Source organism: Nilaparvata lugens, chromosome 5 (genome assembly GCF_014356525.2).
Source record: "Nilaparvata lugens isolate BPH chromosome 5, ASM1435652v1, whole genome shotgun sequence".
NCBI classification, from domain to species: Eukaryota; Metazoa; Arthropoda; class Insecta; order Hemiptera; family Delphacidae; genus Nilaparvata; species Nilaparvata lugens.
This window is the reverse complement of record NC_052508.1, coordinates 3,318,552-3,390,640: the sequence shown is the minus strand read 5'-3', so window position 1 is coordinate 3,390,640 and position 72,089 is coordinate 3,318,552. Positions and strand designations below refer to the sequence as shown.

Below are 72,089 nucleotides of genomic sequence, written 5' to 3'. Positions count from 1 at the left end.
TTAACAGCCTCGTCGTAAAAATGAGAAGGTCCCGTCGTGTGCATGTTGATTAGTTAGTGCAAAATGATGAGTTGATGAGTAGTAGCTTTTTTTACGACAGATTAGTCATGTTATAAAGATATTGTTGACTTCTATCCACTTCATTGTCGATTGGCTTCATAAGTATCCGTTCTTTGTTAGAATCCTACAAACTTTGTTACATCAAGGTAAGAGATTTCTTTTGTATGTTTCGATCTCTTTCATCTTGCGACATAGTATTTTGTGGCAATTTGAGGCGATTGTATCGTATAATTGAGATAACTGGCTCAAGGAAATGGGTATCAGGGACAACAGTGAAGGAGTTCTAGAGTTATGAATTACATTAAAAATATTCCACACCTTCATTTTCTCCCGGCCTTTCAGTTCGTGACGTAACAATTTCTTTGTAATTGATGTTGTTTTCTTTGTAATTTATTTGTGATGAGAAAATCACCTACAAATTAAGAACAAGCCGATTGTTTTTCTCACCTATGAAGCAAGCTGAGACTCATGAGATGTCATACATGAAACAATTATTTTACGGAAAGTTACATTATCTATTGAATCAGATAATTTGATTATTTTCACCTTTTCCAAGTTTTTAACATTATACTACTCACAAATGCCATTTGTTCAAGAGAAATCACGAGTGTTGAATTTATACTTGAATTAATAATCTGTATATAAAGTGTTTTTATAAACTCCGTTGGACTATTTTAATCTAAATAAGAAGAGAAAAAGTTTTGGGTTTATCCTGTTGATTCTCCCCCAATCATCAATTTGATGTTGTAATTGTGAAATTAAATAAATAAATAAATAAATACGAGACTTGGAATACATATTGGGATAAATAATTTCGAGTTCCTTATAAGACGTGGAATGGAAGATCAAGGAACTAGATTTACACTTTGTGAGCTTCTTTCTTATTCCGCACAGTAATCAACTTACTACTTAATACAGTCATCCTGTTAACAAGCGTTGGTGTATCAATGGGATTGATCATATTACAGATAGAAATAAATGAGAGATTGCATTCATTCAAATGCTGATAAATACATCAAATTCTCTTCAAAAGATCACTCTCTATTTTTTGTAAAGATTACTATAAATATCATTAACTTATAAACTGTCACCTCTGACAGCATGCATGAGCTTCCAATAATTTCAGCCAATAATAACCTCAAGATTGAGATTTTTCTAATACTGTAGGTCTTGCTATACCTCAACTTACATGTCCTTCATCTTAAAAGTTACCTCTCCTGATAACATGCAGTGAGCTACCAATAAACGCCATCAGCCTCCAGATCGAAATAACACAATGTAATGAAAATCAAAATGGTACACCAAGTAATTAAAGGTTGCGATTGGCTGGGGTATTTTGACGTGATTGTTGCAAGCAGCAGCTTCTGGGTGCCCATGTGAACACACTCACAGGTCAACCCGTCACGTGACGCCATCAGCAAGCCAGGCACGTCTTCGAGCTACACGCCAATTATGCCAGGTAGGGCAACTCACAAGTTTCCGGCGGGTCTCGAGCTGGAGGGCTGGAGCGCTGGAGGGCTGGAGCACTGGAGGGTTGGAGCACTGGAGGGCCCTTGCACAGCTAAGCAAATCACACACAGCTCAACTACTCAACTACATCAAACTTCATCTGCCAACTTTATCGATTCAACTGATCAAATGTAACCGCTGAGAACTTTGCTGTGGGGATGAACTAATATTTGGCTGAATCAACAGTAAAAACAAGGGGGTGGGGTGGATTCTTCACGTTTCAGACTTTTTTGACTTTCTGAATCACAATTCTTTCCTTTTATCAAATTCCTGATTCCATATTCGGTAGTCTTATGGAGAGGATATCCTTTGATAACCTTAGCCACCAATGGACGTTTATCTGTTCAAAATCCACCGTTTTATGATGTATACAATAATGAAACCACAGTTAATCCACCGTTTTATGATGTATACAATAATGAAACCACAGTTAATCCACCGTTTTATGATGTATACAATAATGAAACCACAGTTAATCCACCGTTTTATGATGTATACAATAATGAAACCACAGTTAATCCACCGTTTTATGATGCATACAATAATGAAAGTTCAGCAATGAGAATGAAAATTATGGAAGTATACAATTTACCTTCATGACATTTTAGACTTTACAACTCATCCATTCTTATTCAGTATTCAATTTTCTCGCATTCAAACACAATATTAAACAATCGTAGTTCACATATTATATCCGTATCATTCAATTCAGTTCTGAGTAGAATTCATTGAGTTATACCATAGCCACCTCTAATACAAGGCCCCGGCCTACGATATTGCAACGTCGCAGTGTAGGCCTAGAATCTGATACATGATTGGTGAAAAAGATTTTAAAAAATACCAGCTGATATTTTTCACAAATCATGTATTATTCTAGGCCTACACTGCGACGTTGCGATATCGTAGGCCGGGGCCTTGTATTAGAGGTGGCTATGGTTATACTCGTATATCTATTTCGAAATAGTGTACGCGCAAGCCGGAATATATTGTAACCTACAGGGAATCTTATTCACTCTACTCTAACTTCTCAAATTGAACATGAAAGTTCAATATCAATATCTAATATTAGACTATATCAGTTTTTTATAATTTGATGTTTTTGTACCGGATATCTATAACCTCGCACAAACACATCGATTTTTGTTCGTATGGTATTTTTCCGTCCCTACAAATCCTATTGGATTGAACAAATAATTTAAAACAGATGATGTTTGTCAAGTTCAGTTTAATCTGATAGAATTCATATGGACGGCAAAATATCGTACGAACAGAAATCGATATGTGTGTGCGGGCCTTATCACTCTACTCCAAGTACTACAAGTTTACCGTACGTTTCCAAAATGTCATCACACCTGGAAAAGTTCAAGAAGCATGCAGGCATGCAGCTACTAGCAAACTTGCAAGCCTTCCTTGAAAGGGAGTCGACAAATCGAAAGTGAAGATTCGGAATGTATAATTTCATATTGTGTCCCTTTAATACGCATGCAGGCATGCAGCTACCAGCAAACTGGCAGGCCTTCCTTGGAAGGGAGTCGACAAATCGAAAGTGAAGATTCAGAATGTATAATTTCATATTGTGTCCCTTTGATACGCATAGATCGTTGGATTAGGATCTGTTAGGAAGGAGAGAAAATTGGTGAACTGGTGGGTGTGACTTGAGGGTGGGGGGAGAATTGATAGGAAATTTAGTAAATGAGGACAGGTATTGATGCAAACTTGGTTGCAAACCAAACTTTGACAACACCCTTTCAAGAAGTTTGAAAGGCTGAGACTGGTAAGTGAGAGTCCATACTCATTAAGATCACTTTACAGCTTTACACTGACTTCTGGGAGAGCACCAGTCACTAGAAGTGCACGATAATTAATTAAACTCTACCACACGCACTGAAAGTGTCCTCTTTATACACCCACTTATCGGCGGCTATCTCACGTCATTCATCTATGCATTCTATAGCATCAATAGATGTTTCGTTTCATTTCATCAACTATCATCATGATCTAGGTATTTGATCAAGTATGGTTGTATTCATTTCATTATACTATTGATATTAAAAACATCAGATTGAGACATAAGATTGAAATAATAGCATAGTTGGGATCGAATTTCCATCTAGTTGTTGTCAATATTTGCAGTAGCAGAAGTCTTCGGGGTGATTTACAGAATATTTAATTTGGATATTCATTTTAAAATAATTATTGAAATAATAAAATAAAATAATATTCAAGATAATATAGATTATACTGGAGAAATTATAAAATACTAGAGAAAGAAGTAAAATTTAACTCTAGAGACCAATCGTAGTGTGAACATAAAATACTCAATTATAATAATTGTTAGTGAAAATTCTATACAACAGTGAGTAACACAACCAAGGATGAGACTCGGTAGTGGGACTATAGCTCAATCGATAATGTTAGCCTGGGGAACAATTTCATGCGTTCGTTTCCGAATATTGTCGGTTCTTTTAAATGTTGTGAATTGGCATCCAATTCAAAATCTATCGCTGAAAGTACAATGATGCCTCTGCTACTAAACTATTGAAGGGAATGACATGTCAGTAACCAGTAAACACGTGTACCACCGGTTGCCTATTCTACTCCTGCAATACATTTGCGCTGCTTTTGAAGTATAAAAGTGAAGCTATTCGAGTATAACCAGTATAAAAGATACATTATAGTAAACCATTATAATTGCCATACTTTACAACCGAATATTCTGTAGTATGACCTATTCACGTCACAAGCATTATTTCCAACTGGTATAGACTTGTACCAAGTATTGCCTATTAAACTCCTGCAATATTATCGGAAACAACCTGTTCCTGAGTAGGATTTTCAATTTGTTATGCTTGTTCTCAACTGTGCAATAATAATAATCTTGTTTCCACCATTTCATAAATCTCATAATAGAAGTTTTCTGTTTATCTAATTATTGATAAATCACTATCAGGCAAACTCCAACAAACAGTGTTGAATTTGAATTATCAAAGATCTATATAGGAATACTTGAAGTTTAATAAAAATTTTGGTGCTCCCACAGATTTGTAGATTTAGTGAGAGCAACTGATGTGGGAGTAAGAGAAATTCTATGGTGATAAATAATACCAAAAAATTATAAAAACTGAAGACGAAGTTTGTCTTGCCAAGGATTTCAAGCTCATAGCTCTCTACTTGAAGCAGCAAAGTAAACCTCCAGAAAAACATGCTAATCATGGCGCAGAGCTGTATTTCATGACATACATGTCTAACTTCTCTCATTATTTTGAGGAGTCTGTAAAGTTACGCTATTCATACCGAACAGTTTCAAAGTCAATATGCAACAGCTCTCGTCTACTGGAAAACTGTTCAGAATGGACCTGAACTGAACAGAGCTGATCTGTATAACTTACTATGGTAGATAGATGCTACTTCCATCTAGATACTCATTTATAAGGTATCTTCTCTCAAGGATAAAGTGTGCTTTTGCTCATACTGTTCTCTTTTGGTAAAGAAAAAGAATTACGATTAGTGCAATTTGAATTATCACCTATAATCTATAATTTTATTAGATTGTTATAAAGTTGTAATTTCAAAATTCATATGAATATGTTCTGTTTTCCTATTGTTTAGTGTAACTGTTAGAGTAGACTAAAGCTTAAATATATAGGTTAGTTGTTTTGGTTTAGCCTAGGTAGGCTACTTACTTATGTTTGGTGTTGAGGTTTTCTGAAGTATATAATTGTTTTCAATTTACGTAAAATAGTAAGATATTGAATGAACTCAACACAATAAAAAGATGTAGATGCTGTGTCCACTAATTATGTTTTATACTTCCTACATTCTAACTAAACGGTGATGATGTTACAAGGGGTAAGTGAACATGTCAAGTAAAGCAAATAATTATGTATTTTATGTGCTACATTCACTGTAAACATAATTGTATTTGAATTATTGTATTAATAATTCCACTAATGTAGTTATTCTAGACAAATTTGATAAATATTATTTTTATTGACAATAACATAACCTAAAAATGTAGTACAGAACTTATAGAGAGAGGCGAGCTAGGCCTTGGGATTTTCAGGAAATCTAAAAAATGGTATGTAACCTGCCTTTTCACTGTAATTTTAACAGTCAGGAGCAAAGAAAATGTTTGTTTGCTTCAAACCATTTTCATTTGTGATCGAAATCAGACTGTATACATTTTCAAATACCGTAAACATTTCTAATGTGAAACAGCAGACTGTAAAACTTCCAGCATATGCTGTGAAAGTAAACTTATATTGAAAACAAAATAATAATTAAAAATTTCAGGTAAGAATTCATGTGGCACTTCAACTTTCTCTTCAACTAGGCTTACCATGGTAAGCCTACATACATAGTACTATGCACTACTTCGTGAGACTTTCTGCTTTGGCTGTCCCAAAAAAAATTATTCGATCTGAATAAATACTGGAAATTGATGATTTGAGTGTGTAGAACTTGAAAAAAATATTCTCAACTCTTAGAAATCTATTATTTCATTGATATACTCGTAAATGTAAGGTGATGTTTTAGACCCATAAGAATAACATGCTCTCTCTCCATAGCAACGGTTTGTTTAGAGACTAAAATGGCGTCGTAGCAACGGCTTACGTCACACTTACATCGCCCATAGTCCGGACGCAAATGTCATTCCGTGGTCATTTTTGAGGAACAGCCGTGGAAGATGTCTCAATTTCTTCGTTAGGTCGAAGAAATAAGCATAATAAGGATCGTGATGATGATAAGTCGGAATCACAGGCAAATACCTCGGAAACAAGATGGCCGCCAAAATTTTCAGGGTTTTGCTATATCGCTTGTATTTCAATAACCGTTCAAGATATTCAACCGTTTCCTTAGACGAAAATATTTTTAAAATCTTCCTCTACAATGATTGTTCTTTAGAATTTTCCTCTAAAACGCATATTTTTTCAGTTATATCCTTCAAAAGCCCAAAAAACTTTTTTCCTAAATTTGTTCAAATTTCATTCCATTATAACTTTTTTTGTGATACAGATAAATTTTAAATCTATGGAATTTAGAGTGTTTTTCAACTTTGAAACGATATAATGGTATCAATCTCTTTACCGTCAAAAAATGAGTTCTCCAGCGCCCTCCAAAGAAAACCCTGCATAATTTCTGGTGCGTTTTTCCATATGCATGAGGTAACAAGCTAGAACTATAACATCGATTTTTTCATGACTACTGCAAGATAGAGATTTGCAAATGGTCTCAATCTCTTCGTTACAACAAGACAAATAAGAATATTGATGATGGAAACAACGAAAATATTCTACATAATTGAAAAATACAAGATGGCGGACATTATTGACAGAAACTTTTATATCGCTTGTTATTCAGTTATTTGTGAGAGATATCGGATTGGTTTTACCACCAAAGTGTTTATTGAGAGTTAACCAAACTATGATTTTCAAGAGAATCATCTCACTTCAACCACCCTTTCCATCAATTATTCAACTTCAAAAACTTGAAACATACATTTTTCGGGGACAATATTTCACTTTCCACTCTGTATATGTATTCGCAGTAAACAAACACTAGTATTATTGGCACAGTGTTGTAGAATATTTCCAAAGCTTTAAAATTACATCTGGTTGGAGGCTGTAAATCCGTATTTGACGGCTGGAGCGTCATCGGAAAGAAAGTAAAAAGTAGGCTACTGTTTGCAGCGGAAAACACGCTTCCTCCACCAAATGCCAATCCCATCAATTAGAAAACCGTGTGTAACTCATGACTCCTCAAAGGTACAGACTATCTTGGAAATAGTATCAATCTCTTTATAATGATGTGTAGAAAGAGATTATCCATGATGGCAATCTCAAAAATGTTTGTCATTATGATAAAAACAAGATGGCGGCAAAAATATATCGATTTTCAAGAAATCGTCTATAATTCTAATAATGTCGAGAATATCGGATCAATTCAGCCATCTGGAAGCCAACTGCCACAAGTCCCATATTTTTTAAAATGTCAGGAGCTCTGTCCCGTCTATGCAAAGTTTTATTTCAGGTCTCCAATCATCAGGCTTCAGATACAATTCAAACGAAAAATTTCAAGTGGAGAAGATTCAGCATGGAAATCTCTACAATTAATTGATGTTCAGTAACATTTTCACCTAAAATTGAAAATAAGCTCGTAATTAGAGAAAATGTGATTACAGTATTCAAATGCAAACTTAAGAGGCAACTGTTGATTCTATAAAAAAATATAAATCATTCGCTGGAAGAGATAGCAGAATTGATCTCGTCAGCTGATTGATTTCAAATTATAATGGAAATTTTCATAATGGCAAGGAAAGTTGTGTGAGTGCTTAGACCAGTTATAGAATAGACACGCTGGGAAGTCTAGCCTCTGAAGCCAACATCTACTGCCATATCGCCAAATCGTGACGTCATCATCGGATAGAAAACTTTCAGATTGTGTCTATTTCAGAAGGATGTAAATTATTATTCATTAAAATGGTTAACTCCTGCTGCGCTCCCGCTGGAATAGACACAATCTGCTGTGGAAAACAATGTAAACAAACTCTACAGAAAAGTTTTCTATCCGATGCTCACGTCACGATTTGGCGATATAGCAGTAGATGTTGGCTTCATCGACTTTCAGTATGAATATATATAATGGGCCATGTCTATTCTATAACTAGTCTAAGTGTGAGTGCGCCTCACTAGATTTCTAAATTGCGCATCGATGTAGGCAATGTATCTAGAATACATTGTATTCTAGGTAACTTGGATGTAGGCCTATGTGTGAGGTTTTTAAAAAGTTTGTATAGTTTCTCTATGCTGTAACGCATGTCGATTGTCCTGTATCTTTCATATTTTTTCTGACCGCTCATATAATTATTGCTACAAAATATCACAACCCTGAATTCCTCTGAGAGGGATAATACCAGTACAGACCTGAAGCACATCTAGATTATTCTAAAAATCTATGGCTTTCAAGGAACACTTTCTTTTCACTAAATAGTTCTGAAGTTACGTCAAAATAGCATTCCACAATAACCTATTGTTCCGCACAATATTGTTATACAGCATTCTATATAATATTTCATAACATATTTAAACCTTGACTGAGAAGTTCACGTGAAACCTTAATAAAATGTCAGAGCTATAAGCGAAAAGTGTGATGAGAGGAGGATGAAATATCATGAAAAGAAAATTGTCAGATCTTGTTATCAAGTAGCAAGGAATGTCAGCTGTAGATGATAGAGGAAGATGAATGACGTCATACACCTACACCCGACAGATGATTTCCAGTCACAAGAGGAATAATAGAAGAGACGGCAGACTTGCCTCGTTACATAGTTTATCACTTTCCAGAATATGAGCACAAGTCCAATAACTCTCCAAAGGATTCATCATCCATCCTGATTATTCATTGAAAAACACTTAATTAGATACAGATGGAATTAAATAGAGAATGCATTCTTCGGGGTGATTTGCAGCATTTATTTAGGATTTTCGTTCAATAATAATTACTTAATTAGAACTGGATTCAAAATCTGGGAGGTGGAGTCGTTGCCCAAAACTCCTAGCACTTTTAGTTTATGAGCGCCTAATTTATTCGAGTTGAATCGATCTTACAATACCATTATTTGCACATTATAAGTTTAAACCTTCAAATTTTTCAAACCAAATTTGGAAAGTTGTAATTCATGTTTCACTTCCATTCATAGTGTAATACATTTTAATTTCAAAGTACTCGCTGTTCAGATTACGTTTAAACTTACAGTGTGCAAATGCCCCCCAGACTGACTCAGATGGCCTCTGAGTTCTCTTTGAAAAGATTTATTGGAGGACTTATGTCTTAAACTTTTGTATATGGTTGAAAAAATTGGATTCTATTGAAATATTTTATCACAGTATGCCTACTGTGAATTCAAAATCTATCATTTTTTTTCAATGAATCATGAGAATTTAAACATGTATATCAGAGCAGAACTATAGAAACAATGGCACAAGATAATATATACACGAGAAAACTATATTTGGGCAATTCAAATTCTACAGACAAAAACCGTTCACAAGACTCAACACTCACATTGGAGATCTATAATGAGCAGGAAGATTTTATAGAAAAACATTTTGTACAAAATAAACGTATCACTAAGCCAGAGAAAACGTATAAACAAGAACAAAATTTGAACAATTTTTAAAACAAGAACAACTTGCTTGTAGCTACAGTATAGAAGCAGCAGATTTTCACACACAGTCCAGCATTTCTGCTTTCACGGTAAGTTCTAAACAAACATTTTGATTGCTTATTCGATTCGATTTTTCAAGCCTCCTCTCCTCCCTCTTCCTCCTCGTCGAACTCTCCCTCCTCCTCAGCGCTGGCCTCCTGGTACTGTTGAAACTCAGCCACCAAATCAGTTAGGTTGGATTCTGCTTCAGTGAACTCCATTTCATCCATGCCTTCGCCCGTGTACCAATGGAGGAAAGCCTTGCGTTTGTACATGGCAGCAAACTGTTCTGCGACACGTTTAAAGAGCTCCTGAATGGCGGTTGTGTTGCCGATAAACGTGGAAGCCATTTTCAGTCCCCGCGGAGGAATATCACAGACTGCTGTTTTGCAATTGTTCGGGATCCACTCTACAAAGTATGTGGAGTTTTTGTTTTGAACGTTGAGCATTTGTTCATCGACCTCCCTCATCGACATTCTTCCTCTAAATATGGCTGCAACTGTAAGGTATCTTCCATGCCTGGGATCACAGGCGGCCATCATGTTTTTGGCATCAAACATCTGTTGAACCAGTTCAGGTACAGTCAGCGCCCGATACTGCTGACTTCCCCTCGATGTCAACGGAGCAAACCCTGGCATGAAGAAATGCAAACGAGGGAACGGCACCATGTTCACTGCAAGCTTCCGCAGGTCAGAGTTGAGCTGGCCGGGAAACCTCAGACAGGTGGTTATGCCCGACATCGTGGCCGACACCAAATGATTCAGGTCACCGTAGGTCGGCGTCGTCAGTTTCAGCGTTCTGAAGCAGATGTCGTACAGCGCTTCATTGTCTATGCAGAAAGTTTCGTCTGTGTTCTCCACAAGCTGATGCACCGACAGGGTTGCGTTGTACGGCTCAACTACTGTGTCGGATACCTGTACAGCCAAAACCAATTATTACTGCTGGGAACTAGTCGAGCATTTCATCAGCATTCACATTGAGTAGATGGACTTACATAGTAGGAAAAGAGTTTCAATTACAGTCGGACGCAAAGTTATTTCTAATAGTATTATTACTCGAAATTCATTCAAATTTATAATCATTCGAAATATCACTCAAATTTATAACGATAATACTCATCTTTTTCACTTTCCATGACATTTTTGAACTATTTTTGACGAAACTAGTCTAATTCTCTGAATAATGATAATAATTATAAAAAACTAGATCTAGTGCGTGAGAAAGTTATTAGTTATTTGAATATCCAATATTACTAATAATAATGATGATTAATAAATTATGATAGCTATTATTCGGAGAATTAGACTGCAGTGACGTCAAAAGTAATTCAAAAAAGAATTGATAGGTAGTGAAGTTTGAAGAGAGTGCTCAACAGCTCCAGTTCCTCCTCCCAAAGAATGTGTCAATTGAAAACCCTACGAAACAATCAGAGATCAAATAAGTTATTCTGGAAAGCTAGCGTGAGTGTTTGTACTCATTAGGCTTATCCTTTTTTGATATTAGGCTATAATTCAACTTAAAATACACTTGTCAATTAGGATTGAACTTGTCAAAAAACTGGGTCCAAACTCATTAAACTCTTGAGCTGATAGTACTAAGCAATGGAGTGTCTAAACAATCCTCTCCTTCTTTATGTATGAATATTTCTATACACTAATATAATTCGATGATATTCATTCAATGACGATCAATTAAAATTATTACCCCTCAAATCTTCTTGAAATGTATGTTTTCAGGGCTACTTATTTCATATTTATAAAATAACATCATTGTATCCTTTAAGAAAAAAATACACACACACATAGGCTATAACTTATACATAAACACATAATTATACAAGCATAGCTTGTAAATGGAAATTTCCCTTGCAAAACAATTATTATCAAGCGATCAAGCTATTCAATTTGTTAAAAAAATCTAAATTTATAAAAATCATTCTTGATTCTCTAAAAACTATAAAAATCATCATTACTGTTTACTTTCACATCTCTAGTGCCCGATTCTACTAAGCCCGGTCAAACATTTGAACATGGTCAAGCTGGGTACGATTTACAAGAGTGCACTGGAATTATCTAGTAAGTATTCCCATAGAAATTGTATATATGTTTTAGTGTCCTATTTGTTCATCGTACCCGATTATATCATGTTCAAATGTCTTGACCGAGCTTGATGGAACTGAAAATAGATTTTCACATCGATAGAAATATTTAACTGACCTGCAAACAGTCACAGGACTCAGCCTCTTTGCGAACAACATCAAGAATGGAGTCGACCAGTTCGGCGCCCTCAGTGTAGTGGCCTTTGGCCCAGTTGTTGCCGGCTCCACTCTGACCAAACACAAAGTTGTCCGGCCGAAATATCTGTCCAAACGGACCCGAGCGCACAGAGTCCATCGTGCCGGGCTCCAGGTCCACCAGAATGGCTCGCGGCACGTACTTCCCACCTTTTCAAAAATGCATTTTTTTTTAATGTGTCAAAACATTTTTTTAGAAGCATATGTCTAGTTGAAAGCCACAATAATACTGTACAAGAAATTGAACAATATGGAGTCTTGGAAAAATGAGTAAAACTCAAGATTATATTTGGGATAGGAAAAAGTACTATATCAAACGTTTTTTGAACTTTTTGAATCAAGAACAGAGAATTTATTTTGAGAGAATAAGAACAAGTTCCATATCAACAATTTTTCCTACATAAGAAGATAAGCCAGCTCTGGGCTTTGAAGAAGAAAAGTTTATTGAATTTTAAATCCATAGCAGAGGATTCATTTTGAGAAAATATAAGAACAATTAGCATATCAAAAGTTATGCCTACATGAGAAGGTAAGCCAGCTCTGGGCTTTGAATGAATAATCAGGAGAAATAGCAGTCCTATTGTTGGTCGGACGATAGATTTGCTTCAATTAATTGAATTGTTAACAACAGTCCTTTTAAGCATCGGGTCCCATACTTTCTTGAATGAGATAAGATTTGTAAAAGTGAAAATAGATATGATCTTATACCTGTCGCTTCATTATAATAGACATTAATTCTTTCCAATTGGAGATCTGAATCACCGTGATAAGTTCCAGTAGGGTCTATTCCATGCTCGTCAGATATCACTTCCCAAAACTGGAAAATAAGAAATAATTTTTATTCAATTTCAATTGCTAATAGATCCAGTATAGCCTAGCTGTGCTTAAAATATTTCTGATTATCATTTTAAAATTTTCAACAGTTTTAAATGTCTCACCTTAGCTCCTATCTGATTACCGCATTGGCCAGCTTGGAGATGGCAAATTTCACGCATTTTTTCGATTTGTCAACTAGTAAAAATGTCTTTTCAATTTAATCAAATCTTTACTGCTAAATGGAGACTTGCCAAATACCTAATAGACAAGCCACGTTTAGATTGTTAGTTTATATCATCTGCCTAGCTACAGAATCTAAGAGAAAAGAAGAAATAATACTGTATCATATGATTTTTTAAATTATGAGAGTGACAGCTAATCACGTATGTAGATTATAAAAATATTCATTTAAATTGCTTTGACTTGAGTTTGATCTTCTGTGTAGCCAGACTTAAAAATATTTCCAAGAAGACCTGCTATAAATTTATTTTCCCATTCATAGTAAAATATTTTTCTCGTCTACGGAATTTTTAGAAACTAGAAATTCTCATTAGCTCATACTATTTTAATCGAACTAGGATGGGAATATAAAGAAGTTGAAGTAGCTCTATTTTCCAGTAGTATGACCAAATTTTATGGAAGGAAGCAATTTCCAATTAGCATACAATCTGTTCGAATTTTGTTTCCTAAAAACGTTTAGTGCAATCGATTGATATTCCAATTCTGCCAGCCAGGTGCTCAATTGTATTGTTACGGGTTTCTGCACTAATTAAACACTTGAGGCGATTTATACTGATTAGATTCATTACTTACAACACTATAACACACGGAGGTAAACTAGAAACATCTTTTTTCCAACGATTTTATTCCATTTTAACGAAGTAGTTGTCAACTGGAAACAACTCTTTGAAAATGAGAGCAGCGAATGAATGATATAGCTAGTAGAAAAATAGTTCTCCAATCCTCGAATTTTTAGCAAAATATAGTAAAAACCCTTGTCATAAATTGGCACGGATAGGCAAAGTAGTATAAAGGGAACAGGGAAAATGGGTTTCCACTTATTCCAACCATTTTCTTTCACAAAGCGCTCAGCAACATGTCTTCGACTTTCTTTCGACAAAACTTCTTCTATCTTCACCAAACTTTAGCTAAAAATAATAATTTATCAAAAATACTCCATTTTCTTCAATTTTGCAACAAATTGCTGAAAACTGAGTGGGAGACTTTCGGTGTAGCTTTAGGTTCGTGACTTCTTTCATAAGAGAAGTCTCAAAACATTATTGAAAGATTTCATGCTGTACCAGGAAACAGGAGAATCTGATTATAATTGTTAGAAAACTAGTTGTCTCTTGACTGAGTGTCAAGACTAGTGTCTGACTAGTGTCTTGACTGAGTGTCTTGACTAGTCTCTTGACTAGTTTTCTCTTAACTGATAAATTCTAATCTCAGTTCTGAATCAAACTTGATTGATTGATTTTTATCAAGTCAACACTCTAACAATAGCCCTCATTGGGCGGTCTCTGCGGTCCGCAGGGTCCCTTGCCCTCGACAACTAGGTGATATGCAAGACATAATATATGAAGTATTGTCTCCGGTCCTTCAGTTTCAGCCATTGCAGTCTCCCATAGAAAGGTGTGATATATGGTCATCCCTTCTTGCATCATGAACCTGTTGCATAGTTCAATGCACGCTGCAATTTCATATTAAGCTCCTCAGTCATGTCATTGTAGACCATACTGCCATAGTCCATAATGGGCAGCACAAGACTTCGATAAGGCGTAACACGAAGGTTGGTTGGGAGACAATCTCCCAATATAGATAGATATGGTTGGGTAGTTGAGACAATCTGAAAACTAACATTTTCCATCCAATATTTTTTGAGAAACTTGACTTTCCCTCATATTTCTGTAATTCTGATAATCTGATATAGATGTTTTCGAACTGTTAATATGAAATTGAAATAGTCTCTGTTGCAGTTCCCTGTCATAATAGTGATAACTTGTTGGATCTGATGACGTCACAAAGTTTTGAGCAGCTTAAACTAGTTGCTGAGGCTTTTAATAATAAACATTATGGTGTATCAGTAGTAGATACGTTCAGATTCAACTGTCGTAAAGGAGACCTACAAGAGGCCTATAAACGCATAAGTAAATTGATCCAAATACAAAAATCAATTGAAAAATAAAATAATTTTTTTTAGTGATAAGGTACAGTACTTAATAGCTTTTCAATATATGATAGACTACCGGTACCTGGATTTCTTCTTTTTTCCAAAACATGACTTGTTATGGATAATAATAATGATCCATTCTCAAATGTCGAAATGATTGAAAAAAGAGTATAGGCTACCTACCTACTAGCATAGAAAAACAATAGCGTAAGTAGATATCCCATGGTATAATGAGTTTATGTCGAAACTTTTACTGTTAACTCAAGCCGATTACTGTCGATTATTGGCGATTTTTACTGTTTTGGCCGGGTGAGAGTGTATGAACGGCACAATATGAGAGACTACCAGTGTCACACAGCTTCAAGGGAAAGAACTACGTGGACTATCCGCTTGAGATAACAGTGAAAGTTACGACATAAACTCCCTATACCATGGAATATCAACTTACGCTATTGTTTCTCTATGCTACTAGTCTATCAAATTGAAGAGTTTAGCTATTACATATGTTCAACTAGTAGATAAGTCTCAATATTGATACCAATTATTCATTCATTCTTTCTAATCAGGTATGCTTCAGACCCCTATGAATACTATGCTGAAGAGTACGATTTGGGAATAAATAATAATGACATGAACACACGTGCGGAACAATACATAATAACCACAAGGAATGAGATAGATTTGAAGGATGTATTAAACGTATACAAGCTAAAGTACCTACAAAAATTATCCAGTAGACTTGGTTACGGTAGGTCAATTATTACTATATTCAATTGATATGGCGGAAGGTGTGGCTCGTTCATCAATTGGGCTAGTCAGTCGGGTCGAGCGAGGGGTTTGTTACCACTGTCTAAAAAAATGGCTTTTGGTGGCCCTGAAAAGGGCCAAGTTTGTTGCTGGTGGCCCTGAAAAGGGACCAAGATTGTTGCTGGTGGCCCTAAAAGGGACCAAGGCAGGCTAGATTTTTAGTAGTAATCTCCGCCGGGAGGACCTCCTCGACCACTTCCTCGTTTAGAAGGGGCCTTCGGTCAAACCCCGGGCAGGCAGGGTCGTAGGCTTCCGCTGCACACACTCCGATGTCGGTTCGGCACCCAACCCGCGCATCCAGACCCGCGCGCCAGTTGTTAGGCTGGGGCGCTAAGTCTTGGGGCGCAGCTGGCGCGGCGGTGTACAGCCTCAGCCTCTCCTCCACCTGGCGAAGCCGACGTAGGGCCCTCCTCTTCTGGATTCGGCGGCCGGCTCGGTTCCTCCTAGGCATTGGCTGGGTAGTAGACAAGGAAGACACAGTCTCATGTTGCGGTTAGTCTCGCCGTGGTTCCCTCATTGGCCTGCTCGCTGCTCTGCTCCTGGTCTCGGTAGTGGTCTCGGCTGGTAGTGGTCTCTGGTAGTGTCTCGGCTGGTGGTCTCTTCTGGCTCTTCAGTGGTAGGCTGCTAGTGAGCAAGTGCTATCGAGGGTAGCTGAGTAGCCCCCTTTTATTCACAGTCCCCGAGTTCACCTGCGCTGCTATTGGCCGGCGGATGCTCGGCCAATAGAAACGCAGGAACGGGTGGCGGCGACTGAGGCGCACCCTGGTGGCGGGTGGGTCAACCACTCATTTGGTTGATGCGTTGCTTGGGGAGCAGAGCAGAGCGGCAGGCTGAAAGGTAGCGAACGCAAGGGAGGTATCAATTCCCCCCCCCGTTTGAGGTAGCCATGGCGAGAATTTATTGATTGCAAAAAACAAGATACAATGTTTACAAAATATACAAAAGTGCCATTGGGCAATAATTTACAGAAGTGAGACCAGAAGGGTCTCCCCCAACAGGTGGTTGTGGTCAATAATTACAGAAATAAGACCAGAAGGGTCTCCCTCAACAGGTGGGTTGTTATTCCAAGAGATGTTGCTGGTCGGTGGTTGGAGCCGGCGTAGTTGAGTCTCGTACACCTTGATGGTCTCGTTGTCACGGGTGATCCAGTAGACAGCTCCTTGGTTGTGGGCGACCGTATATGGTCCCTTCCATCTGGGTGCTAGGCCCGCGTGGAATTTCTGAGCCTTGTTTGAGAGTTGATGATTCCGTGTGAGCACCTGGTCGCCGATCTGGTAACGAGGCTGTGTCCTGTGCTTTCCGAATCTCTTCTAACAGTTCAGTTTCGGTTGCAATGCTTGCTAGCGTAGCGGGTTCACTGGTGACTGGCAGGATGTTGGGAGGCATGGTTCGTTCTAGTTGTTGACTGGTCTCCTCAACTTTTTTGTTGTCGGGTTGCCGTGACAGTGCGTCGGCGAACTGATTCTCTTTACCCGGGCAGTGTTCTATGGTGAAGTCAATTCTTGTAGGAGCAAGTCCCATCGAGTGAGTTTGGCGCGGCTGTCCTTTGCAGTTTGTAACCAGGTAATCACCTTATTGTCGGTACGGAGTATGAATGGCCTGCCTTCCAGGTAAGGGCGATATTGCTTTATTGCCCAGACAACCGCAAGGCACTCTTGTTTGTTACTGTGATACTGTTGTTCCGTGTGGTTCAGCTTGGCACTGGTGTATGCGATCACCTTACGGTCATTGTTGATTTCTTGGTATAGGACAGCCCCTATACCGACCTTGCTGGCGTCTGTCTGTAGGATGAAGGTCTTGGAGAAATCTGGTCGACAGAGTGGTTGGATGTTGGCGGTCAATGCTTGTAGGCGGCGGAAAGCTGTCTCTTCTGTTGGTGACCATTTCCATTGTGTCTTTGTGCTAAGTAGCTCAGACAGAGGCGCACAAACGTCAGCGGCGTTGGGTAAAAATTCTCGTAGCCAGCCGACTACTCCGAGAAATTCTCGCAGTTTCTTTCTGGTGGTGGGTGGTTGGGCAGAAGTCACCGCTAGGATAGCCTGCAGTTTTGCTTGGTTGCCCTCGGAGGTGATTATGTGACCGAGGTATTCAAGTTGCTTGCGGCCGATCTGGCATTTTGCTGCTGAGACAGAGAGATTGTATAGATTTAACCATTCAAACACTTTGGCTAAGTGGAGTAAGTGTTCTTCCCAGGTATCCGAGTACACAATGATGTCGTCGAGATAAGCGTAGCAGAACTTGTCAACGTATCCACTCAGTACCTTGTTCATCATGGATTGGAAGCAGCTGGGTGCATTTCGTAGGCCAAAAGGCATGACCTTAAATTGTAGCTTTTCGCCGTAGGGAGTGGTGAAGGCCGTGTAAGGTCGAGACTGGGGTGCGAGTGGTACCTGCCAGTATCCCATCCGTAGGTCGAGTGAGCTGAATATTTTTGAAGTTCCCAGGCTTCGAATGATGTCCTGTAGGGTCATCTGCAGTGCCGTGGCTGGAACAGTGATGGAATTCAGCCATCAGTAATCATGCAGAACCGTGATGTGCCGTCCTTCTTGGGGACAACGACGATTGGAGAGTTGTAAGGCGAATCACTGGCTTCTACCAGGTTGCGTTCCTTGAGGGCGGCAACTTCGGACTCAATAATTTGCAGTTTCTCCCGTGAGTATCGGTAAGGCCGCTGGCTGCGTATTTCTGAGCTGTTGAGTTGAATTGTCATGGTGGCGGCCGTGGTGATGGAGGGTGGCATCTGCTCCATGAACAATTTTGCATGTTGTTGCAGTAATACTGTTAACTGTCGGTGCTGGTCGCTGGGCGTGTCTTCTAGTAACTTGTCAACCAGGTGAGTGTCCATCTCTACTGAGACTGGTGGTTGCGCTATCCAGAAGATCGTATCTCGCTGCGTCTTGCCGTATATTAGCCTGTCTTGCTCAAAGTCAAGCACTGCCTTATTCTCCCGAAACCATGGTCGTCCCAAGATGATGTCTTTGCATAGGTCAGGTAGACCTAGGAAGGGAATATTTTGAATGTGCTGTTGGATCTGGAGTTCCAGATGTCCTTGTATGGCCATTTCGCAGCTAGTGGGACGGTTGGCCAGCAGTACAGGTAGCTTCAGCGGTTGGATCCGTGTACCGTGGTCGAGGTGGGCAGCTCTCACTAAGTTGTGCGTTGCGGCTGAATCGAGTAGAGCGTGTAGTTGTTTACCCGCGAGGATGACAGGGATCCGGGGTAGAGTCTGTCCGTCTATCTGGATCACGGCTAGGTTCGGTGCTTGGCTGGGCGGAGGGCTGGTGATGTGGTTGTTGACTACTGGGGCGGCAGTGTTGGTGACCTTGTCGGTGACTGCGGCCAGGGCAGTGTTGGTGACCTGGTGGCTGACTGCGGCTGGGGCAGTGTTGGTGACCGGCTGGTTGACGGCGGCTGGGTCAGTGTTGGTGACCTGGTGGCTGACTGCGGCTGGGGCAGTGTTGGTGACCTGGTGGCTGAATGCGGCTGGGTCAGCGTTGGTGACCTGGTGGCTGACTGCGGCTGGGGCAGTGTTGGTGACCTGGTGGCTGAATGCGGCTGGGTCAGCGTTGGTGACCTGGTCGTCGACTGCGGCGAGGGCAGTGTTGGTGACTCCGTCCATGACAGCGATCCTGGTAGGTGGCGGGTGCGTGTGGGTCACAGTTGCATGTTCCTCCCCAGGCTGGTGGTCGATGACGCGCTCATCGTCGGCTGGTGATGCTGTCCTCTCGCGGGCCAGTAGAGGCGCGGCTGCTGGGTGCTGTGGAGAGTCTCTGTCAGCCGGGAAGAGCAAGGGGTCTTCGGTGACATTGGAAGGAGACTTAGCGACGCTAGCAGGGTCTACGGTGGCGTGACGGGTAGGCGATCGATCCATTGTGAGTGAGACGGTCATGAGTGACGGCTGGGTGGTTGACGCGCAAGGGTGTGCCGGACGCGGTTGCTGTTGTGAGACGGTGACCCGGGTGATGACTGGTACTGGGTCATTCTTGATAGCCCGTGGAGGTGCGGCTGCTAGGTATCATGGAGAGTCTCTGTCAGCCGAGAAGAGCGAGGGGTCTTCGGTGACGTTGGAAGGAGGCTTGGTGACGCTGGCAGGATCCACGGTGGCGTGACCAAGGAATGACTGGCTGGCCGGTTCGGTGACGGTTATCGCTTGTAGTTGGGGTGGTGACCTGCGAGGCTGGCGCTGCGGGTCTTGCACCTCATCGTTAGTGTAGTGGACTCCTACTTTCCGTGCTGGAGGGGTGGAGTCCGAGTCTCTCCAGTATCGCCGTTTCCCTGCCGTTTCTTCGCGAGTTCTGGGCAGTCGCGATGAAAATGCTTGGCCGGGCAGTAATGACACTGAGGAAGCTGGTTGTAGTTGAACCTCGGCGGCGGCTCTCGATGGGGTGGCCCTGCGGGTGCCGTAGGTTGAGGCGGCTTATATTTTGGTCGACTGTTGAGGTCGGTTTCCAGGTCGTTGGCGATCATGATCAGCTCTTCATAGTTCGTGGGACAAGCAGCTCAAACTAGGGTGCGAAGCTCAGAACTCAGCTGACCGATGAGCAGGGCGATCACCTCGTCTTCAGCCAGGTTGGTTCCTAAGCGCTGCTGTAGTTGGAGCTTCTGACGGATGAATCGCTCCACTGGCTGGTTCGGTTTGTGGGTGGTGCCATAAAATTCCGTGTGAGCGGCTGCGATTTTATGGGCTCCCGAGAAACGGGCCTGAAGTTGGTCACAGAACTGTTCCCAGGTGGTGACGAATTCTCCGTAGTCTCTCCACCAGGCGGCGGCGTCGTCTTGTAGTTGCGCTTTTAGAAGCATGACCCAGGTATAGCTGGGAATGTGGTGACCCTGTAGCAGCTCGGTGCACTGTCGCATGAAGGTGATGGGGTCTTCATGGAGCTTGCCACGGAAGAACGGTAGCAGGGTCGCTATGCTGGTCAGCTGGCTGAGGTTGCTGGTGTAGCTGACGGCTGGAGCCGGTAAGTTGGCCATGTTGCTCGTTGCGGTAGTGGCGTGACTAGAGGTTGACGGTGGAGCAGGCAGGTTGACGGTCAGCGCGCTGGGTTGCAGGGTGGTTGGTCAAGCGGGCTTGCTGGTGAAGGCGGGTGGCTGCATTGCCCCGGTTTCGCTGGTGGAAGCGGGCGGCTGCGTCGTGCTGCTGTCGGTTTGACCGGTGGTCTGTGCAGGCCAGCCGGCGAATGTAGACTCGTGTGCTGGCTGGTTGACTGCATCGAATCTTCGGTGGTCGTATCTCCACTGTCTCCGGCTCCGGTTCTAGTCGCTACCATGTTCAGGTGTTATGGGCGCCACTGCGAAATTGCCTGTTCCCAGACAGGTATTCTGGATTGAAAGATTCAGAGACACATTTTGTTGAAAGAAAATAAGTTTGAATTTTCTTGTGTGAAAAATTCAAGACATACATTTAGATGAAAAATTTAAGACATACATTTAGTTGAAAATTTAGGTTGACATTTTGTTTGAGAAAAAAAAAAGTTTTGACAGTGGTAACGGGTTACTTTATCTCCATACAGTGAGTGGCCCCACGTTGGCAGGCGCCAATAATTGATATGGCGGAAGGTGTGGCTCATTCATCAATTGGGCTAGTCAGTCGGGTCGAGCGAGGGGTTGTTACCACTGTCTAAAAAAATGGCTTTTGGTGGCCCTGAAAAGGGCCAAGTTTGTTGCTGGTGGCCCTGAAAAGGGACCAAGATTGTTGCTGGTGGCCCTAAAAGGGACCAAGGCAGGCTAGATGTTTAGTAGTAATCTCCGCCGGGAGGACCTCCTCGACCACTTCCTCGTTTAGAAGGGGCCTTCCGTCAAACCCCGGGCAGGCAGGGTCGTAGGCTTCCGCTGCACACACTCCGATGTCGGTTCGGCACCCAACCTGCGCATCCAGACCCGCGCGCCAGTTGTTAGGCTGGGGCGCTAAGTCTTGGGGCGCAGCTGGCGCGGCGGTGTACAGCCTCAGCCTCTCCTCCACCTGGCGAAGCCGACGTAGGGCCCTCCTCTTCTGGATTCGGCGGCCGGCTCGGTTCCTCCTAGGCATCGGCTGGGGAGTAGACAAGGAAGACACCTCATGTTGCGGTTAGTCTCGCCGTGGTTCCCTCATTGGCCTGCTCGCTGCTCTGCTCCTGGTCTCGGTAGTGGTCTCAGCTGGTAGTGGTCTCTGGTAGTGGTCTCGGCTGGTGGTCTCTTCTTGCTCTTCAGTGTTAGGCTGCTAGTGAGCAAGTGCTATCGAGGGTAGCTGAGTAGCCCCCTTTTATTCACAGTCCCCGAGTTCACCTGCGCTGCTATTGGCCGGTGGATGCTCGGCCAATAGAAACGCAGGAACGGGTGGCGGCGACTGAGGCGCACCCTGGTGGCGGGTGGGTCAACCACTCATTTGGTTGATGCGTGGCGTGGGGAGCAGAGCAGAGCGGCTGGCTGAAAGGTAGCGAACGCGAGGGAGGTATCAAACTATATTATCATTTGTTGTCTAGAATAGTTCCAAACTAATTCATCACTTAAACAATAGTTCATTTTTAAATTCTACTGGAAATTTTTCAAAAACAGCATATTCATATCTTGCAATAATGTATCTTCCAATACTGTATCTTTCATATATCTTGCAATAATGTGAATTTCTCTCATTTTCAGAAGTGGCGTGATGATGACTATGAAAATCTGTTCTTGGCCGTTCTCAAGGGCAATAACTAGAATAGGCCTTATCCTGATGGAAATAACTACAAATCCAAACTTTTTCCAACATTTTTGCAAATACAATTTTTTTATTGAACGTTGTTTTAAAATGTAAAAGATGATTTCACATTTGAACAGTGTCCGAAAGCTATTAAAAAACTCTGAATAACTAGCACAGACTGGAGAGTTTGTTATTCATTTCAGATTTTAAGAAATAATTTTGAGGGTTCGCCAGTTTTATTTCTTCCAATCATATTCCAAGGTTTCTATAGACCTTGTCATATTCTAATCATGTAAGTTTAGTAGTCCACTTGTTTTGATTGATAACTTAAATTGATAGATGCATAATTGTAAACCTTTTTCTAGATACAAAAACACCACTTCCAGTAAACTACACATTCAATTTCACACTATATAGTTGCCCTAGCTCAATTTTCATACTTGTGAGGTTTTAAGATTCGAACACCTTTCACTGCAAGCTGTACAGTACACATTCGAAAATAGCTGCAGGTTCAGTCACGAGAAAAATCTTGAAATTGAAGCGGTCTTATCGTGACTGAAACAATCTAAAAAACCAGTCTTGCACTCGTGTTCTATGCAGAAATATCAGTGCAGTGCCCGGTTCAAATGCTTGTTTGCAACCATGAATAAAACGTCGACAGGCAAACACAATGTGCTTGCATATAATAATTGCGAGCTCTATAGAATTGTGGACGGCGAGTTGAGTTGACATTTATTAGACAAGCGAGTAGATGATTCACTTCGAACTGTCAGCATTCCTTATGCATAAAGAGACACGCTTCCCATTCAACCAATTCTGACAGTAAGGAGTGAATATCACACTAAAGCAGGAAGCGTGAAAATAATAATTAGTGCAGCGCCAGACACGTTTTCACTCACCTTCAGAATAAAAAGCGAACTACACACGGCTGCTAGCGGCTGGCAGTTCTGTAGGTGAAGGGTGGACTGACTCGCGTCTTTGTATTTTTGAATTGAATTCAGCTGCTGCGAACCGGTGTACTGTGTTTTAGAATGGAGAGACGAAGATGGAGAGATAGATTCGCACTGACTGCGAATAAAGGGGCAGAGTACCGACTAGCGGTGAACGCGCTCCGTAATTATCTCCACTAGGCGGGATGTCAACAACCACGCTGCAAAAAAGGCTGCAACAACTGGCATGTTGTGTTCATGGCAACTGCACCACCAAAGCTATGTGTGTCAATTGATAGGGATGCAGAAAAATTGATGGAGTGTGGTTAATGGGGTTGATGATTGTGTCTAAGACCTTTCTCACTTCCAGACCTATTACGGACTATGTTATCTAAATTTGGGAGAGAAATAGCACAAGGTTACCTTACTTTTCCTCTCCCTATCATTTTGATAATGTACCTGTTGTATAAATGAATGAATGAATTTTAGCTAGGTTGCGAGCCTACAAAAGAACGTATACAGTATAAACAATAATACCAGGACGCACAAAAAATATAAATTTATCAACGCTGCCGGAAGCCTAAGTTCGTAAGATTTGAATTAATTTAAATAGGGAATGAAGTTTACATCCTGAAAATCATGAAAAAGTAGGAACAACGTTTTCCCTTAGCATATACAGTAATATTTACAGCCACCCATGCTGAGAAAGGAGATTACATCTTTTTCAACCTTTAGCAAAACCTTCAACCTTATTGTTGGAAGTTTTCTTAAATATATTTTGGTGTCTCGTTGTGCTGAAGGAGTTTCTTTTTACCATGTCTGAATGAATTCCAAATTTTGGAAATCCAACTCAAATCATACTGCCTAATAAATATGAAAAAAATTATTATTTTGTCAAATTCTTAGTAGCTTAACCCATTTGAACACAATCATATTCATAATGGATTAACTCAATGATATGATAGAAAATGATTGCAAGATTGAATTTAAGTCAAGTGTTAGTGATACCAGGTATACGACCAAATGGAAAATTGTATAGGCTAAACTCTACTATAGGTTTACAGTAAGTAATTTTAAGCACTTTTTCCATCTGTGACAAATAGTTTATTAGGTATTACTATCATGGATTCCTATAAGGAAAATAAAATAAAACTGTAATAAAATTACAACACTAATGAAATCAACACCCTGCAGAAAAATTGAAATATTTCGTTAGTAACGTGAGAAGGAGGAGGAGTTAGCAGAGTAGAAATTCATTTTCACAATTAAAATGTTACATCTAAAGTGAGATTATGTTGAAGATAGACGATGAGTATCCAAAAAAATCAAGGAAATTAAAATATTCAGTGAATATTGTCGAAAATTAGTTACTTAACCATAAATTAATGTATTCCTCTTAAATGCTTGGTTGCCTTTACAGATCAATGGAATTTTTCTTTTGAAAGAGCATAAGTAAAACAATGCATTTTTAGCGGTACTCAGCAGTACCAAAGTTTCTCTCATTCCAGTAGTATAAAGTGTTTCAGAGAAACGGGAAATTTTGAAAGTTGAATAATTTTAAGAAAAACATCTTAAAATAAAGTTTTTCATATCATTCAATAGTAAAAATAATGCTATTTTAGAATAAATAATATCGTAACATTTATTTTTCAAAAATGCAGGTATGATACATCTTGCAGGTATGTTCCTTTTCTAAGCAAACATTCCTGTAGTCTCTTCATCACATTGTCCATGGTTTGACGTAACATTACAACTGGAATTTGAAATCACTTCTCGAATATTGGCTTTCAATTCTTTTGAATTCTGCAGAATTATATAAAAATATAAAATACACGACCACTGAAAAGCTCATCTTATCCTGCCTCAAAAACTCTGAACCCAAATCGAAGATGAAGGAATTTACAGCAATTCGTCTCCTGATTATCGAATTATGTTTACTTATTCTCTCGAATTTTTGAAACTTATCTCAACATTTACATTGGATCCTAGAGGCTGATGTTCAGTTCTTCAAATTGGTGCTGCGCACTATGAACTTGTTCATGAATTATTGCACAGGCTAAACGCCTGATGAAGATAAACTCAGACACGAACGCTGAAATAAATTACAGTGATCAGTTACAGTAAAAGTGATATTATAGGCTCCATTATTTGTAAACAGAGGATTTGTGTGAGAAAGGCGGGGATGGAGAAGAAGGAGTGTAAGGAGCGGCTGGCAAGATGAGATGAGATGAGGAAGAATGAGTTTGGTGAGTGATGTCTGGAAAGGTTCTATCGATTAAGCCTTCTTCAACTAGGGCTATATATCTCAAGCGTCCGCTTTCATTATTTCTACTCACGCATCCATCTTCGCCAATCCCCCCCATCCAGCACTACAAGGTAATGAGCCCCCACTCACCCCTCCCTCCCAACAACCCACTTATGATAAGGTCCACACAGGCACGTTTCCTCTTTTCAGCCCTCCCCCACCATACCACCCCTCTCCAATTCTATTCTTTCCCACAATTCCCCTACATCACTTGAATTATTATTCTACTTTCCAAAATCCAAATCCTGAGTAGCAGTATGTTCTTGCGAGCCATCTAAAGTATCGATTTGGTTGTCTCGTAGCTCGTAACATGCCATTTTTCTATTTAAAATCTGTTATTATATTTACAATTTTTTTTCTATGTAATTAAACACGACATGCACTGTTGAAAATGATCGCTAGGCGATCGAAAGTACTTCAGTCAGTAAGTAAAAGTTTTTAATTATTTACTTAATAATTGACTGCATGTCGTGTTTAATTACATAGAAAAAAGTTTGTTCATACTAAGCAGCTCGGAATGGATCAAGAAACCATCATATTTACAATATTATTAAAAGATTCTCATACAAGTTATTATCAACAGATTTTCTATATTTTCCCAACAATATTGTAAAGAGTGAAAGTTTAAAATTCGTGAGTTTGAATACAAGAGATCTAAATTTGAGAATTGGTGAACTAGAATAACACAAAATGGTGATTTTGCAATGCATCATACGAGCTAAACTCATAATGAGTTGTAATATTGGTTCGATTTTTGTTGTGAAGACCGTGCTATGGTTGATGAAACTGACCTTATTTGTTTGCAGTGATGAGATGAGCAATCATTTTCAAAATTTCAATACATAATTAAGTCACAATCCGGAATAGATATTATACTCTCTAAAGTACATGATAGCCTATTGTTGTTTTCGAAAATTTGTTGCTCAGAACATGCACTCAAATAATCTACAGTTGAAAATAAGAATGTTTTTTTCGAAATCTCTGCAATACAAAAATCAAATGATTTCAAAATTCTAATAGAAACGCAGCTTAAATGAAAAACGGAAGGTATAAAAGAATATTGAGATCGTAGAACAATAATAAAAACGCACGGAAAAGCTAGACAGTGAATATATTTCTTTGGAACAATATAAAATACTCAATAGTAAAACAATGAACATTGATTTCACACTTAATACATAGAATTCTAAATTAATCTTAAGAGTAAAACTCCTATTTTAAATGCGATACTACATGTGCATAGTAAGAGTATCATGTATTTAAGTACGGTAACAAAATTTATTTTCAACAGCTCCCTTCACTGCGGAGATAAAATTGATAAAGTATTAAGAGGCATGTGGAAAATAGGCAGCAATAGTAAATCTCATGTTTTTGAGTGACAGAAACTTTGATAATAAAGGGTTTTTCAAAGCAATGACCAAGGATTGAGTTTACAGTAATGAAATAGTTACATGGTCTTGAGTGATGAATTTTCATGAATTCCTTCATTCAATTGGTGCTTTTTCGAATTACCTGCATTTTTCCTCGCATTTGGGCAAGCTCATTGCAATTACAAAATTAGTAATGACAAAGACTTTTAGACAAGTCAGAGTGTTACGCTAATAAAAACGTCAACTTGTAATATCAAACAATACGTTTGATAGCCTATACCTTGATTAATATCAATCCTTCAAAATTAATGGAAAATAATAGCTAAGATCACAAAATGCTGAAAAGTATCAGTGATGTTAGGTATTTCGTTTTCCGATAGAGAAAAATTAAAAACGTCCACAGATACACTCGAAAAGTCTATTAATTTGAATAAGCTTTCAAACTAATAGTTGATAAAGCTTATGATTCATAACATTATTTATAGTGGAATGCCTCTTTTTCTTAACAACTAAATATAAAAACTCAAATTGTTATAGATATATTATGTGTTGGCTTACTATAAATACTTTGAAATAAGCATAAAAATAAATTTGGTTTAAAAATCACAAGCTATAGAATATGGAAGCTTTTTAACCTTCTCTCTGCATTTGAAATATGATGATAAGCATGAATAATTTGGATCACATTAAAATATTTGTGATATTTAATAACTACCTATTCACCATGATTTGAATAGAATCCACCATGGTGATTTTTCACCCTGCAAAAATAAATAAGACTGAAATTTTTAATGTAGAAAATAATGAATAATTGTTTTAGATTAGAGAAATTATTCTTAAAATTAGTTATTGTCTTTTTAGAGCTTAACTAATTCTGATAAGATGCAAATGATGTAATCCTTTAAAAGTAGAATAAAACAATATAAGTTATTTGATCACGTCCATAAAATAATGTAATTAACAACTAGAATCTATTGAGCTAATGAAACTGAGAAAATATTATTTTTTATAAATAAAAATATAAAGACGATAAGTTTGCATTTATAACTGAAAGCAGTTTAAATTTCGATATAAATTAATAGTTGATTATATTTCAATCTCAATGAAATGGCCTAATTCAACGGAACCAATGCAACTAAATCCTATTAATGGGTCAAGTAATTAATTGATATTACAATCATCTCAATTTAATTTTTTAATAATATCAATAAAATAATAATATTATTTGACTCCAAATTGGTAGCCAAGCTATTGCTGACCAAATTCAATATATTTAATGCAGGAAAAGGATAAAAAGCTAAGATCAAGCAAGACTAGATAAGTGGAATATTCACAGTGAAAATCAATCAATTTTACAACTTCAATATGAATGTTAGCAGTTGCGATCAGCTTCCGATTTGGATTTTCCAACTGCGTCTGGATTGGCCAATGGATCCAGTTCCGAGAAAAGATTCCACCAAGGTGATTTTTCACCCTGCAAGAATAAATAAGCATTATTAGAATACGTATTATATTAGATAGAAGCGAAAATTATCCTCATTGACCGTATAAGTCAATAGAAAGTATGTTTGCAATCGATTGAACAAGAAAAACATACCTAAGACGGAAGAAGCATACAGATGCAGACAGATGGGGAAAAGATCAAACCTCTGTATGCAGACGTGAGCAGACGGAAATATGTGTGCGTTGCAACATTCGAACACCTGAAGAGTGATTATTCCTCCGTCTGTCTGCATACTGCATACGTCTGTCTGCTGCTGTGTGTGGTCGCCTTTAGACCGTCTAATAATTCGTATAGATTCCCATCAGTATCATCACAAACTTCTCAATTGGAGATGGCCATAGTCATCAAGAATACAATAATTGAAAAGAATCATTCTCAAATTATGACACTGGTAATTAGATTAAACTCTTGAAAACAATTTGAATTTGATAAATCACTCTGTAGTACGAGAGTATATTGCACTCTATAAAGAGTATATTAAGTAGTACGAGAGTGTATTTGTATTATTCCATCAATTTTCTCTGTTGGAGAAGATACTTCTGGAAAAATAGAAGTGATGCGAATTTGGATTCTAATGCCAGTACAAGAGGAGCAAGACTGTCATGTCAAACTTACAGGTTGGATGTAAAATTGGACTGTACTATATGAAATATTTTTATTAATAAAATATATCATTTATAAACAACATGTTCCATTATACAAAAACTATTATTCTTACCTGGTTAGCTAGACCAGCTTGACTATCCATCACGGATTTCGATGAATCTGTAATGAGAAGATAAAATTGATCATTAACTCAGTAATTGTCAAATTGCGTAATTTTAGATATCACAAGTAATATTCAATCATAAAAGTAGAGATTTTGATACATTTATGGGAGATGTTTCTTTTTGAGTCCTGCTCAGTTTTATCCTTAATATTTTGAATCAAATAGATAGATCGTTCAAAAATCAACTAGTTTACTGAAATTTAATTTCAAGAATATAAAATATATTACTTTTTCAAGTGCTTGGTGTTGAATTTACAATAATTGGATTACTATGTAAATATATATTTTTTCAACCACTGTATAGCAAATCTCTTCAATTTTCCCCTCAAAATGAACAACAGAATGCATTTAGGCACATTCAGGGTGTTCTGAAAAAAGGTGCCCATAAGCCACGGGGTGATTCTCACATGAAAGAAGAAAAAAAGTACAAATTAACATAGGTCCGAAAATGCTTAGTTACCAAGTTATACAGAGTGAAAGATTTAGTCTGAATTTCAGTTCCCTTGCCCTACGGGTATTTGTTGACTCTTAATTAAGATGTTAATTTCAGCGTACTCTATGTAAAATGACCTGATAAATTGAATAAAACCGTTTCCAGACCGTTAGCTACAGTAATTTTTAAGATATGTGACAAATAGACAAAATCTGTTAGGCTCTCTATTTTTAATGCGTTTTGTTTATAATTAAGGATTATTTTTCAAGGTTGTGTTTGTCTATTTTAGACTTATTCTACATCTTTCTCTTCAAAATTAAATTTTCTACAAGTTCTGTAAGAAATATTTTGTGTTTATTGTACATTTAACATAGTAAATCTGCTTCAAACCTTAAAGGAACTTGTTTTTCGGGACCAAGTTTCGCGTTTTCGTTACATATCTTAAAAATTACTGTAGCTAACGGTCTGGAAACGGTTTTATTCATTTTATCAGTTCATTTTACATAAAGTACGCTGAATTTAACATCTTAATTAACAGCCAACAAATACCCGTAGAGCAGGGGAACTGAAATTCAGACGAAATATTTCACCCTATATAACTTGGTAACGAAGCATTTTCGGACCTATGTTAATTGGAACTTTTTTCTTCTTTTGATGTGAGGAGTCACTCCCTGGATTATGGGCAGTTTTTTTTCAGAAAACCCTGTATATGAGCTTAGCAAGCTTAGCCCACCTTGTGTGGGATTGTCTATCTAAGAGTTGAAAGCCATACCATGAGGGCGTTTGCCATTTTTGTGCCACACTCTCATGACTGGATGCATACTCACTAAACTCTCCAAGAGTAGGAATGATATCCTCACAGAGAATAACTTATTTCAGACAACTCATGGTTTACGGCTTTACGCCATCTGAGTCTGCATCCTCCCACCTTTGTGAGCCACTATGGAAGATAGGTGTCTCTTCTCCCCATAAGTCTGCGCGTCAGGCTTCCGGGACCCCCCCCCCCCCCAGTGACCCTCCTAAAGCTGCCAAGCACTAGGTAGCAAAACCAACAAATTCCTATAATTTATCAATTTTAAAATGAAAATTAATCAGAGAAACGGGAAATTTTGAAAGTTAAATAATTCCATATCAAGTTTAAATAATAAAGTTTTTCATATCATTAAATAGTAAAAATAATGCCATTTTAGAATAAATACCGTAACATTTATTTTTTTCAAGATGACATCCTGCAGGTCTGTTCCTTTTCTACGCAAACATTCCTGTAGTCTCTCCATCACATTGTCCATGATTTCGAGAAGCGATTTCAAATTCCAGTTGTAATGTTACGTCAAACCAAGGACAATGTGATGAAGAGACTACAGGAATGTTTGCGTAGAAAAGGAATAAGCGTAGAAAAGGCGCAAAATGTCATCTTAAAAATATAAATGTTACGGTATTTATACTAAAATGGCATTATTTCTACTATTAAATGATAGGAATAACTTTATTAAAAGATTTGTTTTTCTTGAAATTATTCAACTTTAAAAATTTCCCGTTTCTCTGAAACACCCTGTAGAATGAGATTCAATAATATCAGAACCCATTCCATTATTAAAAAATGAATAACAAACCCCTAAGCTATTAAACCCTATTGTACCCTAAGCTATTAAACCCTATTGTACCCTAAGCTATTAAACCATATTCTTTTAAATTACAAACAACTTTTAGAAAAGCCTAACAATCAAATTGACGCACCTTTGAAGCTTTCAAAGTCGGTAGTTTGCTGCATGAGTAGTTGAGATGGAAGCAAGAAGTCATTGTTCGTATTGCTGCAGCTTATCAGATCAGCTAGCAGAGTTGAATTATGGGACACTTTTCCATTCTCGCCAACTGTTTGCCTTGCATCGCTTTCTATCTCTGCTTTGCTCCCAACCTCTGAATCACCTTTACTTAATAGGTCGCCTGTTTTACTACAGTCATCTTCATCAAATTCCAATAATCTGCGAAGAGCAATGATTTAATTGCATTAAACAACAACAAAAGTTCATACCAAGTTACCTTCAACATAAGGCTATAAGGCTGCGCTTAGATACGTTTACGCACGACAGATTCCAACGCACTGGAATTGATTCGATTTCTCAAACAACTTATGACTTGGACTCACATACAGTTCGACAGTATGTTGGAATTTGTCGGATCTGTTCTACGAAAGAATTACGGATCCTCTATGATCATAGCCTAACATAATAATTCTGATTACAACGCTATTCGGTCCAGCATCAATCTAATAATTGGAATCTGGATTGGTATACGATAAAACAGTAATGATATGTAAGTTGATATACAGTATTGATAGCTTCAACTTTATAACTAGAGCCTTGAAATCAATGAACAACATTATAAAAGATTGTGTTTCTAGCATGATATCAGTAATCAACTTTGAATATATACCATCCGTATGTCCTGAACATTTTTCAGAATAGTGAATCGTTTTAAATATTGTTATGAAATCCAGACTTAGATGTTTCAACTCAATATATATTTGAATGGAAAGGAATAACTCAATTTTTATCAATAATATTAAGTCCATGGTATAAACAGTATAAGACGGTAGGTGTTATTATGATGCATAATTAGGCACAATTGTAGATGACTAACGGCACAACAATATCGTAATTGAACGAGCATTAGCGAGTTCTCACTTTTGACTTAGGTACTGAACACCAAAGTCGTTGTCCGTCTGTTTGTATGTTCTACAATAACTTTAGAAAGAATTGATTAATCAGCTTCAAATTTTCAACTCTTATTCTTCGGACCTTTTTACAGGTCAAGTTCGTTGGACAGAAAAATTGCCTCACTCCTTCGTCCTTTTTCAGGATATAGCAAATAACATTGAAAGTGCATAAGAAAAAAGTTGTTGTGATTTATCATTTAGTCAGCTGAAGGATTTATTGCATGCAATTAACACAGTTTTCCCATTCAGGATTTTTGGAAGCTATCACAAAGACAGACCTACATGCGCTGACATATGATTTCAGCTGGTCAACATACAACATAATTTTCAACGTTTACATCAACAAACTCAAGGTACCTAGACTAGTGACTCCCTGGGATGGAGAACTTGCTCAAGAACTGTTTGATTGTAATCCATGAAGCCCGTCACTTTTAATTATACAGAGTTGATGAAAATCATGGAAACAGTTAAATATTTATGTAACAAGAATAATTTGACATAGGTTTCATTGGGGATCCTATTTCAAAATGAAAAATTACTCTTCAAATATTACTTTGTCGCTTCAATATCTCTGACCCTCATATGAATCCAAATTCATTCTTTGAAATGAGAAGGTGGTCATGTGATACTATGATTTCGATACAGAGATCAAAAATAAAATAAATGGCGAAAACTGCATATTTATATATCAACCCGTATCATTTTGTTGGTGTAAAAGTTGTGAATAATTATGATTTATATTAACCAGCTGAAATCATGTGTCAGCGCGTTTGATAGCTCCCAAATAGCCTCAGCTGATTTCATGAATGAATAAATGGAAAAACTGTTGTAATTGCATGCAATGAATTCTTCAACTGACTAAATTATAAATCATAACAATCTTTTTCTTATGCACTTTCAGTGTTATTTTTATATCCTGAAAAAGGACGAAGGAGTGAGTCAATTTTAATGTCCAACGAACTTGACCTGTAAAAAGGTTCGAAGAATACGCGTTCAAAATTTGATGCTGATTGATCAATTCTTTCTCAAGTTATTGTAGAGCATACAAACAAACGAACAACGACTTTGGCCTTGAGTGAATCAAAAGTGAGAACACGCTAATGCTCGTTCAAATACATTCTAGGTACATTGAACAAACTGATACGGGTTGAGTTCTCAATGTGCGATTGTCGCCATTCATTTTCTCTTGGAACTCTGTATTGAAATCATGAAAAAAATGAATTTGGATCCATATGAGGGACAGAAATGTTGAAGCGACAGAGTATTTTTAGGATCTCCAATGCCACCAACTGTCAAAATTATTCTTGTAAAAGAAATATTTTGCTGTTTCTAAAATTTTCACCAACTCTATATGATTAAAAGTGAAGATGGGTATCATTCATTCATTTATTTATAAATTGATAGATACAATTTCATTCTCAACTATGAATGATTGGGAAAGTGAGTAAATTATGGTTGATGGAGATGAGTCACTTAGCTGACTTACTCCTCGTATACATTCAAGTCTCTTCGAGTATTGTTCAACATACTACGATTATGCTCACATGAAACCACCAACAATGCGTGGATTATAAGGTAAATGGCATTTTTATTGACTGAGAATAGAGATTATAGTCGTAAAGCATCAGGTGATAAAGTGTTATGTCCTACCGAGAAAGACTAGTTCAATTACAATTAGTTCAGTTTCACTCACTTGTCATCGTCCTCTTCGGCAACATTAGTTTGTTCAACTTCTATTTCCTCTGGTTTCAATTCAGCTAACTCTTTAACCACACAGAAATCGTACTTTTGATTACCTGGAAACCAAACGCAGAGTTCGATTTAATAAGGTTGCACGAATACCATCATATTAGAACCACTATTATAGTATGTTATATTATAGCATTAAAACCACGTAATAAAACTACATTATTAGAAATGATGAATGATTGTGTTGTGATTTCTGATCGCTTTAATATGATTATTTCGTTAGTTCCATAAGATTAAAGTTTGAAAACAAATATCTGAATGACCAGTAGATACATGATGCCTGGTGACCAGCAGATGCATGGTAATTCAAATTACTTTCAACAAAGTTATTTCAACTCAATTACTTTGAGATCATAATCGAGTGCCTAAAGTTCAATAACACCTATTGATCATAATCCAAATAATGTTCTATGATCGAATTCTGAGTTAATATAGCTTCAAATTATGTAAAAATTCAATGAAATCATGAAAAATAGATTCACAGTAAACCTTTGGTTATTTGTTTTATTCAAATTGTTATGGTAACAGAAGGGGAGCAAAGGGATTTCATTTTTTGCAAAATATATTGAAAAGGTCAATTACATCTATTGATTATGATACAAATTATAAGTTAATGTAGCTTGAAATTATAGCTTAAAATGAAGTCAAGATGAAATAGAAAATCGAAATCTTACCTTTAAAACTATTCGCAACTGTAGTAAATGCTTCAACAGACTTTTCGGTGAATTGCAAGAGCATTTGCTGATATAGAATTAGAGCATGTGAGAACATATTGCATCGAGCTGCAGCAAGAAGATCAACTTTTTGCAAACAATCCAGTTTTTGTCTTTCAAAACTAGATCTACTTCGTTTGACGTGTTCTTGTACCTACAGAATAGGAATAAAGCTTTAGTACAATTAAATTTGACGTTCCAAAAACAATCTACATAATCAGATACTTTTCCACTTAAAACTTTATTTCAATCAATAGTTTTCATTATTAAGGAGAATGTGGACCAACAACAACAGTTTCTATGATGCTATATCATGTTTCATGATGCTACTAATTTAAAAAAAATTGTTTTAAATTCTATAATCTAATATTCGATAGATTCGGAAAATTCATTGAACTCCATTTATGATTATACTGTATACATAGAGATAATGATTCATAGTAACAGCTATTAATCGTACAAATTAACTCTGTCATTCAACTCAGGCTACCTCTTCTAAATCTGAAGAATATAATAACCTATTGTTTTCATAATAAACTAATAACATTACTGTGTTGTACCTTTCGGAACTTTTCTAGCTGTTTGTCGGTATCTGGATCCAATTCAGTCGACACATTTTTCATCCAGTTCAGAGTCGCCCTGTAATCTCGTCTAGTTTCTTCCATGGCTTTAACGTTCATCAGTGTATCAACGATAGCTCGGTTTCTAAATGTTTCCACTTCCTGGAAAAATAAATCAATAATCAAAGGAATTATAAAATAATATATGAGGTGAATTGGAGTAACTTGTAATCATTTCATAATTACAAGTAGAAAGTAACAAGCTAAATATGAGCACACTTGTTGTAAGATATTGAGTATGATTGACATTTCCAATACAATTTTAATAAATTGTCACAAATAAAACTAATAGTATAAAATTATAACCTACTATAAATTTATAATATAAATTATAAGTATAATTATATTATACAAAATTAATAACTAGTCTATTAATTAAATTATTACATTATTCAAAATTGAAATGATAGGATTCCAAGAATTATTAAAGTGATTAAATCTATGTGGAGCTGTCTTGAATTTTTGTGAGGATTATTGTGTGAGACAGAGTGAAACTTCATTTCATTCAACAATTGATTCTAAGTCGGCGCTCACGTGATATTTACGATTGAATTTGAATCTCAGTTTTAAGACAAACACTTAACTACAATCTCTTCATTCTCAAGGGAAATTAGCAACCCAAAATAGTAACTCAATTAAAACATGGTTGACCCAATCAATTCCTACTCAATTGGCTCAATTCCTAGAGCCTCAATCATTGTCATTACGAAGACCTTCCTCTTCATTCATTCACAATCAAAAAAAAGTCTAATATAGGAAAATGTTCAAATTAATGGGTCTAATTTGAACATTTTCCTATATTAGACTTTTTTGTGATTGTGAATGAATGAAGAGGGAAGCTCTTATACATTATCTACGATAAACGCAAATCTAGGTTTACTAGAAATACGGTCGCCTTTATTGCAATGTGTTACATACCGGGTTTAAACGAGCAACTAATCAATTTTGTTTAAACTTATGTGGTGCAGATGGGCCTAAATGAAGGGCACTAACCTGGTTTAATCGATGAAGTGGCGTTCTCAAAGCCAGCCTCTGCTGACCAGAGTAAGACATTGACTTTCCAACAGCATTCATCATTTTCCCCGCTCGTGTCTTATCATGTTTACCAGCATCTTTCAAGAATCTCCCCATTGCATTCTCCTCTTGGGCAAGAGCTTGGCAAAAAAAGCAAACGATTTCAATCCAGACATGTCAGCTCAATTATATGCTTACACGGTCACAAGGTGAACAGTTGACAAAAAGGAGAAACTTGATTAGAGGACAGAATTTAATGTAAGAAATTAGGCCTACATCAATCTTGTACATTTTAACAGACCTACTGAATTATTCTGGGAGATACTAGTGGAAAGTGTTTGTATTGTTGATGTCAAATTACTAATTATAATGAATAACTACTAATTATTTTAATAAGTATTATTTTACAAAAGTAAAGTTAATCGACTCAATCAACGACTATTTTATTCTTACTAAGCTTATTGATATTCCATCTCCTTATCACCGTAGGAATTGTCGTACAATTTATCAACAGTATATGAAGGCTATTCTCTATCTGCCAGTAATCAGAAAATAACAAGCAGTCTAGAACCATGAGCTGAAGCAGATAGCAACTACTTCTATGATTCTTATAGCCAATAGCTATAGACATGGCCAGCTTTTTTTAGTTGGACATTTTTCTAATATGATGATCTGAAAAAACTATACATATTATTAGCAAGACTAAAAATGACATGCTTTTGAAAATGTTACACTATAAGAAGAAAGTAGGCCTAATGCTATCTATCTACCATAATTTTACATTAAAAACTTTCAAAGATTTGTCTTTGCTAGCTTTACCTTGCCCCTTTTAGGGCCGTTTGCACAGTGTAAGTTTAAGCTAAAGCTTAAACCAAATCTGGATTTTTTTTGTTTAAACTAAAATTCCGTTTGCACAGTATCAGTTTAAACTCTGTATTGAGTTTAAACTCTCGGAAAGTTTAAACCTCCAAAGCAGGAGGTTTAAACCAAATAATTTGGATTAACTTGACATCTGTAAAGATTTGATGGGGAAACAGCTTATAGTAAATTATTTTTCGACGGTTGTTTTTAATGCTTCTGTAGACGATAATTATTATTAATTTAGGTTGAATGGTGAATCATTATTTGAATGTAAAAATAATTGTAATGGAGGAATTGATAGAAGTTTTCAATGCGATTGATGAAGATTACTGCGAAGAAATTTTGAAACTGAGAAAAATTGGGCAAAAAACAAATAATTAACATTTCTGGGAAAGATAATTTTTTAACGGTTTTGCTGATTACAGCAACTGCCAATTTAGTATTTTGATTAAATAAACCACTTGATAGAAATTGAGACAATTCTTAACAGTGGTCTTTGATTAGAAAACATGGTTTTAATAACACATAACTGATATATATATATATATATATATATATATATATATATATATATATATATATATATATATGTATATATATATATATATATATATATATATATATATATATATATATATATATATATATATATTATATATATATATATATATATATGTATGTATATATATGTATATATATGTATAGGCCTATATATATATATATATTGTAATATTACATTTTTTCTTAATTGGAATCGAATCTTCAATTCGAGATCTATAAAACTTTATAGTAAATATCAGAGTCATCGATATACGGACAACTTTTTGACTGAGAATTTATCGTAAATGATTGTGTTGCATGTTCCATGGTGTCACCGAGGCTGAGTTGACAGAATTAACAGATAAATGGATTATTTAAATAGAGATGATATATAAAATTTAAAATAACAGTTTCAAAATAAAGTTTTATTGAGAACAAATATAAAATGTGAATTCTAAACTTGTAATTTATAAATTTTTGGTGACGTGTCCGTGACATCAACACTGTTTGAAGTAGCTTTGCTCTGTTCTTTGTGCTGGCCTCCTTCTCTCTGAAACTAATGGCTGGCAGCGTGTGTTCTGATTTTGTGCTCTCTGAATATTTTTCTGTTTAAGTGGATTATTAATGTTTTAAATTGAGTTTTGAACAGTTTATGGTGTTCTAAGTTTGTGTATTTTGTTTCTTGTGTATACAAGCCTATAGCCATTGTTTTTTCAACTACATAAATTGGATAAGTATTTAGCTTGTAGTGACTTTAGATGCTTAAGCGTGTAAGATATTGTTCTTTGTGTATTTGTGTAGTGTATTGCCAAAATTCTTCTGAAGATTATAAGTTCATTTGCTCTGAAAACTGGATTTCTCATTCATAGGCGATAGATCCATTCATAGTTTACCAAGAATCTATTACGTTGGAGCCGATAACTATCCTTAGGTTAATAGGTGAAAATTTGCTATCCAACCGATTTAGGAGAATTGGTAGCACGGCTATATATATATATATATATATATATATATATATATAATATATATATATTATATATATATATTGCTTTCGAGAGATTTCTAATAAACGAGGAAAACCATAGTAGATTCAAGCGTAACAAAATAACTTTTTTATCTTACATTCTAAAATATATTTTCTGGTGCTAACTAAACATGAGTTTTTAAAGAATTTATTGATCGCTTTTCACTTTTAGAACCGTACAGCTTACAACTCTGTGGATTTTGAACAAGAACAAGAAAATACTAAAATAGTAGCTACATAACCTCAAATTACTGATGGTTTGTAAACAAATAGCAAATTTCCTGTAAAAACAGCCTTCCTAATATTATAAACGATGACATTCTATTACCAACTTAACGCTAAACTAGTTTTACTTAATTGGATTAGTAAATGCACTGAGAAAACCGATTCAAGTTTAAACTTTCGGATTAACTTAATCGAGTTTAGCAATCTATACTGTGCAAATGGCCCTTAGTCACAAGAAACCCAATAAATGCCGGGTGATTGAAAAAGGACTTTACAATTTTGAAAATTCATATAAATTTTATAAAACAAGGTACAGAGCTGGTTTTGGTGTTGTTTTAAAGGAAAACACTCCAAGTTTTGACTCGCTTAATCCAATAGAGCCTAGTCGCTCCGCACAAGCGCTAGCGGCAGTTACGTCAAAGATGGCTGCCTTCACAAGACCCGAGCGTGCTAGCTGTGTGTTTTGGTTTGAAAAACGGCATAGTGTACCTTGATATGCTGCAAAAATTTTTAATACCACAGATCGATGAGTATCACCAAGAAACGAAATGTTTTCTTTACACAAGATGGCGCATCAGTGGATTGGCCGTAATGCGCCAATTGCATGGCCCCCTCGTTCCCCAGACCTAACACCGCTGGATGTTTTCTTTTGGGGGTTTCATAAAAGATATGGTGTATGAACATCCTTTGCCAGCCACTCTACCTGAAGTTAGAGCAAGGATTTGCGCTGCTGTTGAGCAAGTTACACCTGAAATGCTAGTGCGAGTCTGGGAGGAAATCGAATATCGATGGGATGTCTGCAGGATAACCAACGGAAGTCACATAGAACATTTTTAGGTGAAGGTAAAAAACTTGAAGTGTTTTCCTTCAATACAACACCAAAACCAGCTGTGTACCTTGTTTAATAAGATTTATATGAATTTTCAAAGTTGTAAAGTCCTTTTTAAATCTAAGAAGGAATCTAAGAATCATTTTTCTATTCCTAAGAAAATGGAATAGTCGAATTACTTACTGCATATAGACTTTTCATATCTGTCAATGATGTGTTGGAGTTGTAAGCAGTTGTCTTGTATGGATCGGAACAGTTCAAGCTTAGCATCCAACTCAGCATCGGCGGCAACAATGCATTCATCTTCTTTCTTGCCCAGCTTCTCAAAAACTGTTTGCTTTGTTAGCCAATACTTGTGCTGCATCTTGGAAACGGTCGAATTATTTCTATTCTGCTCTTCCCAATGGCTCACATTCTTTCCACTGCCAGAATAAGACCTGTAAAAGCAAGTTAAAATGATATAGTTTAGAAATATTTTATTAAAAAAAATTATTATATGAAAAATTGATGTTCACATCCCACCGTAGAAAAATACATTATTCATAAATTACTAGATTGTCACCAGCAAAGCCCATTAGTTTTATTGAATTTCTGATACTATAGCCTATATAGCCTATTATATTACCGGTACTTAAGCAATCATAACTAATTGCTTCATAGTGTATAAACCAGTAATTGATTTACCACACTGAGATTGGAATTGCTGTACCCTATTAGAATATGAAATCTCATTTCTCTATTCTCACAATACAAATTATTGAAATAGCATTGAGTGTGTAACGAATTGAAAACAAATCTTCTGGAAAACCTGTCTCTAGTTGCCAAAGCAGCATTGGAAACCAAAATAATAACAATTTAGAGTTTCAAATTATTTCAGCTGTAGATTACTGAAGACAGTAAGTTATTTGAATGTTTCAAAGATTGACCTGCAGTGTTCAAGGCAGTAGCAGCTGTGATGATGCGGAGAACCTTTTCCAAAACTTGGAGAATTGTCCCAAATGAACCCAGACCACAATGCTATATAATCAAGTTGTCTTTATCACAATGTTGTTGTAATGAACACAATAAGAACTAATGCTTCGCGACTCGCTCGACCACTTGGTGTGTCACTGGTGGCCGAGCCTGTTGGCATAATGTGATAAGAGCTTTTATAACACTGTACACAGGAACAATAGAAGCTTCCACTAGAAACCGCAATTGCACCAACTATACAGGAGTCTTAGACATGCTAAATATTTTGAGCCAGATTTAAAATTTCGTTAGCCAAATGAAATGTCAAAATAGACTCTCCCCATAAGAAACTGAGTTAAATGTATTCTGAAGGCACGCGCAAAGTAAATTCAACGCGTCAGATGCACTTATAGTTGGGGCTTATTAGTAGCTAAATGCTACCACACAAAATAAATAATATTGTCCAAACCCATGCTCAGTCTTACACTCACAAATACAATAGACAGAATTTCATCATCCGCCTTAAAATCCAGGTCTTGTCGCCACAATTGTCTTTGTGTGCAACGTTCTTCAAGCTATTTCTTTATCGTTAAGAAGGTTTCAAAATAATACAATAATAACATAAAATTCAATCACCTATGATGTCATTGTTTTGTTGGATAAAAGCATCAGCTCCATAGAGTTACAGGCTATTACAATTTTCAGTGAATTGACAATTGAGACTTAAATCGAGTGTTATAGGTTGGCTACTAATTAGTATTTCCGTGCCCTTTTTGTAACTTTGAAATTACAGCAAGTTTTTTGGAAAAAATGCAGCAATAATTGGAAAAAATGCAAATATTATAAAAATAATAGTGTAGGTACAGATCGGTAGGCTATTTAATGCAGACGACCTAAATTTTAGAGGTTAAGATCAAATCGAGAAGTTTACCAGAATCGCGGTACGAATACACTATAGAAATCTTGATAATTACTAAAATATATCCCATTAAATATTATAAACCAACTTACCATGCTGGTTTTGGCCCATTCATGGTGTAAATTTCCAATCAAACTCAAAAGGAACACTATTCACAGACTGGTACCGCACCAACACCGAATGAAGGCAGTTAGCTACATCATGTTTGCAGATAAAATTAGCGACCAATTCATAATAAAAACCAATTTATTTATTTTTGAATAGATTTTACTAAATACGTGGCAATTATATGCATAAGAAACTTAAAAATTCAACTTTAACTTCGCCTGCTCAAGCCATCAACAACACAAGCCATATGCTTGAGCAGCTGATAACACAGCAGACATCTTGCCATGTAAACAAAATCGATTATGCTCATTCTTACCTAAATAATAATAATACAATATAAAATGCTGTTGGTAATATAATAGTATAGAAAAACTAAATCTATTTTCAAAAGAAGTTATGAATTTATCATGGTAAGTACTTGATTAAAAACTTAAATATTTAAATAAACGATAAGAGGTTGGTAAACCTACCGCTGCTTTAGGCACTCTTTTTAAAAATTCAAATGTTGTATATTGGTGTATGTATTATTGTCAAAAGTGGATTAATGAAAATTGCATATCTGTAATTTATAGTGTAATATTTTTTATGTTTTAGTAACACTAATTCATTTAATACATAACTCAACCAATAGCAGTAAATGATGTGAACGGATTAAAATATCATAAAATAAATTATTTATCTAACTAGGCTAGTTCCAAATTGCATGTGTAATAAATTTTGAACGTTATTAAATGAAATGATCTATGCCAAGTTGCTTGCCAGGCGGCTAACTGTAGCCTAAACATTACAGAAGGGAATGTAGGCAAGCGGTGGAATAGACGCATAGTAGCCATCCACACCTCTCGCGCTCAACGATATTTGTACGCAATTGGCAAGTGTGGAAGCGGCATTATTACAATGCTCGTATTACATAAAAGAAGCAATGGGTCGCCAGACGAGGACAGCAATATTATTGCTAATCAAACACTGCCATTATAACGTGAACATCACTATAGTGTGATGCTCGGACGATACTCGGTGTCCAAGTATTAATTATTAATCAATTTGATGATTAAATTACGGGTTTGGTCCAACGAAACAAAAACGACAGTAGCTGGGAACATAATAGACTAGCGTTTTATCGGTTGCATTTACTTACTCAAATGAAACCGAGTTTTTTATGACATTGGAACTAAAATATACCGTGTTACGCTAATTAGATGGATAATCTAATTATAATAAAATTTATACTATTAATAATTTATTAAATTTAATTATAAAGATTACAATACAAATACGATTTTTTCAATATCATTCCTAAAGCAAGGAAAAATGAAAAGAAACATATTTGACAGTCTTCAACATTTATTATGAAAAAATGTGCACAACTTTTTACATACAAAAACAGACTAATGAGATAATAAACAAATAAATACAGTAAAAAAATATATAAATACATTAAATTGACTTCCTTATAAATATTTCAGCTAGTATTTGACAATTTATTGTAAACTTGTAGACCAATATTTGATTAACTGTTTGTCTTGATCTTGAACTCCCAATGCAAGTAGAAGAGCAGAAGAGTTTTCAGCTGGAACTCTGTTGATGAGCTTAGAAATGCTGCAAAAAATATTGTCAAATAAATACTTAGAAAAGGCTGATACGAAAAACAAGTGTATTGAAATGCATTTTTTTAACAATTTTCATTCCTTTCGCTTTGTAGTTGAATGTAGCTTATACTCAAGTTGAGACAAAGAATTTTAGAATAATAATTCTTATAAATGATTACAGTACTAAACATTAACAACTCATGGAATAGAAATATTTCATGGATTATGTTTCTTAAAACATACTGTAATTGATACATACATTCAAATTATACTATAATTTACAAACTTGCGAAAATCCCATATAATATTTTTTGTTCAAATGGAAACGTCTAAATGAAATTGACCTACATCAATAATACGGTACTAGCAGTTCTGTGAACAATAGACCTCGCGCAGTTATACACCACAGTATCCATGCTTCGTGCTTCATGCTTGTCTTAGGAGGCGACTAAAATGGACCTCAAGGCAACTCCAGAAGTTACCTTGCCTTCAAACTCACGGGATCTGCCCCATCAGGGCAGTTTCGGAGGGGCAAAAAGAACCCCAAGAGGCTGAGTCGAGGGTGGCCGAGCGCCGGGAGACCTAGAGGCAGTTTGGCGTCCCCTCTCTCAGCGTAAGGACCTACAAAAAGGTCAGGAGTGGAACTCACTTAGGTCACGAGTTTATGGGTGGAGAGGCCAAAACTCACCACTGCTCAAAGAAGGGCGGCCATTTAGGCAAAACTTCTTGGGAGAGGTGAGGCTTTTGACCCTGCGAAGTTTCGGAGGGGCAAAAAGAAAAACTCAAGAGACCAGTGATGGGTGAAAACCCAGGCACAAATGTGGGTCAAGAGGCTAAGTCAGGGGTGGTCGGGCGCCCTAGAGGCAACTTGACCGCCCCTTCCTCAGCGGAAGGACCTACAAGGAAGGCCAGGAGTGGAACTCACGCAGGTCATGAGGACTAGTCAGTCTGAAGAGACTGCCAAGCATATCACACTGGATTGCGACAAGGATTGCAACCAGGTGGATGCAATGGAATGTTAGTATAGGGAAAAACTCCTGGTTCTTGTAAAGGACATAGGTATTGGTTTGTCTAACTAACATACTACTTGGGAACACAAAAGCCTCGGTTGACGTGTGGGGTTCTTTGAACCTTTGAATCCTTGAATCCGTCCCTTCAAAAGCAATAAACAATAAACAGGTCAGCCCGAGTTGAAAGCAGAGAAAGGTCGAAAGAAAGTTTACTTTCAGTTATTGATTGCAATAATTAATAATCCACTCAACAGCTGATTTATTATAAATAATTCTATAGTCTGATTTTTATGGTAATATTAGCGTTCAAAGGAGACTCCTTTTTCTTTTGTATTACCCTTAGAATGAAAAATTCCAAGAAAACCTTATAATATATACGTCGACGCGAAATTGAAAAAGGAACATACCTGTTAAATTTCCTGAAAATCTATTGCCGCGTTTTGCCGTAAATGCGGAACATGAATATAATCATAAAGAGAAATGCAAAACCGTCGACTTGAATCTTGGACCTCACTTCGCTCGGTCAATTAACATGAAAATTAATAATATCGAGTGACCTGGCTGGTTCAGGTGTCAGAGTATTCATGCTGTACCTGTTCAATTTCAGAGCCTCTGACGTGACCTAACAACTGTTTTTAGGCAGCCGGGACCGACGCTATAATGTGTTAATCCGAATGACGGGAGTGGTCCGAGAAAAATATCTTTCCTGGGTCGTGATTCGAACCCGGACCTCTGAATTATAAAACCAGCACTCGACTACGACCACTTCTACCATGAAAAATAGAGATATTCTATTCTAATCCTCTTTGATATTGTCAAAGGATAAGGAAGGAATTACTTTTGTGGATTCAATTGAATCAAATTCACTTCACGAGTACACTGATTAACTGAAACACTTGAAAACTTATTCAATACTTACTTGGTCCATTCTTTTTTCAACGCTGTGAGGTGATAGTTCAGAACTTTATTGTTCAGCGTCTGATTTTCTACGGCTTTCAGTAATTTATTCGCATAGGTTGGGTCTGTGAAAAATAAGAAAAATTTAAATTCCACTATGGATACAAACATCTAGAGTGAGGTCCACGTTATAATGACAGTGTTTGATTGGCAATGGTATTGCTATCCTTGTCTATCATTCAACAAAGCGGATAGCGCTATCTCTTTCTCGCTTTGCTCTGTTACCAGATCGTCTTTCAACAATGTAGAATTAATAATTAACAAAATATTTCATCTTAATTATGAAAATTCATTATGCAATTATTGAAGAATGTAATTTTTCGCTTGATAAAATATAATTGATTATTTTAAATAAGAATGAACAGTTAATATTACTTCAATAAATCTGTATCAGCTACCGTCTATAGAAGGCATTGACAAAACAGAGAATCGGCAACGTTGAACTCCTATCTTTTTCCGTTGCCATTATAACGTGGACCTCACTATAGATAGTCAGACTCAGTAGATTGAAGTACAATTATAATGGTATACTCCCACATTTCCACCAAACAATCAAATTTCACAATATATTAAACTATTTGGTTTCATAGATGCTTTTATACGTTCCTATTAAACATATAATTTGGAAACAGATGAAACTGGAGAATTAGAATATTCACCAAAACATAAATGAAGTTATGGTAATCATGCTTCTATTCAAAGTTCCAGACAGCATTAGATTTGAAGTACTATCAATTTATATTAAATTCCTTTCATCAATACAAAAATCCATTTTTTCAACAAATGCAATAACTGTGGATAAGTTATGAACGAGATGAACGCATTCCACATCATGTGGCACTGTTATGTCAACAGCCATTTCCCTACAATACTGGTCTTGTGAACGTGAGGAGAGTAGATAATAAAGCTTAAGTCATCTAGGCTACTTATCAAGTTGAAAATAATCACATCGATAGAGAAACCACACGAAATGAAGGATTTGGTTCAAGTTGATCAACCTGAAGATGTTTTACAAAGATGAAAATACAAACTATTCCATTGTCTAGATTCATAATAATATATTATCTCAGTATAATAATTTATGGCATTGACTAGAGAAAAATTCATTGATTAGAACAATAAAACATAAAGTGAATTGCGGAATCGAAAATCTAATAGCAATCTATTAGTCTTACAACGAGAGGTTTCCGGTTCCAAAGTTCTCAGATGGCAATTTCCTTGGAGTATGTCCACCCTTATAATGCCTACAGTGGGTTGCGGCACTGCTACCTGCGTCCCAACGCCTAGCAAATTGCAAATCTCGGGCTCCACATATTCGTCGGCATTCATTGTATCCTTGCAACATTTCTCAGGTACTAGAGTCTGCAATAAGAAAAACTTGACATTTAAAGAGGATTCAAAGTTTATTTGAGTTTTTAAAGTGATATGCATATTTTTATTGTGGTATATGGAACGTATTCTGAATTATTAACTTAAAGTCTTAATTCTTAAAGTATTACTTCTTAATTATTAACTTAACGTATTCTTAAATTATTAACTATATTCTGAATTATTATCTTAAAGTAATCTGGAAAAGTAGGAGATCTGGAGAACCAGAGCAGAAATATGTTGTTTTTCAACCAAAGTGACATTTAAATAAATGGATGTATCCTGTATAATTCGTACATACTTTTAATAGATAAAATAAAAATGAGATTTCAATCAATTATGAAGAGCATTCTGTATAATTGAGCAGTATTGATTAAATTTTCAGTATCATGGAATAGGCTCAAGATTTTATCAATGCTGCTTCAACAGAATCAGAGAATAATCCAAAATACAGGGAGAACGTCTAAGGACAAAATGATTCATTATTCCCATACCTTTAAAGTTTTAATGGCTGACTCAACAGCAGTCAAATTGTCACCCCTCAAAATAATTTGTTTTCCTTCTAACAAGCCGAGTATTACTCTCTTGAAAGAATCTGGTCCTAGGAATGACTGCAGCGACCTTATATCTCCATCTACAAACGGAGATAAAAAAATGAGAAATTTTACATCGTTTAAAATAAAATATCCTGTTACAAAAAGGCCTATCAGAGTTCGATATCGAATCAATTACTACAGCTAATGTGTGAACTTGGATTTGCAATTTATGGACGTTTGAAGTGTATGACAGTGACCTACTGTCCAAAGCATTCAGCAGATTTTGCTAGTTCTCAAACACAGTTACTTCTCTTCCACTCTACCTTTCATTATTGTAACTGGCACTTGAGCTGTAAATCTGTATTAAAGTTTTCAATTTTGAACCAGAGACATGCTGGTTCCAATTCCAAAGCGACGACTCCAGCGGCGCAGGTCCAGGCTGTATTAACGGCTGTAGCCAATTACAGTATAATATTGTAAACAATAAGACATATATAGTCATCACAGCCTGTTTGAAGGCTAATTAATCTTTAAACTATTATGCATACTGTTTGTACAAGGTGGGTCGGGGAAATTACTTATTTGAAAAAAATCCCGTGAGTTGAATTGGTCATGTAGAGGGGCAGGAGGGAGCGCATCTGGAGGGGGAAGTTCTCAAATTTATCCTCCCTCAAGTAAATAGCCATCATGCTCCGGTATAGAGAGCAGCGGGCCTTCGCAGTTGAGAGCTCCTTTTCTAATGGTTGATCACCTTCCGCGCTCGATTTGAAATTCCTCCCAACAGACTTGTCCCTGGCCATAATTCGATTCTGTCGTGGGTTAACTCACTTCAGGAGTGTAGAAGTGTCGCTAAACCCAGAAATGAACTTCAACGTACCATTAGTACTCCAGAAAATATCGAAAGAGGGAGGCAGTCAGTTGTGCATTCTCTCCGGCGTTCGGCTCGCAAACACGCAGCTTCTATGGCAATTTCTGACTCCACTGTTCGACGAATTTTCCATGAAGACCTTCAACTTCATCCCTATAAATTGGCTGTTGTTCAAGAATTGACTGAACGCGATTTTGTTGCCCGTCAAAATGCATGTGATATACTGATTGACAACCTGCCTGAAGACGCGGTCATTTGACAAGGCTCATTTCCACATGCGGTTCCTCAATGCGATTTTTTATGGGGTTATTTAAAATCCCTGGTTTATGTCGATCGACCGCGGACCATAGCACACCTCAAGAACAACATTCGCGACGCCATTGCCAACATACCGATTGATATACTGCAACGAAATTTCAAAAATCGACTTCATCAGTTTATGCGCAATGGGGGTCGCCATTGGTCTGATGTTATTTTCAAGACTGCATGGGAAAAAAATTGAGATATTGTATTCTCTTATAAAAAAAAGATTGAAACAATATCCAAAGTACTTTTGTTTTTATTGACCTTTCAAATAATCAAGTTTCTCTGGCGCACTTTGTATAATTATAATGAATTTATATCTGTAATTATTATGTGTATTGAATTATATGTATGAAAATTATTGTCAATGCTATTCTGAATAGCGTATGTCATTTATTGATGAATGAAATATTACAAAGACTACAATAATATACAATGATGAACTACAACTACAGCTTTTAATACAGCGCGGCTATAGTTGTGCGCTTAGGAATTGGACCTTTTGAAGCACAAATTGTTGTCTAATAAATACTGTATTTGAACACTCACGTTATACAACTATTTTATATTAATAAGAGTGTGAGTTGAACAAAAAGAGCATACAGGACTATGGTAACAACCAATATTATGTTGATTAACAGATGGTAGTTTATTAAGTCGAGTGAAGGATATAATTATCATGAATAGTTTTTTCAACTTGAAAATAAAATAAAGAAATCAATTCTTTTGCTCAATTTATATCGTGAGTTTTGAAACAGCTAACATATGAAATTGTGGATTAAACAATTTGTCAGAGAATGCCAACATTCAATGAAAAAGTTGACATACTGGACTAACTTCCATTCAACACGTCAAACATGCTGAAATTATCACATCACTGCATCTGCGTGAAAAAAGCTATAATGCTATGACAAACTATTTCAAGGAAATAGTTTTAAAAATACAGTGAATCTATTGAATAACACAGATCTTGATTCAAGACAATTTATCAATTTGATTTACCTAATGCAATATCTGGATGAGCGTGATAGTATGGAGATCGAGGAATGCATTCAGAGAAATATCTCGATTGAGCTCTCAATAACCATGTGAACCAAGTGTGCACTCTGAAAAAGTAAGCTTGTTTAGATAATTGTGCAAAAAAATAATATATTATTCCCACAACTTACAGCGAGCATGTATGATAAATATAATTTTTTACATGAATTGAATAGGAGTATTAGTGCAGATCAATTCATTAAACTTTGACAAGTCGACTTGTAAGAGCATTTATCAAATTTGTTCATTTTATTAATCAACTCAACATTGACGAGGAGATTGAAAAGGAAGAAGCCAACAGATCTGGTGTAAGCCTCCAGGAGTGCTTAGTGAAAGTGGAAAAAATTAATACCTATTTCAATTTAGTGCAGTGATTAATGAATGAGCTAATTTAAAACAGGGAGAAGCTATTACAAGATTATTTTTGTAAAATGACTTGAAGTATTAATTTAGAATAGAAAAAACTGATCGTAGGTCCTAGTACTAGTAACAGTTATATTCAATAAAAACAAATTAGTAGTATGTTGTAATAGATTCGACAAGATCGTTGGAACGACTTGGAACAAATTACAAGTTTACAATTATCATTGGCTTCCTACTTCAATATTGGAAACTCTAGGACATTTTACTATTACATACAAGCATCTTGAAATTCAAATAATTTGTACTCACTGTGCGAAGATATAATTACAGCGTGTTAGACTACTCAGAGATCTTGACTGAGGAGGATTATTGAATCTGAAAGGCTTTTCGAGGTTGTATACCTGTATCAAATACAATAAAAAAATGTTAAACATTTACAAAGGAGTATGTCTCAAGTTTTTCAAATCTGCATTAAAGGAATGTCTAGATGTATCATAGTAGAATATGCAATATTCACGTATCTATACATTTATTTACTACTAAATTTTCAATGTGTAATTTATTGGACCCTAAATCTGTGATGATAGCAATGATATTCATCGATAAGCCAATATACATAGCAAAATCAATAATATTCGTATTATTAAATCAATTAATACATTGGCCATATAGTTTATGATTACTTATTACTATTATTAGCTAATTTTTTATAGCATTGAAATCATAAAAATGTTATGAGAAATACGTTATTAAATAGAAATCATGGAAATATTTTGAGAAGTACGTTATTAATTAAAAAAATTCTAAAATTGGCATTATATTCCTATTATTGTCATAATATTCTCACATTATTGATGATGACTAAGAGTCAGTAGCAGAAACGCCGGTTAAATTTAATCGTGATGAATTCCACAAGAACCTATCGGAGAAGCCTTCTTTTTGAAAAAGCCTTTTCTGATTAAAAATAATCACGATTAAAATGTAACCGGCTTTTGTGCAACCGGGCCTGAGTATTTTTAAATGTAAAAAAATCACTCGAATACCTGCAGTGCTCTTTCTTGAATTGTCTTTATGACAGAGTTTACAAATTGATGCAGAAACTGCGACAAGCCGGAGAGTAGCGCCAAATCTCGCATAGTTATGACAATACTGAACCATCTGTGAAATCCTCTGGCCATGGCATCTCTGACTGAGAACGAGAGTGAGAGGCAGCAGTTTTCTCGCTCACTGAATAGACACGGATTCACCTACAACAAAAAAGCATCGTATGATCTTGGTTACTAGCAGATTCCAGGAAAGTATGAAGAGCAGAATATTTTACTAGTAACCCGAATTACAATGGAAACCAAGTCTACAAAATCGAATAATTCAAACTATATTCTATTATACAGATGGAAATTACTGAAATTGCATTTCTTCAAATGCTAATGCTAACAGGGTAAACAGCTAGATGAAATTCAATGAGCGCTATGACAAATAATTTTTCAATAGTTGCGCTCATCAAATTCCCATCCAACTGTTTACCTTGTTGTCAATATTTGCAGTAGCAGAAGTCTTTGGGGTGATTTGCAGCATTTAATTTGGAATTTCGTTTAGTAATAATAACTACATATTCAATTAAATGGTGCAATGCATACAACTGGAGGTTGTGTTAAGTGGTTCTAATAACACCATTAACGAGTACATGTCCATATTACCGTGAAAAGATGGTGTACAAAAGCTGTACGTAATGTGAACGGTACAAATTAAGAATGCTTCCCTCGATTGAGTAAAGGAATTCAAACTCCAATTCGAGTATTGTGAAGAAAAATGTATAATAGGACTATCATTATTGTACTGTATTTGTTTCAATTGGAATTAGACATGATTATTTCAATTATAGTTTCCAAGTAAAAATGGATAATACAATTGAACAAAAACGTGGGATAGAATATTAGATGAATTTTAATGGAAGAATACGATTGATGGGAAATATATTCACCAACGTTTTCCTGAATATGATGCCCACACAAGCCTTGGGCTTGTGCGTAAAAAATTTGTGAAACGAAGGAATGATAGTGAGAGCAATGTGAACCTACATGGTGGATTCAGTACCGACCTCGCAAGACTACATTACAATTACAAGAATATCACAACTCCATTTGAAATAATTCCATGAATCAATCAATTAATTAGAATATTTGCTAACCTTACCTCGCAACTTAAACTTCGTACGCAAACATGTTGAAGCCAGGACGATAGTTTTGGAAGGTGGTAGGGCATACGACAGCTAATATAATTTGCTTGAGTCTTTTCATCAATACTCACGAACTGTGAGTTCATTTCACATGCCTGAAAAATCAATAATTCGATTTAATTTCAACACAAATAATAAATACAGTGATATGTAATGGAACGTGTTACTACTAAACTTATACAAAAGCTTCTAAAACTATTCAAATCGTTGTGGAAGATTTGAATGAGAAAAGCTCATACTCTTATAGAAATATAAGCTTTACTCTTCTTCATTGGTCTACACTCTAGTCTGAAAAAGAGGAGTTGTCATATTACTAATTCTATTATTTATTAGACGTTCATTATAGCAATAACGTTTATTATAGTCTATTATAAATTGTCTCAAATGAGATCTCTATACTGTATTATGTTTAATGGAAAACAGGTAGTCAAGCTGAGAGGTGCTAGCTCAAAACTGAAAGGTGTTGAGCATGGAGTATCACAGGGCTCGGTTTTGGGCCCCCTGTTGTTCGTATTACTCTTAAATGACTTCTCAAGCAGTCAGGGGGCAGTGCTTTTTGCGGTCGACTACAAAAAGTCTTGCTTTGTCTGTCGACTGCTGTTGAAAAGCGGGAGAGTCAGTGAATTCTCAGTCAACGAATTCCGGTCGATGCAGAACCAGCCACTTCCACAGTCAGTCAATTCCGATCAGCGCAGTTAAGATTCATATGGCAGATTAACATGGAGTCAGCGAGTTCCGAATTAGCCAATTCTATCAACCCCTTTTTGCAGATGACACCACCTTGATTGCCAGAGGTGTCACTGTGGAACAGGCAAAGGAGGAGTCCGCCAGACTCATAGAAGTAGCTAAGTTGTGGTTTCTTGCTAACAAGCTCAAACTAAATGAGGAGAAAACAAACATCTTGGTTTGCTCATTGAAAAGACAACCAGTTGGATCAGATCCAGTAAAACCTGTTAGGATTATGGTTGGATGAGAGATTGAGTTGGAATCACCATGTGAACCAAATATGCAGGAAATTGTCCAGAGTGCTGTACCTTCTCCGTAAGCTAAGATATGTGGTGGATCAGAGCAGTCTTTGTCATGGTCTATCATTCGCTTTTTCACAGCCATATCATCAATGGATTGCTCCTGTGGGGTCACGCACCACGACGTGCTGCTACTGCAAAAGAAGGCTCTGAGGATAGTGACATTTTCCAGCTTTAGGGATCACTGCAGGCCACTATTTAGGGATCTTGGGATACTCACGATGTACAGTCAATATGTGTAGTGCTCGCTGATTTATATCAAGAGGAATCTGGAGCAGTTACAAAAAAGGTGTGATATACACAGCCACAATACGCGACATGCCACTAGACTGGCGGGGAACTACAATAGCTTTCCTTCCCAGGCAATAAGATTTTTCAACAGCCTTCCTAGACAAATTCAGGAAACACGGGACTCTTGGTTCTATACCACAGCACAACATGTTGCTGTGCTGGTGGTTAAAGCCGAGTTAGTTTCTCTGCTTGAGTCAGTTCCATATTGAACTCGAGTATTAATAAGCACGCTTGGCCCATGCTGATCACAGAAATGACATAGCGCTATGACGGCACTCATCTTCTACATACAATAGAACTGAAAAATAAATCACATTTAAAAATTCAACAAGAATAATAAAAAAACAAATATTTAGTAAGTAAATTACAGTCTCTATTCTACAAAGACATCGTTCGTGAATGGTAACAAATACTACTGGTTCAGAGAAATTTCAACAAGCACTCATTTTTCAATTTGTGAATGTTTAATACCGTACTGTGATTGCAAGATTAGTATAATATAAATTTTATTAGTGCAATGCTTGGATTTTTTAACCCAACTAGACTTTAGCAAACCCCAAACTTTCAAAGTAAAGCGCAAAGAACTAAATAATTGCGGGTCTGATAATATAAGCTGCAACTGCAACTGCGGGTCTCATAATATAAGCAGAATCAAGTTCAATAAGCCTGAAGTTTAGAAAATTTGTTGTTCTAGTCTAGACAAATAAAGAGAGATATGGATAAGATTATAACAATTATGAATATGGCCTTGGAAATGTTCGGAACTCAATTTTCAACTTAGCAGCTCTGTTAACGATAGTTGAGAGATAAACATATAAACAGTCATCATTCCTACCTCCTGTTAGGACGTGGGGGCGGTTTAAAAGTAAAATTGTTTATGCATATATCTTGAAAGCCATGAGTTTCAGCGACATGAGTATACTGCATAAAATTTGCAACAAGATTCAGTAGCAGTTTTTGATATTTCCATAGCTTTCGAGACATTTGATCTAAGATTCAATAATAATCGATAAGTAACTTGTATATATCACTATTTTATGGATTTCTTTTCGTGCTTCTTCGTGTTGAAGCAGTTTTAGTATAGAGTCGTTGTGTGAATGAGTGTGGAGTATTCACTTTTGCAAAAATCTGGTGTGGCGCACTCACACAACTTTTCTTGCCGTTATGAAAATTTCCATTAAACTCGCAAAAACCACCTCGTGTGTCTCCAGCGTAAGATTCGAGTTTTCGGAAATATAAATTTAAAATTGATCAGCGGACAAGATCAATTCTACTATATCTCTTCCAGTGAATGATTTGATAGAATCATTTGATCGAAATTGTTCGTGTCGGATCCTTATAGTGTAAGGACCGTAAGTTTCAAATTTCAAGTAATTCCGTTAATTGGGAGATGATATATCGTGAACACAGACATACAATATGTCATAGTATAGTATATATCAAGTATTTGTCATATACTCTCTCTCACACACACACACACACACACACACACACACACACACACACAGCACACATACAGATCAATACCCAAAAACCACTGTTTTGGACTCAGGGGATCTTGAAACATTTAGAAATTGGGGTACCTTTCCTAAATTCGGAAAGCAATACTTTCCCTACCTAAGGTAATAGGGCAAGGAAAGTGAAGATTGGTAATTGAAGGGAATGTTTGGAACACAATTTTTTACTTTGCAGCTGTGTTCCTCAGTTTGGACAAGTAAGGAGGTAAACAAATCAAAAGTTCTAAACCTACCCCTTGTGCTAAGGGGATGAAGGTGTTTAAAAATTGATTATTTTCTGTTTTTCTACTTATGCGCTTGTAAGCTATTTCCTATATTGGATACAATGTTTTCCATCGACATGATCACTAATGTACTGATGTAGCTCGTATGGATGGCAGAAGTGTTGTCTGTTATGCAGATGACACCACCTCCATGGTCATGGAGTTGATGAGCTGACGGCCACAATGTTGGAGAACAGGGTTATATCATTGTTCATCCTGGAATCTATTATCCAAATGAAGAAATCAACCCAAGTTCTCAGATTAGACCGACACAGTTACAACACTAGTAACAGACAGAACATAGACCTCCCACAGCACAGACTCCAGTAGTACAGTAGGTCAGGAAAACCTTCATCAGGGAACTAAAGCACTACGCAAGCAATAGACCATACTACAGCCTGGACGAGTTTGTAGACGAGCACACCTACAGACCATAAACGGTTCAAGGAAGCCAAGGATAAACGACTCCTACAAAAGGGAAGACGAAATGACGATTCCCGCAGCCCTGGCTGCTAGTGAAGACCACAGAAGTATCAAAGTAAGTTTCAAAGGTGTTTGCTTAGGACTGGTTTTTTTGGAAACCTCCTCCTCAATGAAGATAAAACGCAGTCAGGATAGGTATGATTTTGCACCAGTTAAACTGCTTGTGTTTATCCTGGACACGGAGCTGTCTTGGGCTGCAGGCTGAGCAGGGTGGTTTTCCTGCTCAAGAAATTGAAATCCTGTATTCCTGCATCCTATTTTAAGATCTGTTATTTCTGTTTTTCCAGAGCATAATTTTGTATGACGCTTTCGGGTGGAGCCTCAGATGTGTCGCAATTGTTGCTCATTCAGAAGAGGGTCCTGAGGATCCTTTGTGGTACTGAGAGGCTTGCCCACTGTCGTTCCCTCTTTGTGAGAGAGAAGATCCTCACTATCATTTTCCTCTATATATTCCTAACTCTTTGTAGAACACATGCAAATGTGGGGGAGCTTGTAACCAGTCAAACACTAGCCTTGTGATGAACCCTACCAAAGACTGAGCAGGACTCAGGTTTGGCCCATCTGTCTGTCAGGCTCTACAACAAACTGCCGGTGGTGGCTACAGTGAGGTCCACGTTATAATGGCAGTGCTTAATATAGCAATGGTATTGCTATCCTTGTCTATCATTCAACAAAGCGGATAACGCTATCTCGTTCTCCATTTGCTCTGTTGCCAGATCGTCTTTTAACAATGTAGAATAATTAATAATTAAATAACAAAATATTTCATCTCAATTATGAAAATTCTTTATAAAAATATTATTTCTTGCTTAATAAAATATAATTGATTATTTTAAACAAGAATGAACAATTAATATTACAAAATAAAACTGTATCAGCTACCGTCTATAGGAGACAGAGAATCAGCAACGTTGTTCTGCTACCTTTCTCCACTACCATTATAACGTGAACCTCACTATAGGATTCTGCTTGCCGGTCAAATCGGAGGCATAGTATGGAATGAGCCTTTGTACTCACTACGTGAGTTTTTCATGTCGGACAGCAGCTTGATAAGCGCATATTTTTGTTCTGATTAAATAAATGCTGATCACAGGTTTGAAGTGCATAAAAGTCTCTTTTGTAAGATGGATTATGTTACTATTTATGTTTTTCTTTTTATTGCTATAGGCTAGCAATTACAGTAGGCCTACTACTTTAGAACTATCATAAACATAACTGAAAGTTTGATTTGTGTTTAAAACATTTCATATTATAAATGTTTGTTGACTGGACTATAGTCTGTAGGGAAAATTGGAAGTTTTCGATTGGAATTACTAGCCTACTGCCTTCAAACTGGTCGAGCCTAGGAAAATAATAAAACAATACGCTACTAAAGATTTCAATAAAACATTTTAACCCTGAAACAAAAAACAACGCTAACTTAAAAGGAAAACAACCCCCTTCCAAATAACCCTGATAACACGTCTTCTTATTATGTTGTAAACAAACACCAGCTATGTTGGTAATGTCGGTTAAAATGCAACTTACTTACCAGAAGATGTACAATGTACTTTCCAATTTTTATTTTGTTTTCAACTACCATTGAATAATGTATAATAGAGTTAGTGTTGGGATTAGATTAAGTGAAAATTCTTTATAAAAATATTATTTCTTGCTTAATAAAATATAATTGATTATTTTAAACAAGAATGAACAATTAATATTACAAAATAAACCTGTATCAGCTACCGTCTATAGGAGACAGAGAATCAGCAACGTTGTTCTGCTACCTTTCTCCACTACCATTATAACGTGAAGATCCACTTGGATATCCCTAGAATCAGCAACTCATGATGAATGCTTCAAAAGTTAAATATTCCGGAGGTAAAACATTCCCCCACTCGGATCTCCGGGGGGGAAAGCTCGAGAAGTCACATCACAATGAACAACGAATTGGTACATGGAATGTGAGAACATTACTTCAGAGTGGAAAACTGGAAAACTTACTCATGGAAATGGAAAGAATGGAATTAGACGTGTTAGGCGTGGCAGAGATGAGGTGGCCCCAGCCTGGAGATTTCTGGAGTGGAAATTATAGGATAATTCATTCAGGCACAGCAGACGATCGGCCTGGCTATGGTGGGGTAGGCATAGTACTGAATAAAAAACTTGGAAATAGGGTAAAGGGATTTGTGCAATATAATGAACGATTGATCTCAGTACGGATTGAAACCAAACCAAGGGATACTGTGATAGTGCAGGTGTACATGCCAACAACTGATGAAGAAGACGAGGCTGTTGAGAAATGCTATGAGGACATAAACGAGTTGATTGGGAAACTGAAGAGTGAAGAAAATCTTATTGTACTTGGAGACTGGAATGCAACAGTTGGAGAAGGAGCTGAAGGAAACACAGTTGGGAAGTATGGTTTGGGACAAAGGAATGCAAGAGGAGAAAAACTGATAGAATTCTGTTCACAGTATAAGTTAGTGGTGACAAACACAATATTCCAGCACCATCCAAGGAGGAGATATACCTGGAAAGCCCCTGGGGATGTAAGAAGAGCTCAAATAGACTATATATTGGTGAGAGAAAGGTACAAAAACCAAGTAAAAAACAGTAGAAGTTACCCAGGAGCAGACGTTAACAGTGACCACAATCTTGTTATGATGCACTGTGAACTGAAATTCAAAGCTCTGAAGATGAGAAAAAGCAAACAATGGGATATGACCAGACTTAAAGATGATCTCACTCAAACGAAACACGTGGAGAAAACAAACAGGACCATGGAAGAAACAGAAAAGCAGATGGGAGTGGAGCAGGAATGGAACAAAATAAAGAAGAGTATCGAACTTTCGGCAGAAGAGGTATTAGGAAGGAAAAAGCAGGAGAACAGAAAGGAATGGATAAGCCAAGATATTGTTGAAATGATTAATGAAAGACAAAAGTACAAGAATTCTCAAGATGAAGAAGGATTAAGGAAATACAGGAGTCTGAGGAACAAGATTATTCGAAAGGCAAAGCAAGACAAAGAAGAATATTTAAGAGAAATTTGCAAGAACATAAACAATTGCATGAAAACAGGGCAGATGGATATAGCTTACAGAGAGGTAAAAAGATTCTTTGAAACAAGGAAAGTGAGAATAATGAGTATTGTAGACAAAAATGGAGAATTAAAGTATGATTCAGAGAGTATAGCAAAACGTTGGAAAGAATATCTGGAGCAGCTGTACTGTGGAGAGGACAATGAGAATCTGCACTTGGAAAGTGAAGACCACAGAAGTATCAAAGTAATTATCAAAGGTGTTTGCTTAGGACTAGTTTTTTAAAAAACTTCCTCAATGAAGATAAAACGCAGTCAGGATAGGTATGATTTTGCACCAGTTAAACTGCTTGTGTTTATCCTGGACACGGAGCTGTCTTGGGCTGCAGGCTGGTTTTCCTGCTCAAGAAATTGAAATCCTGTATTCCTGCATCCTATTTTAAGATCTGTTTTTCCAGAGCATAATTTTGTATGACGCTTTGGGGTGGAGCCTCAGATGTGTAGCGATTGTTGCTCATTCAGAAGAGGGTCCTGAGTATCCTTTGTGGTACTGAGAGGCTTGCCCACTGTCGTTCCCTCTTTGTGAGAGAGAAGATCCTCACTATCATTTTTCTCTATATACAGTATTCCTAACTCTTTGTAGAACACATGCAAATGTGGGGGAGCTTGTAACCAGTCAAATCCTAGCCTTGTGATGAACCCTACCAAAGACTGAGCAGGACTCAGGTTTGGCCCATCTGTCTGTCAGGCTCTACAACAAACTGCCGGTGGTGGCTATAGTGAGGTCCACGTTATAATGGCAGTGCTTAATATAGCAATGGTATTGCTATCCTTGTCTATCATTCAACAAAGCGGATAGCGCTATCTCGTTCTCCATTTGCTCTGTTGCCAGATCGTCTTTTAACAATGTAGAATAATTAAATAACAAAATATTTCATCTTAATTATGAAAATTCTTTATAAAATATTATTTCTTGCTTAATAAAATATAATTGATTATTTTAAACAAGAATGAACAATTAATATTACACAATAAAACTGTATCAGCTACCGTCTATAGGAGACAGAGAATCAGCAACGTTGTTCTGCTACCTTTCTCCACTACCATTATAACGTGAACCTCACTATAGGATTCTGCTTGCCGGTCAAATCGGAGGCATAGTATGGAATGAGCCTTTGTACTCACTACGTGAGTTTTTCATGTCGGACAGCAGCTTGATAAGCGCATATTTTTGTTCTGATTAAATAAATGCTGATCACAGGTTTGAAGTGCATAAAAGTCTCTTTTGTAAGATGGATTATGTTACTATTTATGTTTTTCTTTTTATTGCTATAGGCTAGCAATTACAGTAGGCCTACTACTTTAGAACTATCATAAACATAACTGAAAGTTTGATTTGTGTTTAAAACATTTCATATTATAAATGTTTGTTGACTGGACTATAGTCTGTAGGGAAAATTGGAAGTTTTCGATTGGAATTACTAGCCTACTGACTTCAAACTGGTCGAGCCTAGGAAAATAATAAAACAATACGCTACTAAAGATTTCAATAAAACATTTTAACCCTGAAACAAAAACAACGCTAACTTAAAAGGAAAACAACCCCCTTCCAAATAACCCTGATAACACGTCTTCTTATTATGTTGTAAACAAACACCAGCTATGTTGGTAATGTCGGTTAAAATGCAACTTACTTACCAGAAGATGTACAATGTACTTTCCAATTTTTATTTTGTTTTCAACTACCATTGAATAATGTATAATAGAGTTAGTGTTGGGATTAGATTAAGTGAAAAATCTTATAAAAGGAGAGCCAACATAAATAATGCCTTCTAAATATCCAAAGATCTTCTTGGATAGATTGTGTCAAATAATCACATGATACATAAACTGTAGGCAGCAAAGCTTTCATTGAAAAAATCACATAAATGGTAGAAGCTCCTCCCAACAGGCCACTTTGACAATGAACTTCTGAACACATTGACTGGGCGTGCCCTAACTGAGTTTAGCGAGCAGTTGAACATTTTCACCGCCAAAACAGAAAAACTGTCCTTCAGTCTTGACAGGCGACAGCGCGGCTCATCCAAGTCAACTCCCCCTCGAGTTCCATGTGAATGCACTTCCTCCCTTCTAGCAAATGTGCAGATGTTTTTCCTGACGTGTAGGAGCGATGACAACATGTACATGCCATGAACTGTATGATCAAACGTTGAAATATGGGCTGGTAGTGTGCATCATACTCGCTAAACGTCATTACACAAAGTGCCTTTTTCTGGAGCAGGAGTATGTCCTTTACATGCACCAGATGTCCCCATATCAAGATGCCATACTGTATTTAGCTGCCAAATACTGCATGGTACAGCATCAGCAGGCGTTCAATACTAAGTAGTCTCCTCATCTTCCGAAGTAGATAAACCACTCTTGAGAGCCTCTTGCAGACCTTGGAAATATGAGACTCCCATGATAATTTTCTATCAATACAAAAACCGAGTGAGGTCACAGGTTCAGCATCAGCAAGAATCTCTGTTCTACTTAGGGTAAAGACAATCCCCTGAGTCTTGGTCTCATTCAATTTTAGCTTGCTATTGAATAACCACTCCTTTGCCTCAGAAAAGAGCTCCTGTGCTTCGAATTTGGCATCTGCCCTGACCAATGTTTGTGGTGTCATCAGCAAAAAGCAAGCTGGAACCATCCAGGTGCAAATTATTTATTATCAGCAGGAGCAGCAGCGGGCTAAGTAGCCTACTGAACCTTTTGGAACACCATGTGGTACAATTTTCCTCATTTGATGCACCCATTATCGAAACTACCTGTCTTCTATCCTGGATGTAGTTAATTACTACTTGATATCAGACAGATGTATATCTGATGACAGGTATATCGGCACTGGACCTAGATTCACGCCGTATTAAAGATAAGTCATAACTACTATAAAAGAATATAACACAGATTCAACGTACCGCTGGCTAGTTGGCAAATAATATCCAAAATGAAATCAAGGAATTCTACTAGACTAAATTAGGGTACTAGATTCGACCTATACTATTTATTAAGAACACAACTAGTGTTTATAGGAAATTGCAGAATTTGATTAAAACTATTGATACGATGGCAACTTCGCAAAATTTTAAGAAAATTCACATTTTGAGTTTTAACCTTAACTCACAAAAATTTTAACCTCACAATCACAATTTTTATTTACAAGCGCTAAGCGCTGATCACAAAGCAGCTGTTTGGGAAATTTCAGTTTGTCAAGATCTTAGTTCATCAAGTTGTCGGTGCTCACAGAAAATCCATGTGATACTGTTTTGAAATCGTCGGATATTAATAAAACAAAATTCACATCGAATATTAAAGAATAGGGTATTACCATTAAAAAACAAAAACCTGGACCCCTGATCTATCTTTTTACGCTTGAATATCAAACAGAACTCTATATAGCTAAATTGAAATCGACCCAGTTTGTCGTCGATCCGCTTTTTGCCTCTCCTTTGATTGTTGACAAAATAAGCTAACCTTAAAATTATATTCAAATAAAGAAACATAGTTTGTTCATCCGTGATTTTCAAACGCAAACACGCAAAACATTTTCATAATCATTCCGAAAAGAGTTAATTCCATTGTTGTTTAATAAGTTTTTTTCATACTTTGATCGTAATATCAAAGTTTTATTGTGTACCCGGCTGTAAAAGAACACTGTCATAAGATTAAGATGAAGTAAGTTAGCATGGCTACTGTTTACTTGAATTTTTCTATGTTAAAAAATGATTTTCAATGCAGTATATTTACTGCTTCAATAAATACACAGTAATGGGTACAATTGTGCCGTAATTTGTCACATATACCGAAATTGGCTTACTGGGCGCTGTTCTTAGATATATTTTTGGCGCTGAACACTGCAAAACTATTTCGAAGTAATTTGAGAGTTTTCAATCCATTATTAGCAATCAAAACCTTTTAATAAAAACCAATGGATTTTTTTACCGCAAGACAAAATTTTATCAGAACAGAAAGCAGGCCTTCTAACTTGAGGTTGTAAGGTTTAAGCTAAGGTCATTCTAAATACCTAGCTAGAGCTTCTTTTGTCACAAAGTGAATTTGTGGTGAGGATCATTGAGAGATTCATCCAGTTGATGTAAGTGGCTGACATGTCGTTAAGGTAACACATAATGAATTACTATTAAGTTAAATATTTAACCTTCCGGTAGTCGCGCCCTACTCAATCACACGAGCCATCGCGTGTTGTACTTTTTACAAAATCCAATTTTCCAAGTGTTATGTACTCTGTTTACTGTCAAAACATATCAATTAATTGTATAATTACTTTTTCCATCTTCTTGGATTAATTAAGCCTATGAACATTTGAATGATTACCATTTCATAGCCCAATAAGGTACACCAAGTAAAGCCTGGTTTCAGGAGAACAAGCTGTTGCTCAACGTCGGCAAAACACAGAATATCATGTGTTTCACTCTGAGAAACCACTTCAATCATTCATTGAATGAACCGGTGAAGCTTCTGGGATTTAACATCGATCCAAAGTTAACATGGAGAACTCATGTGGATGCTGTATGCAGAAGCTGAGGTGTTGAGAAGACTGAGGTGCTTGCTGACGGAGGAGTATTTGATTATGGCCTATTATTCACTGTTCCATAGCCACATTATCTATGGAATGCTGCTGTGGGGACACTCTTCACACTGTGAGAGTATTCTTCTGCTGCAGAAGAAGGCAGTTCGGATATTGTCATCCAGTGGTCATCTGGAGCACTGTAGGCCACTCTTCGCCAGACTCGGGATTCAGAAATCAGAAATGCAGCAGTCGGTCATGCACAGTTGGCTTCCTTCTTCTTCCGCCCGCCCCTGCCACGAACAACTAGGGATCTTCTCATCAATCCAATAACATAGGTGACCTAACGGAACAATTTTCAGATTGTGCCATAACGAATGTCCTAGGACTTGGGACTGGAAGTGATGGTTGAGCTACCAAAACAAGCTACTTACATCCATCTCAGTTCATTTTTATTCATTTTACTTTCTAAAGAAACCTGTCCGGTGATCACCAGTCTTGGAAGAAAAATACCAATATTGAATTGCTGAGTTCATGATTACTCATTTCTATCAGGGCTGAATTTAAATGCCATGTAATGCCTCGTCGTGGTTCAACTGTATGTTACATCTTACTTCATACTGTCTTCTGTCCTTCGTTATTGACCAGTTTCCTGGATGAACGGCGTCTCTTTGTATTTAGACCTAATTTGGTCGTCGTTGATTATAAAATTTTTTACACAGAATTGACAAACATTGATGTTTTTAAAGCTTAACAACAGATCAAGATGTTTGGTCGGATTCTGTATCACTTGAATTGAAGCCTCAAATTATTCAGCCACAGATTAGAATGGCATCCCACGCAGCCAGGTTCTAATCCTTGCACCAAAACTTCTGTCATCCAGATCCCAGACTGGCAGCACGTTGAAGATCTTCTGTGCCAGTACAGGGAAACAGTCTCTTTTCTTGTTCAATCAATTTCAGCTTTTCTTCTTGTATTATAAGAATGCTTATTGGCTTTTCTTGTCATTTAGTGATGATGACTTTTTATGTCATCATAAACAATGATATAACTATGGATCTTAACTATTAACTATCTAACTAACTATTAACTATATACTAACTAACTTAACTATTAGAGTTCCTAATGACCACAATCCGCATGGAGAGCAGATTGTACTGGTTAAACACCTTCTTTATGCAGGGTTTACTAGCCATTTCATAGAATCACTTCACTTATATGGGCTACTTTATGTAAATAAATAAAAACAATATATACAAAACTTGTAGTGCCCTTTGAAAACATTTTAAAAACTTTAACGACTAGTTTCGACCTACTCTGGCCATTCTAAAATGAATGTAGAAGAAGAATTTTATATCTATAAAACTGCAAAATTAAATAGGAATAATTTAATAAATATAATTCAATTTGACTTAAATAATCCTATTTTTGATAAAATTAAAAGTAAATATGATTAAAATTAAATAACCTCTTTCAGCGACCTGAGTATTTACCTGTATATTGAAGGGAAGGGTATTTGGATAAATATTGCAAAGAGCACTGTCCAATCTGCAACTTTAGAACTGATGAGACGGTAAAACATGTTTTATTAGTATGTCCAATGTATTAATGAATTACTACCAATTATACTGTAGAGGCGCTGAAAATAAGATCATAGATACTAAGCATAAGAGTATTTAGTATTTATTTGAATAAGTCCATAAAAGGGATCACTAAAGTGAAGCCCACTGGGACACGTCAAAAATGTAAAAAAAAAACAACTGCCCAGAGGCAGAAATCAAATACGAAAATAGGCACTCACCACACTGCTCTCCAACATACAGAACTCACGGAGTGAGTACAGAGGGTGATCCGTCAGCAGGCTCCTCAGAGCCCCTCGAAACCGCACCGCAGGCAGATCCCTGGCCAACAGAGGCAGCCTATTATAGAGGCTGATAGACATATGAGCCAGACCAGTCCGAGTTCTGCTCAGCCTCTGGTAGGGTAAATCCAGCCTGAGTCTACCCCTAGTCTCATATGGGTGGAAGCTCTGTCGGGTCACGAGCAACCCCACGTTCGCATGTGTTCTGCAAAGGGTATGGAGAACATAGAGGGAGAAGACGGTGAGGATCCTCTCTTTGATAAAGAGTGGGCGACAGTGGGCTAATCTACCAGCCCCACAAATAATCCTCAGGGCCCTCTTCTGGAGACGAAGGACTCGGGCGACATCTGTGGCTCCACCCCAGAGGGGGAGGCCATATAAAATCACGCTCTGAAAAAAGCCAAAATAGCACATTTTAAGATAATGAGGTGGCACACTGTGTTTGAGACCCCTCAGCAGGAAAACCACTCTGCTCAACCTGGCGCAAACTGTCTCAATGTGCTCGCCCCATGAGAGCTTCCTGTCAAGGGTAAACCCTAACAGTTTGACAGGCGCAAAATTGTATTCATTCCCATTTCTGAGACTGAACACAATAGACTGAGTTTTGTCTTCATTGAGGAGGAAGCGATTGGCAGAGAACCAGTCCGATGCAAATGCTCCAGTCTCCACCATAGCTGCCCTCAGTCCTCCCATCTCACGACCAGCATTGAAGAAGGTGGTGTCGTCCGCATAACAGACAACACACCTGCCATCCACCTGAGCTATATCGTTAACTGAAATAAGAAACAACAGAGGCCCCAGGACAGAGCCCTGAGGCACTCCACAGTCAACACAATCCCTGATCTCAGAGAGAACTCCATTAGCCAGCACCGCCTGTCTGCGACCCCCCAGGTAGGCCTGAATCAGTTTGAGAGGAGACGGTCCCACACCATAATGCCTAAGCTTGTCCACGAGAATAGCATGATCCATTGTATCAAAGGCCTTGCTGAGATCACACAAGGTGAGCCCAGCAAGTCCACGTGCCTCAAAGCAATCAAATATCTTGGAAAGCAGGAAATCTACTGCATCAGTGGTGGATCTATTTTTCCTGAAACCAAACTGGGTGGTCGCAAACAGGCCGCACTGGTCACAATAAGCAAGGAGTTGCTCAGCAATAAGAATTTCAAAAATCTTCGATATAATAGGCAGGATGGAGATAGGCCTATAGTTAGTAGGATCATGCCTATCACCCTTCTTAAAGACAGGCACTGTCTTAGAAATTTTAAGTTGAGAAGGAAATACAGACTGCTGGAAACACAGATTAATACAAACAGTCAGGGGAGAGACAATAAGAGCTAGTACATCCTTAATAGTAGCACTGGTCATACCATAAATGTCTTTACTAACCGAGTTGCTCAAACAGTTCACAACTCGAGTGACATCATCACAAGTAATACGGCGCCAGGTCAACAGCCGAAGAGCGGGGGGCCGAACCGAAGCCGAGAGCAGATCCGCCGCCACCACAGGGGAAGCTCGGATCCCCTCGCAGATACCGCGAATAGAGCTGGTCCGCGTCGTGAAGATCATCCGCAGATACCGGAACAGCACCAGGAGCTGGTACACCCGCAGCGGCCCTGATGATACCCCAGGCAGCTTTACACCTATTGGGTGCCCGGTCAATCAGCTCAGAGTTGTAGCGCATCCTGGCCGCACGAGCAGCCCGCTGGTATGATCTCCTCAGTCCCATGTAGGTCCGTTTAGAGGACAGAAGTCGATCAGCCCGAAACCGCTCATACGCCATAAGAACCAGGTCTCTCAAGTCAAGAAGGTCGTCCGTAATCCACAGTGCACCACGTTTACCAGGCCTTCCAGAGAGGAAACGTTTTAGTGGAAAGCAGTTGTTGAAGCCAGTCAGGAGTCTATCAAAAAACGCCGTGAAATTGGGCTGTGCATCAGGATGATCCTTCAGAAAGCTCCAATCAATCAGAGTCAGATAATGCAAGGTTGAGCCGGCAGTGAGCCTTTTTAATAATTGCAGTAATTTAATCATGACGTTTCACTCAATTAAATTAATTGTGTCATCCTGTTTGTGATTATAATCAATGTTTTCATATTGTTCGTTGTCTGTTTGTATCATGACGATTGTGACTTTGTATGGGGCGTAGTAGCCCCAATTACAAATAAAGATATTTATTCATTTAAAATTAAACAACTTTAACCAAAAATTATGAATAAGAAATAAATAATTCATATGAACATATATTATCTAGTATCAACTTGTTTATTTTTACATTTTAATTTGAAAATGGCCAAAGTAGGTCGAAACTAGTCGTTAAAATTTTTTATGAAAGGGTACCGTACTACAAGTTTTGTATATTGTTTTATTGGTTGAACACCGTATAGATGCCCAGTCTGATGAAGATCGGCCGACAGTGATCAAGGCACAGTATACATACAGTATGGAAACTTGGCTAGTACCCTGACGCTAAAATCCGCCATCTTGTTAGGAAGCGCCGCATTTTAATAGTATTGATGGTAAGTTCGGATCACTTTAATGATCCGGATCCATTGATCTGGTTCACTGCCACGAGCCAATCAGAAGACCAGGATTGGAACTTCCCAAGGTCACGTGACATGTCTAGTATTTGCGTCATGTAAAAAGCATTGGTAAGATAGGCGTTTTATTACAAGTTTCCATTCTGTACCTATTCTGTGATCAAGGTATCCTGCTGAGTCTAATCTCAATGCCTTTTTCTGTTGAAGAAGTACATCATTACATGCGGGTGTGTGTCCCCACATCTGCAGCCCATAAATAATATGGCTGTGGAACAAGGCAAAGTACACTTCAATAAGATGCTTCCTAGAAATGAGAGGGTTTAGACGCCTGAGTAGAAATATTACCCTGGATAGCTTTAGGCAAAGCTTGTTGGTGTGGCTACCCCAGGTGAGTCTTGAATCCAATGTAAATCCTAGTAGCTTGACCTCAGTCCAATTGATGAGCTGGTTTGTACTAAGGCTACAGGTAGTCTCTAATGCTTATTATTGGTGAACCACTGTTTGGCTAGTCCAAAAATATCTGCAGCCGCCCTCTGTGCCAACACTGCTGTTTTCCCTCTGGCAAAGATTGTGGTGTCGTCTGCAAGCAGTAGGATGCCTCCCAGCAAACCAAGGTCGTTGACCATAATCAGAAAAAGGAGGGGTCAATCACTGATCCTTGTGGAACCTCATGATGAACCTGTAGTGGACCTGAGTTTGCTCCCTCCAGTGGAAGGATCTGCCTTCTGTCGGTCAGGTAGGATCCAAGGGTGGCAAGGACTCGACCTATGCTGCAAGTCTCTCCAGCAGATTATCATGATGGGCACACTCAAAAGCCTTACTCAGGTCTGCCAGAGCCAGTGCTACTGAGTCCCCTTCTTCAAAAGAATATGAATCTGTGTAATATTATCAAATTTACACTTAATTATAATATTTGATAGACCGATAAAACATTCAGTTAGAATTGATCCTCATTTTGGGTATTCCTTACTTGATGTGGTTGCCAAGAACTGGGGCTCCGAGATCGGCAGTGTCGTTGGGTGAAACCCAAGTCATCTGGGTTGTGCAGGTGCTGCAACCCAAAGAGAGCCTCCTCATCTAATTCCTGCAGCCAATACATGGTTCTTTCCAGCAGCCACTTCCTCAGAGCTGAGCTTCTCCACTCAAAGAGAGCATTCATAGATTGTCTGATACTTTTATTTCAGATTCAAAAGAAAATTGGGTGCATCTCAAATAATACTTTTGAATGTGTTGCTACACCTTTGGCCCCTTCTGTAGCAGAAGCAATGCTTACAATCTAATATTGACTCTGTACCTCAATATTTGAGTAGCAATCATTGTACAGGGTGATTCTTAATTATGGTAAAATAATTTAATACGTGATAGTAAAGGTAAAAATAAGAGAAAAAGTTCTTATAAACATATATCCATAAACCCTTCATTAGCGAGCTATACAGAGTGAAAGATTTCGCCCGGAATTCAGTTCCTCTGGTGAAATACACCGATGCTGAATTGTTTGGGGACTAATTTTTCGAAATAATAATTCTAGAGAATTTAATTCTGAAAAGAATGATGTAAGCTGTGTAAACTAAATTTAAATAATAATTGAATGAAATATATTCTTATGTAGTATATTACACCACAAAAATTTTCTGTTTTATGAGGAGAGAACTAATAACTCATAGGTTGTAGCTGATTGCAAATAAAATATTCGGTTTTTTTAGAAAAGTTTTATTTTTATATGAAAGTAACATATCTAAATGACATCAAACTTATACCAAAAGACTGAAGATGATGTTCAAAGTGGCCTCCATTGTTCTGAATGCATATGTTCAGACATCCTCTCATCGATTGTCGGACCTGTTCAAATGTTCCAGGAGTCTGCTTTATCATTTCTATCCCGTTCAAAATCCTTAATCGGAGTTCTTCAATGGTATCAATCGGAGTATTGTATACAAGATTTTCAAGTGTCTCCAAAAATAAAAATCCAAAGGATTTCAGTCTGGTGACCTAGCTGGCCATGGTACTGGCCCACCTCGGCCTATCCATTGATTTGGAAAGCTGTGATTCAGCTGTTCACGAACAGCAACACTGAAGTGTGCTGGAGCTCCATCATGCATAAACCAAATGTTTTGGCGCACCGCGCAACTGAAGAGGTACATCTTCAAGTAAGATAAATAGCTCCTCTCTCAAAAAGTTTAAGTAGATTATGCCATTAAGCCTGGGAGGAAGCTCGAACAGAAGTAGATTATCTCCTATGATTCTTGCCCAAATGTTTACTGAAAACTGATGTTGTGGACGATTAGGATTGATGGCATGAGGATTCTCATCTGCCCAAATATGTTGGTTGTGGACTTTAACGATAGCTGTTCTTGTAAAGTGTGCCTCGTCGGTAAATAAAACGATTGTTAAAAAGTTTGAGTTAACAAGTTTTTCTAAAAACCATCGGCAAATACCAGCACGAGAAATACAGTCTCGTGGCAATAGAGTATGAACTTCCAGGAGGTGGTATGGATGTAATTGTTGATCTTTTAGTTTCCTCCAAATAATAGATTGATTGACATTAAACTGCACTGACAATTCTCTCGTGCTCTTCTCTGGATGTTCATAAATTTTATTAAGAACTTGTTCTTCTAACTCAACAGTCTTAGTAGATCGGGGTCTGCCTGCATAAATGTGCTCTTTGGACATCAAAGAACCTGTTTCAGACAGACGTTGATGAATGGTGGCAAAAAACCTTGAACTTGGACATACTCGGTTAGGAAAGCACTCTTGATACAAAAGTCTTGCTTCAGTACTATTACAGTGTTCCATCCCATACATTAAATGCATGTCAGCTAATTTGGAGTATGGATAATGTCTAAAATTACCTGCCATTTTTTTTAAATTAACACTTAACACAAAAGCAAAGTGAAATGGTTACAACTAACTGGTTAATAGATTAAACAAAAAACACAGCGCGATTACAGTAGGTACAACTTACAATAATTTGTTGTTTTGTTCAACAGTGAGCTAAAATATTTCTGAAAATTATTTTCAGCTGATAAATTCTTTTTAATGATTTCTTATTTGAAACAAAATGAATAAGCTGTTTTGGAACAGCTGTTATTTAAATCCATGTTTTATTTGCGATCAGCTACAACCTATGAGTTATTAGTTCTCTCCTCATAAAACAGCAAAGTTTTGTGGTGAAATGTACTACATTAGATTACATATTTCCATTTAACTATTATTTAAATTTAGTTTACACAGCTTACATAATTCTTTTCAGAATTGAAATCTCTACAATTTTTATTTCGAAAAATTATTTGTTTACTGGTCATTAAAAAAAGTTATTGAGCATCAAACGTAGAAATCTGTGTTTTTCTACTTAGATTTTTTGCATATTTCAACTTTTTTCTCAAAAACTACTCACACTACAGCTTCCAGACTAGTTTTATTCAATTTTTCAGATATTTTTCCATATGAATCCAGCATAAGTTTTTCAAAAACTAGTCCCCAAACAATTCAGCATCGGTGTATTTCATCAGAGGAACTGAATCCCGGGCGAAATCTTTCACTCTGTATAGCTCGCTAATGAAGCGTTTATGGATATATGTTTATAAGAACTTTTTTTCTTATTTTTACCTCTACTATCACGTATTAAATTATTTTTCCGTAATTAAGAATCACTCTGTATAATGTCAACTCTTCTCAAGTTTGCAATATGTTATAGGGCTTTAGTTTGCAATCAAGAAATAATTTGATGAATCACCCAGGGATAAATTTATAATTGCATTATGTGTGTTTATAACATACATGACACGATCATCATATTATTATTATTAATAATCATGATAGTGGATAATTTTATCAGCTTAGCTATAACTGGTTAATTTTGTTAATTTATAAATCTATTTTAGCTTATCATGGTTAATTTTATTAGTTGAGCTGACGAAATTATCCAATATCATAATTAATAGCTAGAGCTCCAGGATTTTCTGGAAAGATCGTGTCATGTAGGTTATAAACATGTCATGTAGATAAATTATGAATTTATCAAATTGAAATGGCATATTATAACATGAAAGATGAACCCTTGGTATTGATTATTTTTTAATTTTTTCACAGATTCTCATGCAATGCTGTTTTGATGTAAATGACTGGCGGCAGTTGTTGAAGAAGATTTGAAGTCAGC

The 72,089-nt window shown here is 37.1% G+C and overlaps 5 protein-coding genes across 5 annotated transcripts; 1 reads left to right on the top strand and 4 right to left on the bottom strand.

The window, feature by feature from the left end:
• Nucleotides 1-9,560: 9,560 nt before the first annotated feature.
• Nucleotides 9,561-13,249, bottom strand: LOC111060845 (tubulin beta chain). Its single transcript, XM_039429341.1, has 5 exons — nucleotides 13,007-13,249; nucleotides 12,777-12,885; nucleotides 11,992-12,218; nucleotides 11,098-11,190; nucleotides 9,561-10,689 (listed from the first exon to the last, which is right to left on the bottom strand). Exons 1-5 carry the CDS (start codon nucleotides 13,061-13,063, stop codon nucleotides 9,871-9,873), a joined length of 1,305 nt encoding a protein of 434 aa, XP_039285275.1. The 5' UTR covers nucleotides 13,064-13,249; the 3' UTR covers nucleotides 9,561-9,870.
• Nucleotides 13,250-18,364: 5,115 nt separating this feature from the next.
• On the bottom strand, nucleotides 18,365-19,849 carry LOC120351550. Its single transcript, XM_039429340.1, has 2 exons — nucleotides 19,436-19,849; nucleotides 18,365-19,363 (listed from the first exon to the last, which is right to left on the bottom strand). The coding sequence occupies exons 1-2, from the start codon at nucleotides 19,748-19,750 to the stop codon at nucleotides 18,365-18,367; spliced, it is 1,314 nt and encodes a 437-aa protein (XP_039285274.1). The 5' UTR covers nucleotides 19,751-19,849.
• A 7,001-nt stretch (nucleotides 19,850-26,850) lies between these two features.
• Nucleotides 26,851-42,389, bottom strand: LOC111054903 (islet cell autoantigen 1). Its single transcript, XM_039429727.1, has 9 exons — nucleotides 42,086-42,389; nucleotides 40,307-40,560; nucleotides 36,624-36,784; nucleotides 35,571-35,732; nucleotides 34,972-35,164; nucleotides 34,242-34,344; nucleotides 31,570-31,814; nucleotides 29,349-29,395; nucleotides 26,851-28,600 (listed from the first exon to the last, which is right to left on the bottom strand). Exons 1-9 carry the CDS (start codon nucleotides 42,106-42,108, stop codon nucleotides 28,499-28,501), a joined length of 1,290 nt encoding a protein of 429 aa, XP_039285661.1. The 5' UTR covers nucleotides 42,109-42,389; the 3' UTR covers nucleotides 26,851-28,498.
• A 1,038-nt stretch (nucleotides 42,390-43,427) lies between these two features.
• On the bottom strand, nucleotides 43,428-62,184 carry LOC111054904 (folliculin). Its single transcript, XM_039429726.1, has 10 exons — nucleotides 61,931-62,184; nucleotides 53,828-53,983; nucleotides 52,327-52,464; nucleotides 51,177-51,380; nucleotides 50,443-50,534; nucleotides 49,735-49,838; nucleotides 47,520-47,659; nucleotides 46,833-47,019; nucleotides 45,620-45,722; nucleotides 43,428-43,700 (listed from the first exon to the last, which is right to left on the bottom strand). The coding sequence occupies exons 2-10, from the start codon at nucleotides 53,963-53,965 to the stop codon at nucleotides 43,583-43,585; spliced, it is 1,224 nt and encodes a 407-aa protein (XP_039285660.1). The 5' UTR covers nucleotides 53,966-53,983; nucleotides 61,931-62,184; the 3' UTR covers nucleotides 43,428-43,582.
• Nucleotides 57,781-59,256, top strand: LOC120351549 (craniofacial development protein 2-like). Its single transcript, XM_039429339.1, has one exon. It carries the CDS (start codon nucleotides 57,781-57,783, stop codon nucleotides 59,254-59,256), a length of 1,476 nt encoding a protein of 491 aa, XP_039285273.1.
• Nucleotides 62,185-72,089: the final 9,905 nt, after the last annotated feature.

Bases quoted from the DNA above. Each gene is read 5' to 3' on its own strand.
- LOC111060845 (XM_039429341.1), bottom strand. From the start codon at position 13,063: ATGCGTGAAATTTGCCATCTCCAAGCTGGCCAATGCGGTAATCAGATA. The intron at 12,886-13,006 runs GTGAGACATTTA...CTTATTTTCCAG, and splicing joins GTAATCAGATAGGAGCTAAG to TTTTGGGAAGTGATATCTGA. The intron at 12,219-12,776 runs GTATAAGATCAT...ATTTTTGAAAAG, and splicing joins CTATTATAATGAAGCGACAG to GTGGGAAGTACGTGCCGCGA.
- LOC120351550 (XM_039429340.1), bottom strand. From the start codon at position 19,750: ATGACCGTCTCACTCACAATGGATCGATCGCCTACCCGTCACGCCACC. The intron at 19,364-19,435 runs GTCACCAACGCT...GTCAGCCACCAG, and splicing joins TCGCCGCAGTCGACGACCAG to GTCACCAACGCTGACCCAGC.
- LOC111054903 (XM_039429727.1), bottom strand. From the start codon at position 42,108: ATGAATGGGCCAAAACCAGCATG. The intron at 29,396-31,569 runs GTGCGTCAATTT...TTCTCATTACAG, and splicing joins CGACTTTGAAAGCTTCAAAG to ATTCATCGAAATCCGTGATG. The intron at 28,601-29,348 runs GTAAGAATAATA...TTATTCTTGCAG, and splicing joins AAGCTGGTCTAGCTAACCAG to GGTGAAAAATCACCTTGGTG.
- LOC111054904 (XM_039429726.1), bottom strand. From the start codon at position 53,965: ATGAGTGCCGTCATAGCGCTATGTCATTTCTGTGATCAGCATGGGCCA. The intron at 52,465-53,827 runs GCTGTGGTATAG...TTGATTTTTCAG, and splicing joins CCAGCACAGCAACATGTTGT to GCATGTGAAATGAACTCACA. The intron at 47,020-47,519 runs GTATGGGAATAA...TTCTTATTGCAG, and splicing joins CAGCCATTAAAACTTTAAAG to ACTCTAGTACCTGAGAAATG.
- LOC120351549 (XM_039429339.1), top strand. From the start codon at position 57,781: ATGAATGCTTCAAAAGTTAAATATTCCGGAGGTAAAACATTCCCCCAC.